General features: G+C 53.9%; 4 protein-coding genes and 1 non-coding gene across 6 annotated transcripts in view; 3 read left to right on the top strand and 2 right to left on the bottom strand.

The window, feature by feature from the left end:
• The first annotated feature begins 1,731 nt into the window (after positions 1-1,731).
• On the top strand, positions 1,732-10,767 carry LOC122374815 (phenoloxidase-activating factor 3-like). The gene is made up of 7 exons (XM_043353805.1): positions 1,732-1,835; positions 3,954-4,038; positions 4,450-4,935; positions 6,274-6,437; positions 7,447-7,588; positions 8,658-8,756; positions 9,558-10,767. Exons 2-7 carry the CDS (start codon positions 3,954-3,956, stop codon positions 9,869-9,871), a joined length of 1,290 nt encoding a protein of 429 aa, XP_043209740.1. The 5' UTR covers positions 1,732-1,835; the 3' UTR covers positions 9,872-10,767.
• A 9,355-nt stretch (positions 10,768-20,122) lies between these two features.
• On the top strand, positions 20,123-21,172 carry LOC122374816 (protein obstructor-E-like). The gene has a single exon (XM_043353806.1). The coding sequence runs from the start codon at positions 20,163-20,165 to the stop codon at positions 20,943-20,945; it is 783 nt and encodes a 260-aa protein (XP_043209741.1). The 5' UTR covers positions 20,123-20,162; the 3' UTR covers positions 20,946-21,172.
• An 8,107-nt stretch (positions 21,173-29,279) lies between these two features.
• Positions 29,280-51,072, top strand: LOC122374820. Of its 2 annotated transcripts, none has more exons than XM_043353811.1 (2): positions 29,280-29,447; positions 48,903-51,072. In XM_043353811.1, the coding sequence occupies exons 1-2, from the start codon at positions 29,390-29,392 to the stop codon at positions 49,604-49,606; spliced, it is 762 nt and encodes a 253-aa protein (XP_043209746.1). In that variant the 5' UTR covers positions 29,280-29,389; the 3' UTR covers positions 49,607-51,072. The 2 variants fall into 2 exon arrangements, with proteins under 2 accessions (XP_043209746.1, XP_043209744.1); XM_043353809.1 differs by lacking the exon at positions 29,280-29,447 and adding an exon at positions 47,271-47,466.
• Positions 51,073-54,430: 3,358 nt separating this feature from the next.
• The window catches only part of LOC122374817 (Fanconi anemia group M protein-like), a 36,077-nt gene continuing 20,463 nt past the window's right edge, over positions 54,431-70,044 (bottom strand). The window contains exons 10-23 of the mRNA XM_043353807.1: positions 65,652-65,768; positions 65,016-65,144; positions 64,584-64,712; positions 64,108-64,240; positions 63,468-63,839; positions 62,961-63,188; positions 59,264-62,616; positions 58,738-58,907; positions 58,180-58,315; positions 57,027-57,845; positions 56,607-56,778; positions 56,090-56,296; positions 55,573-55,771; positions 54,431-55,082 (exon numbers count right to left, since the gene is read on the bottom strand). Of these exons, the coding sequence (XP_043209742.1) occupies positions 54,983-55,082; positions 55,573-55,771; positions 56,090-56,296; positions 56,607-56,778; positions 57,027-57,845; positions 58,180-58,315; positions 58,738-58,907; positions 59,264-62,616; positions 62,961-63,188; positions 63,468-63,839; positions 64,108-64,240; positions 64,584-64,712; positions 65,016-65,144; positions 65,652-65,768 (6,264 nt within the window). The 3' untranslated portion in view covers positions 54,431-54,982. The remainder of the gene's footprint in view (positions 55,083-55,572; positions 55,772-56,089; positions 56,297-56,606; positions 56,779-57,026; positions 57,846-58,179; positions 58,316-58,737; positions 58,908-59,263; positions 62,617-62,960; positions 63,189-63,467; positions 63,840-64,107; positions 64,241-64,583; positions 64,713-65,015; positions 65,145-65,651; positions 65,769-70,044) is intronic.
• Trnag-ucc lies at positions 58,426-58,497 on the bottom strand. Its single transcript has one exon. It is a non-coding gene; the product is annotated as a tRNA-Gly (tRNA).

Raw genomic sequence — 70,044 nt, forward strand, 5'->3', positions numbered from 1 at the left:
CCAGTTAACGTTGCAGTCACTCTAGAACACGTCGCCGAACCATCCACTTCCACTGCAGTCACCCACGCCAACGCTGAGTGCTTCCTGGACTTGACACGACTTTTTGCTCACTATGCCCATTTAGCACGCCTCTTAGGTATTGCTACTGACCAGACAGAAACATAACAGAGATCATGCAACTGCATGCAGCTTCAAGGTTAACAAAGAGTGTTTTTACAGTGAGGGTGACAAGGGTGCCCACAGATCAAATTGTCAATGTCATATTCAAAGACAGAAATCGAACAAACACTTGTCAATGTCATCCTCAAATAAAAAAAAATCCCACCACGTTGTCTCGACTCCTTCCGACTGCAGAACGGGTTCGGCCACTTCTCACCGTTCCTAAAGCGGTAGATCTGCTGGTATGACGCCACTGTGCGGTCTTCCCCAGAACCGGGCTCGCTCGGCCCGGCTCGGCCCGGTGTGGTGGTCTGACGACCCGGCGCGGCGGTCAGAACACCTGAGTCGAGGCTTTGCCGTTGTTCCCGGCGCTGTATGTAATTTACCCACCTCCCCCGGCCCTAAGCGCATTTCCGTGTGTCTCACCATACACGGGGTTCCCTACCGGCGGCGGTAGTGCAGGTATTCATTCAGAGGAGATCCCTCGGATCCCGCCAATGTACCGGAGCGGAGGCGGACTGACACCTGCTTCACGACACAGGCGAGGTGAGGAAGGCGTCTCACCACCGCTACCACAGACGTACGTCAATGAAATGACGTCAGATCACGCGCCGTCACGCGGGAAGTGCGCCGTCAGTCTGACCTACGTGAATGGACCTGTGGACGACCTGTGGATTACCAATGTTCATGCAGTAGGACATGCATTACGTTCATATAGTAAGACAGTGTTTTTTTTCTCGAAAATTCGGTCAGAACAATCCAAAGGCCACCCATGGACCCTCTGCAACTTCTCTCATATCTATCGGTTAATGGTAATAGCTAACATAAAATTTCACATGCAGGAAACACAATTTGACGTTGAGCAATGGGCATTCTTTTTTCTTCTTCTTTTTTTTTTGTGTGTGATTTTGATTGGCACATCAATGCACCGAAAAAGCGAAGAAGCGCCCGTTTATAATGTCAACTTTTACTCAACATATTGCGGATAAAATATTACGGTAAAAACTCGAAAGAAATTTGTCCACAAATGGTTATCTTTTTGTTGTCACGTGTTTGACATATTGTTATCCATGTCATTCATGCATAATGTAACAGCTCGTTGTCTAAATATTCACTTGAGTCACTAGAAAAGCACTTGCAGCGTAGGTTACCATCGCGGAACAATTGGTGTCAAGGTCCCAGCTCCCGGCGAGGGCTCCCTCCCACCTGAACTCACCACGTGAGAGTTCAGGTCCCCAGTCCCCACGGCAGTCAGACAACACCTCGCTGGGTGTCTCAGGTAGGACCCCTGGCCTCTCATTCCCTCCCTCCCACGTCCGCCAAAACATCTGATCCGATTCGCATCCGTATTCCCCACGTAAGGGCTCACCTGTCTTTCGCCGTCGGACGGTGTTCGAGACTGTCCGGACCGGAGACTGTACCGGCTCGCTCCTCGGCACGGGGTTTTTCTCTCCGGTAGCGAAGCGTCATCGGGAGGGAGGGAGGGGAGGGGGAGGGGAGGCCGGGAGGATCCAGGTGGCGGCCGGCTATAGAGCCGGCCGCCGGCACAGTGGCTCATCAGTCGGTGCGCGGTGCTGAGGAGGGGAGGACCAAACGCGTGTGAGGTGCAGGTTCGACTGGAGGTGTGGTACGGAGGAGAGGAAAACATCGCTTCTGCTGCTGCTAGTGGGAACAAGGTGAGAAAGATGAAACTGAATGGGCACGGCGAGATCCGGAGGTTATATAAGTCGGTATTTCGGCTAATCTGTAGCTAATACTTTATACGGCACACAGCTATTTTTTCAGATTTGCCATGTGACCTAATTCTTACCAAGTTAATTTACATGTGAATTTAACTTTGAGGCGCTCGAATAATTTTGATTGGATAGGTAGGTGTACGAATATAGTGATACAAAAGCCTCGACGAAACACACGGCGCAGCAAGTATTGCTATACTTTTCAGTTTACCTCGCTAAGGCAGACGGAAACAAAAAGTTGTCCTGCCTCCAGTACGGAGCGTAATTTGAACGTACAGAGCGAGCCCAGTGCAGTACGGCGTCCTTGAGCCGGCCGGCTGACACGTGTGTGCCACCGCGGATCATCTACCGGCGGGCGGACGCTTCCAACAGGGGCGTCCATCCTCAAACTTTACGCTTCACCTAGTGATCGAAACACATAGCTTGCTTCCCACACATTTGATCAGATGTCTAAGAGTGCTTATTACAATAAGTGACCAACGTAACTAAACGGCGGTAGTTCAACATTGATATCACCATGCATCGCTGACCAATGGCGCTTTGCATATTCGAGTCTATCCTGCCCGCACCGAGCCTGGCGCTTTGTTGCCCGTTTGTCCTTGGCAGTAACCAGGCAAAGTCTGACCGCTCGGACCCCGGCCGGTTTTCGCTGTTAACTGCTAATGAACAACACAGACTGGATCTGCCGCGCGGCGAGGTGTAGGGAGCGGTTATCGTTATGGCCTTGTCGTACACCTGCATGCTCGTTTGTAGCGACGAAAGGCATAGGGAAGACGGAAACACTAATGGCCTGAGAATGTTCAAATTCTAGCGTAGAGTTGTAATTATACTTAATGATGATCCTGTGAGATACCAGCTCTAATCTTGCCTGGTTTTCCTATTCTATCGAAAATAAACCGAACGTAGTTTTCAATCTCGAGGATTTCACATGTGAATTTAACCGACACGGAAAGGTTTGTGACCTCTAGGTCACTGACTTGACCCTGTAGTTACCAGAGTAGGCACCCGGCCAAACCAGTGTGACACCTATAGGATTATCGGCTAGCCGTGCCCTCTTGCCAGATTTCTAGCGGGCCTCAGCCTCGTAGCAGTCTTATCTGTAGGCTGACAGCCGAGTAGTAATTTGTTGGTAGATTGCGGCGCACACATTTACCAAGAACTATACCAGCAGCTAATCCGAAGGTTGACCTCAAAACAGGGGTAACTGTGTAATGTAAGCCATTGTTATAAGCACACAAAAGGTAATCACAAAATATGAAAGAGCAATACCTATTTCAAAGATAGAAACTCACGATCACGATTCACGATACTTACCAATACCTGTCGTCATAGGAAATAAATAAGTCAGTACATTGCCTGCATAAAACACAAGCGCCTGCCCGACCAAGCTACAAACTCAGGGAGAAGAAAACAATCAGCAAAAAGCCCAGCTGCCATCGATTCACACCATAGCGTCCTTGCCACTCACATCAACACATTATCCGCGCTTCCACATACTTGATGACACATTTCCGTTTTGTTTCACGCCTGTCCTGAGCGTCTCACCGATGCGGTTGGAGCACGTGGCCGTTTTTCCAGCCCCCCCCCCCCCCCCTATAGCGATTCTCGCGCCGATAAGGGCCGCCCGGAAACCGTGCACGCGCCAGCCTATGACGTCACCAGGGCCTGGAAAACACGGCGTGCCGGGCGCGAGGTTAGCGTCTTGGCCGCCGCTGCAGTCCCCGGCTAGTGCGCGCCCGGGCGTCGCAGTCACCACTATTAGTGAGGATGGTACAGCATGTGTGTGGGTGAATACGATCTCGTGGGGGGGGGGGGACTTGGCAAGTGAATGAACACACATAAAGACGTGGCGATCTTTGTCTTCAAGGCTTGTAGCACGTTTTTATCAAAGAAATGATTTTGATTGTTGTCAAATATTAGATGAGTGCAGCATCTTTACATGCATGAAGCTGATGATACGAAACTGGCTTTAGGAGCGAATCAAATGAAATAACCCCACAACATGTTTCATTCAGTCCGCCTGCTCCGTTTCTCACTCTTTCCCGTCTCCTGTTTCAGATGACGCTCACAATGCGGCTGGCAGCCGTCCTGCTGGTCTGTTGGACGGTGGCGAGTCACGCCGAGGCTCGCGAAAAACGACAAGGTTAGTCGGGTGACTCAGCAGGGGAAGAGCGTGATCACTGCTTGTCCGACGGTCTGTATGCAGACGATTGCAAAATAAACAGAAAACATGTCTTTAACTGTTCGTGCAAACACAACTGTTGTGGTTTGTTCATTATGGTCGGCCAAGTCATCCCTTAATTATTTTTGGAAAACACATACAGCCGTTCCCTTTGAACTTTGTCCTTTTGGAATAATTCCATCATTATTATCATCAGCAAGCTAAAATTGTTCAAGGACAAAACAAGTAATGCATAAGCCGAAGCTGTTTTCGGGTGATTAATTACGATTTGCAGGCTCATTTTGATCCCTGTCCTTTTCCACTGATCTTCCGTTGGATGTTCTCCCCGTGTCCTGTCAGTGGCCTGACCTGTCGATCTTCCCCACCCTGCAGCGATTCAGTTTGGCGTGGAGCCGCGTCCGTTCGACTCGGACTGCGTGGACTACGCGCGCCGGCCGGGTCGCTGCGGCCCGCTGCGCGACTGTCCCGGCTGGCTGAGGGTGGTCTCCAACCACCCCAGCCAGCAGGACGTGCACAACCTGAGGAACAGCCTCTGCGGCCGGACTCCCAACCAGGTGCCGCTTATCTGCTGTCCGCGCAGCGCCGGACCCATCAAGGAGACCATCCAGCCGCCCACGGCACCACCCACCCGGCCCACCCCCCGGCCCACCCCGCGGCCCACGCAGCCGCCGCCGACCCGGCCTCCGACCCCGCGGCCCACCCAGCCGACCGGCGGCGACCGGGTGCCCGAGGAGCACCCCAACCGGCGCCTGCTGCCCAACGACAACGCGTGCGGCATCAACATCCACAACCGGATCGTGGGAGGCAACGTGGCCGACCTGGCAGAGTACCCGTGGCTGGCCATCCTCGGATACGAGGGTGAGTAAACTGAAAGGACGCGCCTGGTCGTGTGTAGAACTAGAGACACTCGGCTTGCAAGCGCTTTAGCATGGGCGTAAGAACCTCACAAAAAATGGGAGGGGGCAGCGAAATTTCAATATCACTTTGTGGGAGCCCCAATGCCCCTATGAAGAAATTCTTTGCAGTTTTGTGCTCATCTTACCTCGCTGAATCATTTCCTACATTTTGTTCCGTTTTAAATAAAAAATAAAGAGTTAACTTTAAAAAAAACTGAAAGTGGAAGAGCCATGCCAGCCCCCCCCCCCCCCCCCCTGTTCCTTCGCCTATGCGCTTTAGCGAACGCCGTTTGCAATTACAACTAACTTCACCGTTAACAGTTGGGACTCGAAGCATAAACACATTTCAACCGAACCCGGCCGTCATTAACTCCACTAAAAATGGACGTCTGAGTGGCTATCTGTAAGATCGATGCGAAGGAGAAAGCTGATCCCATACCAGTTACAACATCCTTTTAATTATCAGCGATGCTGGGTCGTTCGTTTTCAGTTCATTAGCACCCGGCACGGATACCGTTGTTTTATAAATCTGGCGGGCAGATTATGTGTCTGGTACTGTCCGGCTCAGCTCACGAGAGGCGCCAAGGCATACTCTTGGGCTGAAAGATACCAGGAACGATCGGTGTTATGCTCGTTCTTTCGTGACAGAAAGATAGGCTGGGTATCATGACAGTATTAGGAGAGTGCCAGGGGTCAAACACGACTCTGGGGTTATACAACTGTGTGACACTAAGCCGGCTCGACCCGTCCCGTCGCCACCGCACTCTGACGGCCCTCTCCATCCTCCCCTGGCTCTCCCGCGGCCGGTCGATCCGGTACCGGTCCCCACTCCCGTGACTGGCCGATAGTACCGCTGTCCGCTTACTGCCGTCTCTCAGACGGGATTGCGGTCACAGGCAGAACCCTCGCCGCGTCCCTGACAGCCGCAAATACGCCAGAAACTGCGCCGTGACATTTACTACGAGACCGAGATTGGTATTGAATCAAGTAAAGTGACAGGTTTGTGAGGATAATAGGCCGATTTGGTTTTCATGTCTTTCTAGATGTAGATCCCGCAGAATTTTCAACGACGACTACCTTCCTTGCTTGTCTTTATGTGGAAGAACATAGTTGATGAACACCATCATCAAGGCAGACCAATTTCATTCGTCCCGTTAACCAAAACTGTCCAAATATTAGTCGTTACATACAGGCATTAAACAAAACGCATATAACAGGAAAATTATAAATAATACCACGTTACTGTCATCGAGACCTCTTCCGAACCATCTCTGACCACTGCCCCCCCCCCCTCCCCCAGTGGTGGGCACCGGCTCTGTGGAGTTCAACTGCGGTGGCACCCTCATCAACAACCGGTACGTGCTGACGGCGTCCCACTGCGTGGTCAGCCTGCCGTCCGACTTCCGACTGACCTCTGTCCGGCTGGGAGAGTACAACCTGCGCACCGCCGTCGACTGCCAGGTGGTGAGTAGATATGACCTGAGACAGTACGGTACAACCTGAGGACGGCTGTCGACTGCCAGCTGGTGAGTAGATACAACCTGAGACAGTACGGTACAACCTGAGGACGGCAGTGGGCTTTGTGACGCACATATATAGGAGAATTGGGACATGAATTGGGACAGGTCATGAATAAGATGAGACAGGTTGAAAGTACATTAGAGTTGGTGAAAAGCGAATAATGCAAAGGTAGATATGCATAACATGCAGTTTGCAGTCAGCATCGGTATGCGGATAAAATCACCGCTGCCTAGGATGATAGTCTGATAAATCTTTTGGACGTGGGAAGCCCCGTATGGCATACCTTACACGAAAAGGCCTCTATAATCATTCAGTGACATCGTCACTTCTAGCCACAATGACCGATACAAGGGCAGTGCTTCAAAGGTCAGCTCGTGGCATCACCGCCAAAAACACATGCAATTACAAAATATCCCAATTAGCAAGTGTTGTTTTCAAATAGTTGTCATGCTCGATATGATCGTGATTCAAGCGTATGTGATGGCAAATCCACGTGGAAATCCCCTCGCGTGAGAGGACCAGTCTCAGTTTCGTCGTAAGCATAAAGCATTTGACCAGACTGTGTGATGCGTCACCTCATCAATGAACGTTTCTATGAGAAATGCATGCATCACTTATAATAAAACGACATGAGTCGTCCAGTACGTATCATCGTTATACCCTAAAACGAGGAAAACTACGATGCGTTTCAAAGCGTCAAATTACCTTCAGACTTACGAGTAGAACTAAACACACATATTCAAATAAGAGATGAAATTAATAATGCATGTTAGGATATGCAAACCAAGCACTACAGGCCCCCGCTGAAAAGTTCAAGTGAAAATACTGTTTCGTCTTCCTGATGCCATGCTATGCAAAACACGAAGAGACTAGCGACATTAGAGATGGACGGAACTTTCCAAACCACTGCAGCAAACTTTGACCGAGCCCGGTCCTCCCTCTCTCCTTGCAGCAAGGCGGCCGAGAGGTGTGCGCCGACCCGGTGCAGGACTTTGGCATCGCCCAGGTGATCGCGCATCCCGACTACAACAAGCCGAACCGGTTCTGGAACGACATCGCGCTGCTGCGGCTCGACCGACAGGTCCAGAACAGCTGTGAGTAAACTAAAGACAGTACAAAACAGCTGTGAGTAAGCTATAGACAGGTCCAGGACAGTTCTTCACGGTTAAAGCTTAACATCTATCAAGGCTCAGTTCAGGAAGATGACCGAATAAGTGTCACCTGCATATAAAGCTATAGAGGTAAATGATCTAAGAGGCAGCGCCGCAGCAGCCGTACTGCTCAGAACGTTCCTTTGGCGCTGGCTACCTGCCCGAATCCGGGACCTGAAGACACCGACATTCCGCGTGCCCAAAGGATTATTGCCGCGCTGTCCTGAAACCAACCCTAATCCCTTACCGTGAAGCGCTGTTACCGAGAGCGAAATTTCGAGAACGTCATCCTCCGCGTTCCTTCCATGACGAATTCATAAACAGGGGGGCGTTGTTTTTCACGGCCATTAGCTCCCGGTTCTCCGGCGTTGTCTGTGGTTACACGAGCGTGCACTGAGCCCTCCACCCTGTCCCGATCAGCCCAGCTGTATGTCTGCCATGTCTGCCTGTCAAGGTGGTACCAGGCACCAGGTGCATGCCTCACAGTGGAGGGTATCATGGAGGGATAGTTGTTTTAGTGTGTACCCACGGCAAATAGTCCACAGACCGATCCAATACCACGTCACGGTAGGTATCGTCTGGCCAGTGCCGTGTCATGACACGGAGAAAAGCGGCTTATGTAGGCATACGAAGCCAGACTCAGCCACAGTCATGATAGTTGGAGAGAACTGACGTCCTGAATGATCACAATCTGACAGGACTGAGGCCTTCCAATGTCCAAGCACTGCAAGACCCCATATTGACGTGAAAGGATAACCAGCATCTAAAATGTGAAAAGCTGTTGATAAGCATACAGGTTTGACTAGCCCATTTATCTAACAGATAATCAGATACCTACGGACGCATCAGCTTATTTCACATTATAAACAATCCATGAGGTATCAAGTCCCGTCTAAACCATAACGCAATTCCACAAACTTCCTTGCAGACCTAGCGTTAAAGGCTCTGCAGACGACAGTCCTGGCAGGAACGTTTACAGCAGCACCCTGACGCCATCCCTCTCTGTTTGCAGTATACGTCAGCCCGCTGTGTCTGCCGTTCGGCGACTGGAGGACCCGGGACCTCGGTAACACAAACCTCTGGGTGGCCGGCTTCGGACTCACGCAGGCCTGTGAGTATGGATGGGTCCACACTGATTGATCCTTTTGAAACGTTTGACACAGACTAGATAACGAATGTTCATTGCTAAGAGGCTAAAACAAAATGTCACTGCTATCAATGATAATTGGAGCTAAAAATCCTAACTATTCAAAGTTTATTATAAATGTTCGTTACACTTCGTCCTCCCATTGTCTGTCCCTTACTGTCCATTCCTGGTCTAAGGATTGGTCAGCACGTGTTGCCGTCTGGGTGAGGCCGGATGTCACTGTATTCACCTCACTTTACGGAACCGGACGCTACAATCGGACTTGTCCGTTCTCAGGTCCGGTCTAAGCCGGAGTTAACTATCAAACTTCCTGTAATCACCGATAATTGGGTGTGTGCAACAGGATGAAAACAATACGTTAAAGAGCTGCATACAAGCAAACAAATATCGAAGTGCTGAAAAACGTAGCAATAATGACTAGTAACGAGTAGATTTTTCTCACATCAGCGCCTGAAAAGCAAAGTAGCAAGGTGTGAGCCTCCGTAAAATGAAGCGTGATATTGTGTTCGAAGATAGCAGCCTCATCCTTATCCATTTTGGCGTGATACTGCACCCTATACCCTTGGCAGTAACTGCTTGCTCACCCCAGCATCGCCGTTCCCCGTTTGGCAACCCTATAAACGCACCCCTACCAACAAAACACACAGCTTAGAGGTCATTTCGTACAGTCTCCCTTCTCTACACGGTATTCGCAACTCTTTCTCCTCTCTCCTCTCCCCATTCGGCGACTATATTTCTGACGCCCCCTCTCCCTCTCCCCCGCAGTCGGCGACTCGAGTGACCTGCTGATGGAGCTGAAGGTGCCCGTCGTGTCCAACGACCAGTGCGCCCAGGTGTTCCGCCGACAGCAGGCCGTCATCGGACCCAACCAGATGTGTGCCGGCGGGGAGGCCGGCCGCGACTCGTGCTCGGGTGACTCGGGAGGTCCTCTGATGGGCGTCAACCAGTTCGGACCGCCGTACAGGATCGTCGGCGTGGTGTCGTTCGGTGTGACCCGCTGCGGCACGGCCAATGTGCCCGGAGTGTACACCCGGGTCGGGCAGTACCTCAACTGGATCATGGACAACATCCGGGCCTAGGTGACGACCAGGGAGGTACGACAGACGTGCTGGAGTAAGAAGAATGATGGCACAGAGAGCAAAGAAAAAGGAGACCCGGAGGAGGGGAGAGCAAGGAGAAAACTGTCCAAGCTGTAGCGTCATGGAGAGTACATCGACTGGGACGCTATCAGATACCATAGATGTCGCTTTGTCCTGGAGAGAGAACACCCGAGGTCGAGACGCGGTGTTGGAGCGAGGTGCTCCGATGGAGACGGTTATGGGCACCGGTTGTGCTGATAAATACGAAAGAACTTTTATGTACAATTGTGAACTTTGAATTATACTGCTTTCGGAGATTATTGTAATTTTACAAAGTGATGTTCTATTGTGCGCAGTTTCTTCAAAATAATTAAAACGGATTAAAAGCAATTGTGACTTGGGAACGGATGAAAGCAATGTTGATGCAGTCAATCAAGTTTGAAGAATCGTGATCTAAGTGGCGCTAGAACTTATTTCTGAACTACTCAAATGACCATCAACGGCACGGGTGTAAAACTTCTTTAGCATAATCGTGCGTTTTTTCATGCATCCATAATTAGATGATTGGGTTTTTGGGCCATGAACTGATAGAAGTTTTCTGTCATAAGCATTGTACTCATTGGTCATGCTCAGTTGAAACATCAGTCGTTAAATGCAAGCCGTATGTGTGAATATATGAAATGTATGATAGTATGAATGTACCGGAAGTCGAATATGTGAATGAGAATCGCTATTACGATGTTCAGTGATCGTACATTGACCACCATTTTAGTATGGTATTGTGATGATGTATGTTATGAGCGCGCAATGAAACAAATGCTTGTTTTAGTGCTTATGACTTGCTTGGAGGTCCACCGAAATGGTGAGGTAAATGAATAAAACGGAAACGAAAACTTGTGCAGTTTATGAAACTCACGAAGATGCTATGGTAGGGACATCAAAACAAAGAAGTGTAAAAACAAAATGTCAGAAGGTGGGATCTCTTCGACCACCTAATAATTGTCTGGTTTCTCTCAGCTAAAATTGGTGCAGCTTAAAAACGACTAGACAAATCAGCGGCGCCCCCTTTACACAGGCACCACATGCCTCCGAGCGACGCCGTGTGGCTGGACCCGGGACGGGTATGGAAAAGTCCGTCGCACAATTCACAAACAGCTGTGGGTCGGCCCAGTGAACTGAGGATCAGCACTATAGCTCCTTCAAGGCTGTTTTTAAACACGTGAGACAATACTTGGTGGGCGCACTTAAATCTCGGATAGCATTGGGTAGGTAGGACAGAGCTACCGTTCTATGCAGCTGACCTAGTTCACATTACTCACAGGCTCCACCTCTCACCAGCTGGTGCTACAGGGGACAGTGAGGGATGTTTTCGGAGATCCTGAGATGATCGGGGCAGTCCACTTCAAAGGGCTGAGATTGACAGACGTGACAACGGCTAATCTTCGGCGAACCATCACGTTTTGGATGCCAGGTAATACCAGGCATTCGTAATTTTTATTGGAGGATTTGTTACCGGGTCTCCTTTCGCATCGCAGTGCATGGCGTCTCGCAACAAACGATCACACGCCGATATCGTGCGATTGGAAAGGAAAACAGTTTCCCACATCGGCATATATGAATCCAGACTTATTCAGGCCCTCATGTTCAGCTCTAAGTGCACCTTTGGTAAATTAAGAAGTTCCAATTTTTGTCCTCTTTCAAACTGTGTTCCGGACAAAAAGGTAACATATCAGGTCAACGAGCATTCGATGTTGCTCGATTTCAGTTAACTCGAAGGTGATGTCGATAATCATCTGACTGTTTTGCTCCCCTTCAACTCTCGTTTGTTCCTGGTTCGAATTATAATCCCATGTCACTGTAATCGCACATAAAGATATATATGTTCCGGCTTTAAAGTTGCAGCTGCAAGTATACAACACAGAACACGGAAAGGAGACACCGGTTTCATCATGCTGCAAGAGTCGATAGACAACTCTGCTTGTATATGACTTTTGTTCCGACTCAGAGCTGCTGACAGATGACATGCATGCTAACAGGAAGCATCGTTTTAATCCTTGTCGATACACCATGCTTCGGATGGCACCAGTAGCCCGATGGAAATATACCAGATGCCCGATTGAAATATACAAGATGCCCCTACCCAGGGCTGTGCTTGACTCATGAGTCGAGTCAGAAATTTGACTCAACTCTGACTCAAATGAGTCAGATTTGAGTCGAGTCGGATAAGATGTTGAGCTGTTGAGTTGAGTCAGAGTTGAGTCAGACAAAAATATGAAGGTGATGAGTTGAGTCAGAGTTGAGTCAGTAAAATAACTTTTGACATTGACACACACACATATATATATATATATATATATATATATATATATATATATATATATATATATATATATATATATATATATATATATATATATATATATATATATATATATATATATATATATATATATATATATATATATATATATATATATATATATATAAGCTTTCCACCACCCCCTCGCTTAACAACTTAGCCCTGCTGCCAGATTCCCCCCCCGCTCAACAACTTTTTTATTTGAGTCAATTTTGAGTCAACTCACTTGACTCAACAAAAAGTTTGAGTCAAGTTTGAGTCGACTCATATTTTCAATGAACCGCTTGAGTCATGAGTCGAGTCACGGGAAAACTCAGCTCCTTGTTTGAGTCAGAGTTGAGTCAGGGCTTTCTGAAGTTGAATGATGAGTCGAGTCGGCAAATTTTTTTTAGTCGAGCACAACCCTGCCCCTACCTACATTCTATGGTGATTTTTAGTTACACAAGCTCGACATGAATCACGATGTTTCCAAAAACCCCTGCTGATATGTTCTAATAAAGGCTTGTTTCACAAAATTACAAAGAGAAAAATAATCCAAACGACAGACGAATCGTGTCGTACCTTGAAAACTGTAAAATAAGATGGTAAGTCGCCTGCAAATAACTTGTTGAAATCACGAAATGGAGCTCTTAGCAACAAAGTAGATCGGAATCCGTTTCGTCGATGACTTCATAGTGCCGTCGAGCGTCGTTTTATCGCGACGCAGGCATTAGTGATTTTGAGGGGTTTTGCCTTTCGACATTCGACATTCCTCCTTTCGACATCATATATATGACGTGAACTAGCAGCAACTTTGACTTGTACTATCCCAATCTACGACAGTCCGTGCCCAACCGTCTCGAGGGGCTGCATTGGAGGGAGTATGGGATTAGCTATCAGTATCAATATTTCTTTCTGGAATACCGTTCATCTAATGTCACCGGTTACCCATCAATGAGAGAGGGTAGGGGCAAACGTCCCACCCGACATTCCACAGCTTTTCTAAAGCGTTAATTCCGATAGGAAATGGAGTGAAGTAGTAACTTGCTGTCGAGAGCTTATTGAAACATAGCGTCACGTCAGCGATAAAAATGCATCGATAATTATCGCTCCGTCCCTTCGCAGACCGCCAGCGCCGTAGCGGCCGATATATGCACTAATGACTGCACCAATTGTAGATGGCAGCACACTCTCCGGTATTTAGCACCCGACTACATGTGCCGTTAAAGGGACCCTCCCACCTTCAAAAAAGTTTATGAATTGGCATGAAAGTGATGTCGCTCGGCTCAGAAAGAGCGAAAACGAATATCTATCAAATTTCACCGAAAAATATTCACCGGTTTTCAAGATATTAAACTTTTACTTTTGTTTACTTTTTTGGGATCTCCGCTGTTTCTAGCGACTTTATTTTAGAAGTGCGGCGTTTGCGGCAGATGTTGCGCGCAAATAGCATATACCACCGCGTGCTACAAAACGTTTTAGTCAAACATTTAAAAATCGCTAGATATCTGCGCTGACGTCACACATTCAGAGGGGTATTCCTAAGCATTAGCCCCTCTGAATCAAAATGCTGCAATTTTGAAATTCAATATTTCCGATTTAAGGCATTTCTCGATGTTGTGAGTGCCGAAACCGGTAATTGTGAGCCAGGGACCCCATTTTGGCTATCTCAACTCAAATCTAATGTTAAGGTGGGAGGGTCCCTTTAATCGGCTCAGTTCTGCCGTAAGCCGCGATCGTCCGATTACATATCACACACCCAGTGTGAGAGGCCGGGATTCAAGGCCAGACACTGCCGGCTGCACCTCGGCCGGTCTGAGGCCGTGGGTCGGGCTCTCAGCTCTGCATCGCGGAGGTAGCCTCCACCAGCCAGTCGTGGAGTCCGAGGGAGGGGGCTAGAGGAGGCTGAGGCACATGGGCCCGCATACAGTGCTACTGGCTTCACATCAAGTTGTATTCCATTTTGGCAATAGCATTGGAGGGGTGGAAACTTACGTAACGACGATTTACCAATAAACACTACGCATATGAAAAATAGGAAGAACATTCAAAAGTAGCGACACCAAAATCGTACGGAGATTTCAGGACTACTTACCCCGATAAAAACGGTGACGCATAACTTCTTTTCAAATATAAAGCAAATACCAATAAAATTTACCCTTCGGTGCCCATCGGTGATGGTTCCCTACACGTACTAGGTACAGGATGACGGTCATCGATCAGCCAACCGGGGTAAAGGGCAGCTCCCGCAACAGCATACCGTCTCCGGAGTGAACGTTTGAGTGGCTGGGCGATTTCGTCCTAACAACGGTACGATCTAGGTCGCACATGAAACTATGAACACTTGGTTTAAACTTGTGTTCTGGCGTAACTTCGAATTGCTGACTATGCCTTTGAAGTTTGTTACAACTTACTTCAAAGCATTTAAAGGTAGTGTGCCACCTTTGAAAGATTTCCCATTTTATTTTTCCTAGGATAAGAAGCTTCTGTTTTTACCTAATATCGCAAAAAAAAAATCAAAAATGGGCCTGGAATAGTGCCTTTTTCGCCTAAAAGTTTATCGGTTTTTCGATATGTATAACAACTGTAGTGTAAGTGGGCTGACCTGCAAACAGGCGTCGGCAACAATCGCGAATGCGGCGCACATGTGACAATAAGCAAAGGTCATAGAGTTACGACGTACAGTATATCTAAAAAGTATGTCCCCTGGTTTGGCTCTCCCACAGGAGGCGAATCGGTAACTTGGCTGAATCCCAGTTGCGGCATCCGGCCGCCAGGGTCGCTGCCGCGCGAGCGGCCTTGACCGCTCGCATGTCATTGGCAGTTCGGTCCCTCCCCATCTATACCGAGGTGGGGAGGGGAGAAGAGGGGAAGAGAGGGGAGGGAGCGGCATCCGCTCGGCACTTGGCGATACCTGGCTGACCCAGCGCTCCCTCGCTGACCTTGTCCTGCCCTCAGGCGAAGACCGACTTCCTGGCCTGTAGCGGCCCAGCGGAAAACCGAGCTCGCGGGGCGCGACTCCATTGGCCCAATCTTATAAATGGAATGCTGTCGTATTCACGGCTTTAGATAATACTAATAGTGATACCAGCAGTGGATGTGGTAAAATACAGTCCAAAATAAACGAAAGCACTCGATTCGTGCATAATGCGCCCTCCCATTCAAATAAGCCCGCCCACTTCGATAGATGGTGTAGTTTCTTAGGGCGTAAAAGATGCAAAACACTACCGATTTTTTTTTAGCTCGGCCACTGGGACCGACAATATACAATTGACTGAAATGCATGAAAACCATTTTGCATTTAGGTAATAGCCGTTTTCTGCACCCAAACTTTAGCCTGTGACGCCCTGTCCATTCTAAAGCGTTTATAAGATTGGTCCCAGCACCCGATTTTATATGAGGAAGTCGTTTAAAAAGCATCTTATTTCTAACGAATTTATTATTATGGCCACTTTTACAGGACGTCTATAGAGCTTTGACTTTTACATTTCTTCCTCGTTCAGGAGAAACGTTTTAACCCTCACCGGACCTTCAGGTTTTCTGAATACCGAGGGACGTTGGGGGTTGGAAGTGAGGAAACAACCCCCTTCGCCGATTCGCCCCTAATTGAGCTAGAGCCTCACGAAAGAAACGATCGTGTGCGTCGTTACGAAATGCAGCGATTGGTCTCCGATTTAAGGACCAGGGTCAGCCGATGACTTCGGAGGTCAGGTCAAGTGGCCCAAGGCACAGGTTCGGTTTTTGGTAAATAACTTCGCTAAAAATGATCGCAGACCCGCGATTTTAGCAGCATCGTGTTTGTCTAGCTCAGGCGTGTCGAATGGTATACTTTTTCTTCGGGTGAGATCAACTTAACCCTCGCCCGTATAGAGGGGGGGGGTCGAACGGACCCCCTCCCTCGGTTTTTCGCGAATAACTCGCGTAAAAAGCGGCCGATCGCGACGAAACTTTCGTTACCCTCGCGTTAATCAATTCTACACTCACCCTGAAATCGTCATGACCCTGATCTTAATGACCTTTGACCTGCGACCTACTTTTCGAGACCATGTTTGGCCGGAATCGCGATTCGGCGTATGTCGGCTCGCATTAGCGGCGCGTTTGCAGTCTTTTCGTGGTTTTAAGCGTTCAAACATGGGATATGATGTTGCTTCCATGCATTAGGGTGGGTGTCAAGGTCACCGGAAAGTCAGGTCAGGTATTGACCTTTGATGACCTCGGTTCACTTTTTCGAGTTTTACATGTTTCTAGGCCAGTTTTAGGAGCTGAATTCGAATTTAGCAGCCATATGAACATTTACGAAATAGCTTTGGTGCCCTCGTAACATGTTGCGAAGCTGTCAGAGGCGGTTGCCACCTACTACGAATACCCTTACTGGTTGACCTGACCTGACCTGACCCGACCTGGCCTAAATGCATGAAGACATCATCTGTGATCAAAACTAACATGATATTCGTGATCAGCACCCCGAAAACCCCATAGCAGCCACGCTTTACGACTTTCTAACAGGCCCGATTTTGCCGACTTTTGGGTCATTGACCTGACCTGGAAAGTCAACCGATGACCTAGGACCTTAAAATTGGGTATCATCGACTTCCTCTCGTCACGGCCAACACGCTCGTTTTTCCGCGAAGCTCTAGCTCGATCAGGGGCGAAACGGCAAGGGAGGGTCCAACGGACCCCCCCCCCCCCCTTATACGTTTGCGGCTGGAAAAACACCAATATGGGCGAGAGTTAAGGTGTTAACCTCGGGTCAAGGTCAGGTCACAGCCCGTCAGGTCACGAACCTGGTCAAAGGAGGTCATATTGCAATATATCAATCGATTCGGCAGGTCTTTTCATGTCCATTAGTGGCTTTATCGACTCGGTAGCTTTAGTTGATCGGGAGTTATTGACGAAAAACTGATACCCTTGGTTACGTGATAAATGACGTCACGCAAGATCAACAAAGCAAAATTAAAGCATCAGACCTTGCAAGGAGCGCATGAAATCGCGATTCCGTGTGCTTGAGAATTTGAGATAGTTGTATATCATTTCCGGACCAAACTAGCAATTTCCATATTCCCCTGACTTTTAATGGTGAGAGACTGACCTGATCTCAGGCGACCCTTCAGAAAATCCGAGATATTCATTTATACAAGTTGTGAGACTCTCGATCATACTATAAGATCCTGTAAGTTTCATCTCCCTATGAAAGCTCTGCACTGAGGGTGTAGCGAAGTTGAACATTTTAGGAGTGTGCACACAGTCCTAAAATGTTGAGGACAGTTTAGGACAGTTTCACACAGTTCATTTTAGGATTGCTCATTTATGACGTCATAGATCAGTGACCTGACTTGACTTAAAAATGCGGTTGGCGTAAAAAATTTCTGACTTATCAAATCCCGACTAAAAAATCGACTTATAATCCGGTTAATCAAATCCCGACCATGTTTTTACCTGGCCATTAATGTTCTAGCCTTACAGGTGATTGTTTGAACGCGGAAGATGCTGAATCTTGGTTAACCCCATACTTATCGTATGATAAAGAACGTCAGTGTTAGAAAGTTAATTAACAATTTTATTTAGGATAGTTTAATTCAAGTGGGTATAATCCGACTTGACAATTTACTAGGAGGGTTTTGCAGCGCTATTAGTTTTTAATTATAAATCATTGCTAATTTCGACCCGGATATCGTTATTCAATGCTGGCCTTTGCGTCCTCAGAAAGTTGTTTATAGTCATGAAGGCTTGCATTGGCCCATACTTTCCATTTTTCAGCACTATTATTCGCCGTAGTTGACCAGGTGTTTTCTTCAGCTCTCCCCCGAATCCTTTGGCTTAGACCTGGCGTATCACCCGTGCATCGCAAGACGCACCTACCACACACAAGTTCATGATCCCCACGAACCCACATCAGCGTCCGTTCGCTTGGTGTGTGACCCCTTGACCTTTGGCCGCGACAACTGCCAGCTTGCCGGAGCACCCCTCCCTACACGCGCTGCCCCGCCCGCTCCCCTCCCTCCCCCCCCCCCCCCGGGGTCGTGTCACGAAGGTTCGGGGTTACGCTACTACCGGCCGCTGCGCAGCTGTCACCTAGCGCCTGGGAATGTGTGGTCTGGTGCGGATTCAGCCAACTACCGGCTCGCGACACCAGCGCCACGTAGTGGCGACGGTACATTCTTTTTAGACACACTGTACGGGAATGAGTTATCAGCTGTCTAATCGTAGACAACACAATGTCGAGCCTTACCCCGCGTTCGATGTCTCTCGGACGACGAAGATTCTACGCCGTCCGGCCAATCACGTTCCATAACCGCAGCCGAGCCCCCTTTGACCTTGGACGGGATTGGCCGGACGACGTAGAATCTTCGCCGTCCGAGAGACATCGAACGCGGGGTTAAACTGTAAGCCTGTATTGGTATTGTTTCTTTTATTTGGCTGTCGAACATTATTTATGGTTTGAAATATGATTTTATGTAAGATAATTGATACGAAAAAGCCGTTTCTTAAGTTATGACCCCATTTCACCACACGCAAGTGGCAGAAATGACAATGATCAGCTGACGCATTTTTCTTGGCCGAAGTCAGAGCGCGCGGCCCGACGCACCACCACCGCACTACAAAGTATGAGCAGAAGCCGCGCCCAAAGCCAGGGCCCCGGTAACGTGAGGTAGCCGAGTCGGGGCAGCGTGCGCTGACCCAAGCCGGGGCCGCAGCTTTGGGCGCGGTCTACCGCATCCCCGCGGGCAGCCCCGGGCTATTACATGACACCGGGAGGATGCGCGGCCCCGGCTTGGGTCAGCGCACGCTGCCCCGACTCGGCTACCTCACGTTACCGGGGCCCTGGCTTTGGGCGCGGTCTACCGCACCACCTGACAGGCGTGTTCGAAACCGCAGGAGATGATGATGAACGGGTTTATCGAAACTTGATTGGATGAGCATATCGGTAATAGCGATTTCAGTGTGTGCATTTATTGTTCATAGTGGTGTGAAATGTGGTTGGGGTACGACCGACAACCCATCGGGGCGAATTTCGCACTGGGGTACTTAAAAATTTGAAGAATTTAAGACGTTTCCATGAGTTTTGAAGGTATGGATAAGTTCTAAAAATCCGGTTCTCCTTATCTGGGCCATTAACTCCATACGGTCCAGGAAAGCTGGCACACTACCTTTAAAATTCGTTTTGCGACATATTTTAATTGACGTTTTTGTAATCGAGATACAGGAAAGTTTCGAAATAAGACAGAAAACCATGTTTGTTCTCTTTCCGCTCCGAGCCCCGTCACGGTCGATGAAGGATCCCTGACTCATATGAAGCTTATGGGGGCAAAGAGAAATTGCAAACGGTTAGGGAAAGTTTGGGAGCGGTTTACTTTTTTAGTTGGAACTTGCCCGTCTTAGAACAATGGCTTAGGTATCAGGTTTTAGCCGTAACTGTTCAATAAAAATGTCAATAAAAGGGTTGGAATAAGGCCGAGCAGAGGAGAATCAAAGGCTCTAAAACTGCACCGGTAACACCTAGGCATTAGTTGAGCAATATCGGCAGACCATTACCCATGCAAAAGGCCAACGAGTTTCGCTATAAGAAGAGTTTTAGAGGGATTAATATCGTGGAAGCACGGTGGCAGCGATGGCATTAGCTCCTTATTTGTGGAGATGTGTTCAACGTCTATTCCTCTTCACCTTTATGAATCTACCGCAAACCGTTAGAATCAGCTATGACGAGAATCGACACATTGCTGGAGACTCTTCCCCGTAGCACCAGTTCAGTGAAAGCCGTCCATTGTCGGCGTGTCTTCCCGACGGGCGGGGCCGGCCGGCCGGGAGTTTTGTCCTTGTATTCAGTCCAGTTAGGAGAGTGAGCGGCCGTCGCCTGCAGGGAGGAGAGCCGGCCCGACCAGCTCGGGTCGGTGCGGCGGCCGGCCGGCGCGCCGGCGCTCCCCACACCCTCTCCAGCCGGCCGGCCACGCAGACATGCGCCCGCTGCTGCTCTGCGCCTCTCTGCTGGCGCTCTGCGCCGCCCCGGCGCTGGCCCAGGGCCGACGCCGCACCGCCGCCGAGCCATCCGCGGCCCGGCGCCGGCCCGCCAGCCGCGTGGTGCCCGCGCGGACCACGCCGGCGCCAGAGGTGCCCGAGTTCGAGTCCGAGTGTCCGCTGCGCGACGGGGTGTTCGCCGACGCGTTCCAGTGCGACCGCTACTACGAGTGCCGCGACTACGTGATCACGGAGAAGCTCTGCCCGGACGGACTGGTGTTCAACGACATCAGCCCGACGCTGGGTCGCTGCGACCAGGTGTTCTCCGTCAACTGCACGGGCCGCGAGGAGCTGCAGGAGGCGCAGCCGACCGGCGACTGTCCGCGCCAGAACGGCTACTACGCCGATCCCGACCCGACCAACTGCGGCACCTTCATCCACTGCGTGGACGGCGTCAGCAACCGGGTCGAGTGTCCGTCGGGCCTGGTGTTCTCCCTGCAGATGGGCACGTGCCAGTGGCCCGACCAGGCCGGCCGCACCGGCTGCTCGTCGGCAGAGGTGCTGGCGTTCGAGTGTCCGGGCGCCGGCGACCCGCGACTGGCCGGCGTGCCGGCCGACCTGCCGCTGCACCCGCGCTACGCCGACCCGGCCGACTGTCAGTTCTTCTTCTCCTGTCTGGACGGCGTGGTGCCGCGGCGACACGGCTGCGAACAGGGCCGCGTCTTCAACGACGAGACCAAGCAGTGCGACAAGCCGGAGAATGTGCCCGAGTGCAACTACTAGAGCGGAGACCGGCGCGCCGGTAGGAGACGCCGCACAAAACCAGCTCGGCAGTGCGAAGTGGTTATCGTCCAAGCCGTGTGTCGTTTGGAAACCGGCGTGGAGACGTCGGTTGACTGATTATCCTGTTTGTCTTTGTTGCTCATTGTGTAAATGTACGTTGTGTGAAACGTGCAATACTCGTTAAAAGCATTGGCGAGTTGGCATAATACACATGCATATCATCATGAGTTGCGCCTTTTATCAACCTAGACAGGATAAAACGCAGCGCCGTCTAAGCCCTATCAATCACGCAACGATCGATCTGAAGAATGACTGTCTTGCGTATTGCGAGAGTCATGCCTGAATGCATGTAAGGATTTCTCTTAAGATAGCTGATTTCAATTGCAGAGTATCGTAGTCTTCAGACTGTTTGTTGTTATATTTGCATGCAGGGAACAAAATCACCCATCTGGGTGAAAACTGTAAGCAGTTGTCGGATGTCACCCTTTGATAAAGACATGTTTATGGGGATGGGCTCCAATATAAAATAAACACAATACATGACAGTTGTTTTTGTCTCTGTTAACTTCTGCATAAAATACTTCTCGGTGAACAGAAAGATAACCAACAAAGACAAACGAAACGGAAGATATTGACATTAAGCGTGGTACATCATGCATTTCCTATCCGGGAAAGCCAAAACGGTAGCATTTTTTTTTTAGAAATTTGGTCCGAACCTTTTAAATGGAAGGATTTACAAGGACAGAGCCCTGCTAAGCGAACCTTCTTGCGTTGACCCTGCCCTCTACCCTCCGATCGCGCGATTCCGGTTCTATGGCAGAATTTGCATTCTTAAGTTTAACGTGCGCACATAGCCGCGCTTGGCCGGTCCCCTCACTGACTTCGCCTGGCCACGGCCTGCCACCAACCGCAACCATACCTGTCAGGACGGCCCATAAACGTCAAGCGCCCGTCGCGCTTCAAACCCGGACTGTTATAACCGGGAACGCGCGCTCTCACCACGCGGAGTCCGACGCTCTACCGACTGAGCTACGGGACCGACTCAGTTTTGTACTATTTGCCCTTCGGCCGTCATGTAGTGATTCAAACACTATACAGAGCAGTTCAGAAAAGGATGGATCCGCTCACTACTGTGAAATAAACTGGCCTCTTCGGTCCCAATGACATCAGAAAATACGACACGGTGCACACAAGCAAGGGGTCACGACCGCGAAAATAAAGGCAACCTTTTATGCCCATCCGGATAACTAATTCTTACATTCTAATAATAACGATATTAAATTCGCATTGGATATGTCACGACCGTGTATCCGAAATCAACTTGCGTCCTGTGATATCTTTCTAATGTTCACAGTTTGTTTATCGCTATGATGCGGCAAATCTAATCTGACCCTGCAACGACTGATGAACAATGCACTGTGATTTCATTGGACTGCCATTCCACTCGGTTTTCCCGGCACAGGGGCCGGTCAAGACGGCCAGGTAGGTAGTTCCAACACCTCGCCCGGGTAAAACCCGCCGGGGCCCCGGCTGACCGCGCCTGCAGACCGGGCCTCCGCCTCAACCCCACCTCCGCGCGCCCGTGCCGCTGCATCCTCACTGCACGGTGACGTCATTATAACGAGTCGTGACGTCACCAAAGTGCACCGTGACGTCGCCAGGGATCAGCGGACTGCAAACGGTGCTCTCCGCGGGGCAGAGGCGCTGTCCTGGACGGTACCTGGAACGGGTGTGCGGGTGCGGGCTAGCTGAATGTTGAGAGATTCATGCATGACTTCGCTATTGATCTGAAACAATCCTTCATGTTCAAGGCAAATAAATGATGAGCGGTGTCTAAATATGTCCGTGCTGTAAACGTTTTCTTTTCGCAATAGATACCTTTCCCAACTACACATTGGAGCGGAGTGATTGCATATTTTGAATGGATTTGCAGTCGGCGCTAAATAAATATATACGGCTATGATGCACATTGTGCAGTGTGTATTTCCTTCCACTGCACTCACTTATTGTGCAGTGTGTATCTATGTGATAAATGTGCATGTCAGCTTCGTGAACAGTAAACGTATTTAGTTCCTAGAATGTTCCAACTTCCACGCACATTTATCATATTCACTGCGCTGAGATCATTCCCTTATTGTTGGATTGAATGGAGTTTACATTGATAGCCAATGTCAATATTAAATTGAGCAGGAAAAGACTCACAGTCCGATGTTGCAGATCGAGCGTTTACACATCCGGGTTCGCTCTAGCATCCGGTTTCTCACACTACTCTCTATCCTCTATCTCTCTCTATCTCTCTCTATCTCTCTCTCTCTCTCTCTATCTCTCTCTCTATCTCTCTCTATCTCTCTATCTCTCTCTATCTCTCTATCTCTCTCTCTCTCTCTCTCTCTCTCTCTCTCTCTCTCTCTCTCTCTCTCTCTCTCTCTCTCTCTCTCTCTCTCTCCTCTCTCTCTCTCTCTCTCTCTCTCTCTCTCTCTCTCTCTCTCTCTCTCCCTCCCTCCCTCTCCCTATCAGTATACCGGAGTACGCATACACCAGCCTTCGATCACCCCCATTGATCGGCCCAGTACACGATCACCTTGGCAGAGATCGCGCTATCTCCTGTGACCGGAAGCCGGGCAGGGCCACATCCAAGGCTCCCAACCATGTGGTGACAGTTCCGCCTTTGAAAGTGACAGCTGATAGGCCCGTTACATTCATCTACATTGGATGTGTGTTGAGATAGCAAACTTGCTCCTCATACTTTCAAATGGCACCGGATCTCATAAATAGTGACCGGACGATCATCCAATCATACAAATGGCGCAAAAAATAATAGTAGGTAGATCTTTGTTACTTTGTAAATGCTAGGACCAACTGGCAAATTTCTAACCTGCTATGTAACTTTACAAACCTGGGTGTTACTCGACATAAGTGTAGGTAGTAAGTACGTACTTGTGCACCCAATACCCATCAACAAAAATTAAAGCGGCTGAAAGTACTGGTAATTGTGACCATTAAGCTGAGATGATATCAAAGACCAGAGGCTCACGGAGACTCAGAGACTTAGAAGATGTAGCCCAAGGGATTCATGATGCGCCCGAATCGACTGTCAAACAATGAATGCGGATGCAAGTCAAATATGCAATTTATTTCTTCATAACATTACTGACAGTAACTGAATGCTCTGATCTCACGTTTTCAGCGCTCATGCTCTCGATCTCAAGAAAACATCACGAAATCATCCATAAAAATATAACTCATCCATGCCAATTGCCCATCTAATTATAGGTACCCTCAATGTCGACATGCATGCTGTTTATCAAAACTTCCAAACATATGCGATACACGTGTTGCATGTAATGTGTTCTGTTTTACCCATGTGTCTCATGTTTTATGTGATGTGAGCACAAACATTGAGCAATGCTGAGCAATGAAGCTTGGGACGCCGGAGTTGCATGGCGGCAGTTGCACTGTTTTGATCACTTCTGCACTATGAGTTGATGCAACTCCGTCAATATCTTACGCTGTGACAGGCAGCATCTGAAGACAATGTAGCATACTATATAGTTGAATGCTGCTGTAAATAAATATAAATATGTCTGATATTATTGTGTCCTAAAAGTCACAAGTTCCTCTTCAATGGCGTGCATGGGTCATGGGACGTTAAGTAGGTAACTATACCTTGAAAACAATTGTAAACAACAAACATAATAGCTCTATAAAACGGAATATTTCTTTTTTAAATTTAGTCCGAACCTTTTGAAAGGAAGGATTCACAAGAACAGAGCCACCGCTAAGCGAAGCTTGTTGCGGTGACCCTGCCCTCTACCCAATTCCAGTTTTATAGCAGAATAGCAGGGCACGGCCGGTCCCCTCACTGACTTCCCCTGGCTACGGCCTGCCACCAACCGCAACCATACCTGTCACTAGGAGGCCCATAAATGTCAAGCGCCTGTTGCGCTTCGAACCCGGACTGTTATAACCGGGAACGCGTGCTCTCACCACGCGGAGTCCAACGCTCTACCAACTGAGCTAAATAGCCGTTTTCGCGACCGGCTATCGGGCGAATGCACCTAAGTTGACTAAATCTGTACCTAATCTCTTATACAGCAAATATCTTCATTTTATGAATTTATTTCAGTGTTTTAATCGATGATAAACTTTCTGATAATATGACAAAGGAGGCATATACCGGGTGTCCCAAAAGTAAGGTCATGATTTAAAACTTAAATATCTCGAGAAGTAAGAGTCCCAATCACTTCCAATTTTAACACGTGCAAGGTACATCCATAAAATTATTTTCTTGCATGCTTAAACCATTTTTGATCATAACTACACCGAGCAGTAGGCATAAAACTGAGAAGGTCGAAATTCAACTCTTAGAGAGGGTCCGTCATTAAAACAAAGGGTAAATACCGCCCAGTTTTCGGCCCTAAGCAGACCCTATCAGCTCGCCCTATCTCTGAACTCATGCATAGTTTCGCCTCAACCGGTAAAACGTCAGAAAAAAGGTATAACGTACGCACAGGGCATGTATACTTAGCCACCAGTGCTTCGAGGTCCTGAGGACGACAGCGGGAATCGGGTGAAAATAAATCAAGAGAGGTGGCCGAGAGTCCTCCCAGTGGTTCTTCCGCTCGTCGCAACGCAGCTGTGCCGACACCATCAACCAGCAGTGGTTTCAGCAGGATGGAGACTATGCTTGCACCGTCCTGAAGATCATGCATTGTCTCCGAGAGTGGATGTGAGATCGCGTAATTTTCAGTAAGGGCAACGCCATTGAATGGCCTCAGCGGGCACCTGACATTACACCTTCATATCTTTATTCTCTGGGTCCACAACGGAAAGGATGTCTTTTAGGACAACCCAACGAGCCGGGAAGAACTAAAGGATGATCCCTCCGAGCAAACATAAGCGGCATCTCACCAGAGAATCGCTCCAGAATAGTGGAGGAAGTAAAACGCAGTCTATTCATGCACGCGGCCCGAAATGGTAGCCATGCAGAAAAGCAGCAAATGTGGGGCTACGAGCCAATGTATTGACTCATATGTATATCAGAATAAAATTTTATAAAATGCTCTTTCATATCATGTCCTATTTATTTCTATCCATCGCGTATTTTTGGCGGTGTGGCCAAAACAAATGATGACCTTACTTTTGGGACACCCTGTACGCAATTATATGCCCTAGCTGATAGCTTCTAAGAGATACACTGAACCTAATTTGGCCAAATCTGCACCTAATCTGCACCAAATGTGCACCAAATGTGTACCAGATGGCCGTCGTGAAAACGGCTAATATTGTCTACCGGTATCATCCAAAACATGCTCAAAGTGGAATTAGGAGTCGACCAGCACATGGAAAAAATGACAAGGGAACGACCGGTGTATGAAAACAAAAACTTGTCACCTTCATAGAATGTTCGTTCAGCTTCTAAAAACAGCGCAGAATGCACGCGCCTGAAGGATTAACGCTGCACGGTGAGGGCGAGGCTATAGCCGCACCCCGTTCATAACGATAGCGTCACCGATGGCACGTATGGGTAAGCAGTTGCAGACAATGACGTAAACGGGTGTGAAATGGTCCATCAAACACGTGCCACGCCACGAAAACTGTTGCCCATCGCCATTCGCCCGTAATGTAATCTTCATTATTCGCTACATCTCATATACGCACAACGATTCACGATAACAAAATTCGTAAACGATGTTTTATTTTGCGGGTCATTTTGTAGGTCGTAACCTTCTACTACATTTTGTTTCGCAACAATTCCCCTAAGGACCCTATAACAAATATAGGTAGTTGAGAAAATGTTCACGGCACGAAACCTAAACGAAGCTTTGTTTGAAAGTCATCCAACTGTCTATGAAGACTAAGTGCCGAATAACTAATTGTGATGAATAAAAGATGAGTTTGAGCAGTGAGCAACGAGCATATTATTTACGTGAAAGCTACCGATCGAACAAATCCAAAGTCCTCGAACTTTTGCCATCTTGACTCAGTCCTGCTAGTAACGAGACTTTACTTTTCAGTCCAACCATCATGCAAATTGAATAATTCGTTACCTATACAAGTGTTATAAGTTCTCTGGCTTATGATTACCATCATGGCTATTAAAGATTATCGACGTACCGCGGTTTACATAGCAGCTCTTCGACGTCATGAGGCATTCGGTTGACGTCGGTTGCATTTTGCAGCTTGCATCATGTCTCTCCGGTGCCCATCGGTGCCGGGCCGCGGACACGTGACCTGCACGATATACCGCACCGGATGGCTCTGGATATCGTCACTGTTGCGTCACTTTTGCGTCACAGCGACGACTGACGAGACGGCAGAGCGGAACCGGCCATAGCCCGTGCGTCTCGAGACGCAATTTCTCGTTTTGCGGTTTTTAAGTACGGATGTATGGGTCCTGCGCAGTGAATGCGCACTGCCCTTCTCCGTGACACACAATGACGATTGTCCGAGGTAATGTCACTGATTTGCGTTCTATTCCCTTCAACCGTCGCCATCGCTGGTGGGTGGATGACAATTGCCAGAGCCGAGGGAAGAGGCAAAAGTGAGAGACAATTGCCTCAATCGGTATAAATCCTCGTTAAAATGTTATTATCATAAATAAATACGCAATAATCAATGGAGGGATCATTGCCGTGGAAGGGTTCTCGCTCATCACCGACTGTTGCTGATTTTCCCGCTGACCAGCTGCCGGGGGTCAGCGTCCCGGGCAGGTGGCAGGGCGGCTGGCACCCCTCCCGGCCGTCCCCTGTGCCGCACTTGACATTGGCCACCCGTCCGCCGCCCCCGGTCCCTTTTCGAAGGGGGGATAATTTTTTCAGTACCTAAATTTCAGTTATTTTGCACTATCATAAGTTCAGTTTGCACTATCGTCTTTTCGCAGGCAATTTCTGTCAAACACAGGTATATCCGGTCATTCCGCACTATTTTAGTTAGTATAGAGGCGATGCCAGATCTGGCATAATAAATGGGTGTGTGGTAGCTCATTTTGCACTAAATACGGTATATGAGCACTATTCATGATTTCACTGCCGAGCACGAGCTACTGCTATGATCACAGTATTCTTGAGCCTTGAGGTATTTTTTTATGTTGTACGTAAGTTGGACATCAAAGTATGATTCTCCATTCAGCGTATTACTTCCACGATGAAAACGGAATTGGAGCAAGTTTTGTTGCATAGGTCCTGCCCTCTACGCAATACACCACGCCCGGTGCTGCCCCCCTAACGACTAATAGGCATGCTGGATATATATTAGGTAAATTTGTGGACAAAAATGCGCATCGGTTAGGTTCGTGGGACAAAATCATGTACTGTACGCAAATGTACGGTACACGGTCTGCCCACCGGCTTCATCTGGCTCACGATGCAGCGTGACCACTCATGCTCAGCAAAGTACCTCCCCTCGAAATGAGAGCTGGGTAGGCGTTAGGCCGCTGAACGATAAAACGCTGCTGCGAAATGCTACAATCAAGATCCATCTAGTTGATGTGCGTCAATGACAGACACGTCCCTTCCACGACACGTACGGAAGGGACGTCGAGCGCTTCCTACTAAGCATGGGAAAATGCCACCGCACATGATAAGCATTTGCTACTGCAATGCTGTATCTACAATCTACATGCGCATAGCGCCGTTAGATAACCTGACAGAATAAAGACAGCAGCACTGGCGGACCAGTACGCTTGGGCGGACGGTAGGACCCAACATCCTCGCGGAAATCGTCATCACTCTCCAATCTCCATGCTAAGAACCTCGCTCAGTTCACTCTTGGACAAGAAAAGGCAGGATGATCGGCACACGCTGAGGCTGTACGTAAATCAATCTATCCAATTCCTTGCCAAATCCGTCCAAGAAGCGCGCCTTGCGTCCTATCGGTCCTCTCAAAACGCATGCGCCGAAACAGACGCTAATCGACCTGGCAACAAACAATCTGTAGCTAGTACAGACTAGTATTGTAGTTTATTTCTCCATAATATACTAAAATCCTTCTAGATTTAGTAGGGATACCTAAACATCTACCAAAAATAGTGCGAAATGACTACCATTAGGTGCCATTCAAACTAAAAGTACTGCGAATTAGACTGAAAGTAGTGCTAAAGTCCCTTAAATAGGTGTTATAACTGGTTAGGTGCTAAATGACCCTGTTATACCTCAAATTAACTGGAAATGCCTAGTTTTGCCGAAAATACCACAAAATGACCGGTTTTTAGTGCTGAGAAAATTACCATCCTTTTCGAAGTACGGCAGATCTGACGCCAGTGGCCGTCCTTGGCTGCCGGCGACTGTGGCGCCCCTGGCGGCCGAGGGCTGAATCTGGCGCCGAGCAGTCGTCAGTTGGGTTCTGGGTGCCGCGGGGGTTGAGCGTTCAGCGCTCGGTGGTCGGTCACAGGTCAGGGTCGTGCCCCGAGCGGTGACCTGAGGTCAGGCCGCGAGGCCACCACCATGGGAGACGAAGGCAACGTCATGCGGCTGCTGCTCGAGATGATGACCTACTTGGAAGGTAAGTCGGACGCAAATCCTTTGTTTGTTTCGCTCGTGTGCACGGGTCATGAGGTTACTCAACTGCGCTGCATTGTCACATCTGTACTGCCCTGGCTCTGCGGGCTCGTCTGCCTACCCAGCTGTGTCCCAGTGTCTGTCTCAGTGTCTGTCAGTCCCAGTCCCACCCATGGACCCGTGCTCCCCGTGTCTCCTCTGTCGAGAGGAGCCCCGCGGCCGGCGCGCGCCCGTGGCACCGTTAGAGCCGCTCCGCTACCACAGTGGCGAACCGGACCGGATGAGGTCACACGCCACCGGCCGGCCGCCGGCAGCCGCCGCTCAGAGCAGCGGGAACAAAAACTACGCCCCTGGGGCGCGGCTAATCAGCTCACACTCAGTTTACACACATGTCTCCAATGTTGCATCATCTTTAGACCGGTTACCGAAAAGTAAAACGGCTTGGATTTTGAGAACAAGAACTGCGCCGAATTCTGAAACCAGCTCTGTCGAGTTTGTGAGCGTCTTTCTGCGCGCTAACCCCCTCCCCCTCCCTCTGCTGGGGTCGCCCCTGCCGCCCGGCCGGTCGGACGGTCTCGTCACGCTACGGCCGGTACGGCGCAACACGAGCACGTCTGCTGAGCACGGCGGTACGCCAGCACGGCCGGAGGACACAGAGCACGTCCCGGCCGGTCTGAGCACGTCCTCCGGGAGTACATACCCGTCTTCTGTTCTGTTCTGTTCTGACGTTCTGACGCAGACGTGTCGTCAGTTTACTTATCTGTCTCATCTGTGATCTAATCGGTCATCATCCACTCGGGTCATTGATCCGTCAACCAACAGTCCCATGACCCGAACACATTGGGGATAACCTGTGGCACAGGTACTGTCCCGCTGGCTGAGGATCCAGCATTCCTTCCCCGCCACGCGCCGCTCGAGTGTCATCAGCTGTCCGTCCGACTCAGGACACTCCGGAGACGCGCCGCCCGGTCCCGGGACCACTCACGGGGACCCGCGGGACCATCAGAGCCGGGCCGGCGGTCCTGGCCATCCTGGTCCGAGCAGGTCATCAGATTGGTTCGACTGGTGTTGTTTGTGTGATCTGGGAGAGACGGGAGAAAGCCGACAAAGGCCCAACGGACCAGGGACGGACGGAGGCAGGGGCGGAGACAGGATGAACTGCCGGAGCTAGGCTCAGGCAGCAGCCGGACAGGAGAGCAGACAGGGTGGTAAATAAGACAGCAGGCCATACCGCAGACAGTGAGAGGATGTCAGTCAGCACGCCCGGGTCAGCAGTGGCGTGTAAGGACCGGTCGGTCTTTGTGTGGGAAGCAGGTCATTTGGCCGCAATCCTCTCCGTCCGGGACAGGTTTTTATGCAAAGACAGATCGGGCCAGCGCCTCTGGGAGCTCTGCAGGAGGCTTTCGTCAAAAAGATGCCGCTAAATCCCTCTCTCCGCGCCTCTCCCTGGGAAAGGAAACAGCGACTTGGAGGCACGCAATGCTCCGAAAATGTCGTGCATGAACAGGCCCGGTCAAAGTTGCGCTAACCGTCGTATTTCATCATCCAGTTAGCCACATCAAGTTCTATTGCACCAGCCTGAACAGGAAAATACGTCTTTGTGTATTCATGTTTCATCGCCGGCACCGAATTGCATTCATTTGACATTTTAGTTTCCCGGGGCACAGTTGATCCGGTTTTAGTTTCCGCTTCATATCCAAATAGCACCAGGTGGTGGGCGGGTACCGGCGGCTGGCTCAGCCGAGCTGACGAGCCAGCTCCGCTCTGAGAGTGCCGGCTCTGTTTATATAATCTCCCCGCGCGGCTCGGCGTGCTCCTGATCTCGGCAGTCGGCACCTGGCCGCCTCCGGGCAGCGGCTGCAGCGCCCGCCCGGACCTTCCCGCGCAGCGGCCCGGGCCACTCCCGGATCCGGAGCCGGCGCTCGCCGTATCCCGGATCCGGAATTAGTGCGCCCGCTGAATCGTGGATCCAGAGCACGCCTCGTGCCGTATCCTGGTGGTTTCTGTAGCCTTTGTTGACAGAGCCGCCCACTCTCGCCTGTTGATTCGCCATCGACATGTTCCGAGTCTTCATTGGAAAATGCGTATCGAATCGGTCATATCAACGAGGAATATGCAATCCAAATCGGTCTTATGCAAATATCGCTCCCCATAGGTTCCCTGTTCCTGTCTCCCCACTCCCCTCTCCCCCCCCCAAGCCGTGGCCGCAGGTGGGGCGGCGGCAGGTGGGAGGGGTGCCTGGGGGCCGGGGGAGGGGAGGGGGCTGAACCTGTCTGACCCGAAAGCCTCAGGGTCACGCGACAAACCGAAAGTGAACGGGCGGCCTGCCGCCGGCTGGTTGGGTCGGTTGGGACAGGGGGCGGGACGGCAGAATATGGATGTGGGATTAAACCCCGACCCCACCCGGCGGCATTTAGTAACGTGCCCACAAGACAATGCCGGGCTACGCCAGTCCCGCCCCACCTGTATGCATAGTTATGAATTATGAGTCAATGGGAGTCAGTTTCCTCGTTTGACCGGTGTCTAATGTTCGGACCAGGGCCAGTGTACTGGCCAGGTGCGCCCGTGAGCGAAACACACAATGCGCGATCGGCCACATCCGTCATCCGCATATACTTTCCTCGGCCCCTGCAAGCTTCCGCCTTCATTCATTGGCGAAATTATGCCTGCCTGCGTCGGTCTATGTGTGTGCAGTTGGGCTAAGAGGAGGCGCCACCTGACTGAGGCACGCCACTCCGTGCAGCTTTCACCGGCCGGACGGCGCGCGCCGGACGGTCCGGTCCGGTCCGGCGCGGTCCGCCGCGCCGCCCGGTGCTCCTCCTCCGGTGCCAGGTGCTCCCGGAGAGAGATAGATTAGGGTGCGCGACTCGCTCACATAACGGCGCCCGGCACCGCGCGGCGGCGGCGGTCGCGCGTCGGGGCCGACCAGCCACCGCACCCCGTTCGTCGGTGGCATGGAAAACCGCGAGAGGACAGTGGCGAACAGACGCCATCATGACAAAGGAACCACTGTGATTAGGTGCTCTTTTGTCAAAACATGGCGTGATGATATTCAGAAGATAACGCTAATTGTGAAAGATGGAGTGCAACGAACCTTCGAGATTCGATGGTATTTATTTCCGAGCCTGCACCCGAGTTGCCGAGGCCGCCGGACCGCAAAAACAAACTTCCGTTAGATCTCAGCAGTAATGCGAAAGTCACGACTGGCCAGACCGACCGTCTCATGTCTGACCGCCCACAAAATTACCGCCACTTCTGCACCGGAACCGGGAAAATCCTCCGTATCGGGGATCGAACCCGTACCCCGGCACGCGTCATGACTCGCCGCGTGCAAACATTGATTCCGTCCGGCGGCCGCTCGCCGGTCCTTTGTGTGACCTGTCGGACGGGGAGCCACCGCCGCTGCTGCGTCTCTAACCAGCCGTGACCGGGCCGCCGCCGGAAACGGGCGTTTCCGGCTCGTGCCCGCGCCCGCCATTTACCGGCGCGGTGTGCGCGCTCAGATGAGCGGGCCTGTTGTGCGGGCCTGTCTGTCGCTGCCGGTATGATGGCTCGATGACCGGTGATCGCTCGATGATGGCCGGCCGGCAGTTATCGGCCTAATCGAATCAGCTGCGTGCGTAGTGAACGGTGAAGACAGGTGGGGCCGGGGCGACAACCAGGTGGGGCCTCTCTGTTTGCGCTGTGAGAGCGGACGGCAGAGGGTAGCTGTCCCGCGACAGAACTGTCCGAACTTGTCCCGCTGTGTTGAAGACGCTGCATGAATCATGCAGAGCGATACTAAAAACATTGCAGCACGACCGCAATAGAGACGTCAGCGATGAATCAGAACGGCGATATAAGGCGACTGAGGCAGTCACGTTTGCGGAAGATGGTAATCTCCTGGGAAAATGTTTTTAGAAGCGTTGTTTACTGATGCATCATGTCACACGGCTAAAGCATGGTTTACTCCGCCCCACGTACCGTGTCTTCAGGTCGACTGTAGCTTTCCACAACAATGGAGGCGCAGTTACGTGCCGTCCCGATTTGGCCTCATGCACGGCGTAGCGAGACGCCCTTACGTGGCTGATTGTTCGCTGTGAGCTGAACCGTCGGCTCGCTGCGTGATTCAATTAGTGGCGAGATTATACCGCTGGTGTATCGGCTCAGAAGCGCATAACCGATTCTCACCGAAGGTGCTCGATGGTTTCCATCAGACACCAGCCGTGCAGTGAACTTTTATACCCACGCATAGCTTTCAATGGCCGCACTTTAGTTCCCCACCGCCCTACGCACCTACTCGTTCTCTGAATTAGCTCCCACGGGTGCTGGGCGGCCATTCAGTGGCACCCTGCCTCCCGCCTCCTCCCTGGGGGCCCCATCTCCCTCCTCTCCCACGGTCGGCCCTCTCTGCAGCTCCCGCCCGCGGCCGGATCGGGCCGCTCCCCACGGTCCGCGGTGAGTTGTGATGTCCGGTCTATGAACCGGCCTCAGCCGCCGGCGGCGAGTCAATCGATCGCTCCCTCCACCGCCGCCGCCGTCCGAGTACCCCGCACTCGTGTCAATAATGCCACCTTGACCGCGACATGGGGCGCGGCGCCGCTCCGTCACCGCTCGCCGGAGGCTCTGCCGCCCACTCCAGACTCCTTCCGTCGGCGGCTGGCGTCACCACGACCCCTCAGTGACGTCAGAGACATAGTGTGGTGACGTCATCGGAGGTCGACATCACGCGGCAGCAGCCAGTTCGGGCACGCAACAACTCCGTTTCTGCACATGACGCTCGGCTGTGCTGGTGACGTCGCGATGCAAAGTGACGCAAATGTGAGCTATTAACTCCCGAGTCCGCTTAGATGTTCTGGAAAGTGGAAAGTGCTCTCGAGAGTTCGCAAGAGCAGAAGAGCAGGATAACATTGGCCTCGAAAGTCGACCACATGTCTATTGATTTTAAGCACGAGTTGTCATCGGGTTTGAAGAGGCAGGATTGGGCTCTGCAATCTGCATTTTGTCGCCGCCTGTCGTATCGGTCACTTTGGTGACTGACTTATCACCTCGATCGCTATCGAGTGTCTGTGTGTGATCGGCCTAATCACGGCCGGGCCGGGCTCTCGGCGTCAGCAGCGACCATTGCATCATCGCCACTCCCTCACTCCCCTCCCAACAAAGGACGGCGGAGCCGACCCGTCTCCCTCCCCACTCCCCGCCGTACGGAGTTCGACACCCTCCCGATCCCCAGCTCTCCCTGTGGCGATGGCCCGCGGTTTCCGGCGCTTCCCCAGCCGTGCCCGCTCCGTACACCGTTCAGCTACTATCGACTGGCGGCCGGCGGGGGAGACCGGGGGGGGGGGGGAGGACCGGCCCTCCCCCGCGGCGCTCCGTCATTACGTAAGCAGTCCGGCCGCGTCCCAAAGACAAACAGCCGCCAGCTCTATCAGCCCGGGATGATAGCCGATGGGTGAGGACCGAGGACGGCCGGCGCCGGCGGCGAGTCGAATCGGCCGAGTCCACTTGACAGTGAAGGCAGCGGAAAGGTCGGGTAGGTGGGATGGGACCTGATATTGAGCTGCCGTTCCCATCGCGACAGGACGAATACAAACGCTCTGGGTATTCCTAATGAGTTGGACATTGACATTGAAGTGCACATAAATGACTATCTAAATTGCTTGCATTGCTTGATCAAAGCAGCTCGTTGACTTGTTACGTAACAAATTCAAAAGTAGTGGTGACTAGCTAAAACTTCTTCGCTACGCTTGTAATTCTACGACGATCCTCTACCGATTTAGCCATATCACAGCACCTTCGCAGCCCGTTGGGCGACACGCGGTAGGTGTCCCGCCGGCGGCCGGGTCAGGTTGCGGGTCAACGCTCCGCCGCTGACCGTCGTCGGAGCCGACGGTCGCCCGGTAACGGCCCTCGTCGGCAGCGACGGACGCAGCAGGCCCGGTGCCGGTGCCCCTCCCTGGACGGGCACATAATCAATACGCTCGGCGCTCAGCCACTGGCGAGCGCGCCCTGTCGCTACGCCGCCTCTGCTCGCCGAGCTCAGCCGCCGATATATACCCCTGCACGTCGACAGACGTCGGTGCCGGAATCCGGGGAGCTCCCGCCGCGCACTACAGCAACCAGTGGCGGCACGGAGGGGTTTTTCGCCACTAAATGTGCTCCATTTGAGGTGGTCGGTTTGTTTGCTGTTCATCCAACTGTGTGAGTTGGTTCCGCTTGTGTTTTGCTTTTTGTTTGGAGCGCGTGTTCATTTGTTATGCAGAGGTGAAAGGACGCTTTGTGGTGTTTGGTTCGGCGGCAAACATCGAATCGTTTAGTTCATCACGTAGACCGATATCGAGCTGCTTTTTCAGTTCCAGTCAGCTATTGAGCCTTTTGGCTCAGCTCTGGTCAGCTATCAAGCAGCGATAGGAGGGGGCATCTGCCCGCCCACCGGTCGCCGCCGCTCCTATCTCGCCCTGTCCGCCGTTAGTTATCAGATGTCGACTACCCCGAGATAAATGGCCTCTGTCAGCACCTGCCGTCCGTCACAGGCCTCCCAGGCATTGTTTTCTGACGCTGCCGTTCAGTTTCTCTCGTGTCGCGTCCGGCGCCTCCCCGCGGGCGGCGCGACCTCACTATGTGGTTCGCTCTCCACTGTATCTCCCCAGCCATCTGGATCCGGAACCTTTTCTGCGCTACCGATAAGTGTCCGGAGCCATTGCCGCTCGGCGCGGCGGTCCGACCGGCCTGTGACGGCCGCCGGCCGCCCTTCCGGAACTGGTGGGAGCGCGACCCTGGCTGGCGGCCCTGACGCGGGGCCGCGGCGCGCGAGCGTCCGGCGCTGGATGGCGGTGGTCCGCCCGCCCCGCGCCCGTGGCCGGACCCGGGCCAGGCACGGCGCGGTTTTCCTGCACGCTGCGGTCTATGAGGAAACCCTGCCGGTGGCCGCCGCACGCCGCGCGATACAGCCGACCGACGGTCGCGGCCCGCTCTGCCCGGGCTGGAATTACCGGACGGAGCTTTCGCTTTTTGTCGCGCGCCCGTCCGCAGATCCGTTGACGGGACGGGTGAGCTGGAGGCGGCGCCTTGGACTCGGAGAGAACAGAAAATGATGCAAAAATAGGTGTAGGTATGCCATCTGATTGTCCTGAGAAATGGGTCGGGTGAAAACAAACCTGCGGAAACCTACTCGTGCGTCCGAATCCCACGACTACCTCATTTCCCTATATCAGCTGCCCGAGTACAGTTTATCTTGCATCAATATTCAATACATTCTCAGTCCGCGTGCAATTTATCTTGCATCAATACATTCTTTACTTACTTCACAAGTGCCAAGAATTCTGGTTATCTCCTCTCCAATGCATAACACAATAAAAACGTTTCATGCTCATGCGAACCCTTTTCGTGTGACCCGCTGCTCCCCTTCCCGGCTGAGCTCGGCAGCAGTTATCTCTCTCGCCCGCCCGGCGCGGGCCGACCTGTGCTCGATCACCTGTCTGCCGTCTGCCGCGGCGCCGCTGCACCTCCCCGGCCAGGGAAAGTAACACGCCGGTACACTTACCAACTCAAGCAAAACGTGTCGTCTCGTCTGCGCGGCACCCGGCCGCTCAAACGGTCCGACACTCACTTCACTTTCTATCGGAATCGGCGGCGCTTTGTCCGTGTCGGAGTAACGGAGATTGTGCAATGGAAAACGTGGCGAATGGTGTTTAGGCGTGTTTTAAGGTGGGGTTAGAACAATGCCGCGTAAATTCGCGGATTTGAAATAAGCTACAGCACCTGTTGTATGATTCATTTACGATATAAATCGCTGATCTCGCCGTCACGAACACGTTTCTTGTAGTTTCACTTCTAAAGAGCAAAAAGTAGTGGCTTCTCTCATTAGTCATTACCTTAAAATCCCAAAGTGGTATCGACCGGCGGCGTGTATCACTATGTGCGCTGTATCGCTCTCTGACCCTCAGACAGCCATCTAGCCATGTCCGGGGAGCAGCAAAAAGCCGCAGACGGCCAAGAGAGCCAATCAGAGCCAGGCCAATGCCGTTCCGGTCTGCCGCAGTTCTGGAAATAACCAGCCGTCAGACAAGGTTTTCGCGACGCTGCCGGCGCGGCGGGAGCACTTACACCGGTACATTCTCGACAAAGATGGCTGCCTTGTCCCGTTTTTGTTTGCCGATCGTCCCGGTGAAGTCGTTAGGAGTTTGGTTCCACCTGACATTGACGCCCGCCCGGTTACTGCCCACTCGACTAACCCTTCCCTTGCCTCCCGTCTGGGTGCAGCCGTGTTTGGCCTTGGAGGGATCGTTGGGCCGGCTGTCTGGCGGTCCCCGCGAGGACAGGGTCAGAGTCCTCCCTGGCCCGCTCGCGTGCAGGTCAGCTGCACGAGACCCGGTCAGAGTTACCGCTCTGCAGTGACGGGGTCACTCGGCACTGCCTTGCACCGCTCACGGCGGGCACGACTGGCCTCCCGAGCGGGTCACGCCGCAGCGGGGAGGTCGGGAGGGGGAGATCTGGCGCAACAACCTGGCGGTGCTCGGCGGCTGTTTAGACACAATTCTCTCCGTCCCCTCTGCGTTCCTCGGCGCCTCCCCAGATCGCTGCGGCCTCTCAGTCCCCCACCGGCCCGTGCTCGGCAGCGTGGCTAAATTTAAATCCCCTCCCGGCCGGCCATTTGTTGTGACTGAGGGCCGGTCGGCCGGTCGGTCGGTTGGGACGACAGCAGGCGGGCGGTGAGCCGAGGGTGAGGAGCGGCGGACACCGCTCCGACAGGGGCGCCCGCTGCAGCCGACACTGGCCGGCGCGGCCACAATGGCGCCGCGGCGCCGGGCGCCTCTGAGCGGCACCCCGCGGGGCCTCTGAGCGGCCGCCCGGCCGGGAAAGCGTCCTCAGTGCCGCGGTGCCGCCGTGTGCCCGCCGCCCGGCCCACTCTGCAGGCCAGTCCGGTGGGAGCGGCCGGCACCGTATATGCACGCGGCGCGCCGCCCGGACCGCTGAGCTTTCACCTCGACCCGGCCTGACCGCGACCTCGCGTCAGCCGGCTGACCTTCGCCGCTCGAAGCGGGTCACGGTGGGGTGGGGCCGGCCGGTCAGCCTTCACAGCAGCCCGCCCGCGGCTACGGAAGGGACGGGGAGGCTGGGGGTCGCGGGGAGTCGAGAGAGGGGGCCAGAGGAAGGCGTCGGGAGTCACAGCGGCAGAGGAAGGCGTCGGGACACTGAAGGGGCCGATGGATAACGTAATGAGACGGAGAGGGTCGATAAGTGGTGGCGTGAGGCGGCGCGGGTACGGTTTCATCAGTAGATAAAGGCAGATAACAATAATCCCTTGAGGAGCCCGCGGGCAGCCACCAAACGGCCAAACAGCACCCCGTGTGAGACGGTCCGATGGGCAGATGGCACACGCGCGGTGGGGTGTTGTGCTCCGTCCTCCAACACGTGAGGGGCCGAGGGGTGCGCCACACGCGTCTGAGGGCGTCGCACCCCGCCAGTTGCGTCATACGAGCACGGCGCGCCACATTACGGGCCGTGGCGCCGGTAGTGTGGCGTCGATCGGCCCTCGGTCGGACGCGGCGCCATAGCAGGTGGTCCAGGACGGGTCCGGCTGGCACCGCGCGGCGACTGCGTTTGCAGAGTGATGTGAATCATCACCGTCGGTGCCAGCAGCTCGGCCGGGCGAGCTCTGACACCTCCCCCGGCCCCGCTGCCCCTCTGGGGCGCGACTGGAGCGCCGCGCCGGCTCGGACCGGGCCGCTCCCAGTCGGACCAGTTTTTGGCCGGCCCGGCGCCGGGAGCTGACCGCCGGCCACGTCTCCTCACAGGCCGGCGGCCGATGTGGCGACAAATTGCAGCCGATTATGGACATGGAGCCGGGCGCGGACAGTTCTCGGACACGGGACTTTATTGCGCCGCGGGAAGACGGACGAGTGATGTGGCTCGCTGCAGCACATTGTTATCAGAGCCGCTCTGCACAGAGAACAGTCCATAGAAAGCGGGACATAATTGGTGAGGAGGGACGAGGCCACGACGGGCGGCTTTGTGTTATCAAACGCTGAGGTCGAACTCAGCCTGTGTTTTTCCTCGTGTAAAAAATCACGGCTCACAAACTGAAAGGTCATGAAGCTATTATAAATGCCAACAAACCTGTTCTGTGGCCGATGTTTGTTTAAAACTGCTTGACTTTGAACGCTCCATGATGGCGTAGTTGAGAAGGCACTTCAGTGCCCAGGTTTGTCCGGCAGTTTGCCGTTTATTTAACCTTCGAATCGTGGTATTAATCCCGTCTCCTCGGCTCGGCCCAGTGGACAGAACGGTAGATAAGGCTTGCTTTTGTTTACCGCGGGGTGGTAGCATTAATCCCTTCCCCTCGGTTCGGTAGAGAGAAGAGAGGACAGTAGATCTGGACCGTCCATGTTTACCTCGGAAAAGGTAGAATAAATCCCTTCCCCCGGTTCGGTAGAGTGGAGAGGACGGTAGATAAGGATCAGCGGTTGCATCAACGCTGTCCGCCGCGCGGCGCCAAGGTCGGGGTTTCTGGGTCAAATGTGGCGCTCCGGAGCTAAATCTCTCTGTCCGCTCCCTCCCCTCCCCTCCGGCTCCCCTCCCCTCCCGTGCGCGTACCCTGTGACCCGGGTGCAGCCCCCCCCCCCCCCGATCGCACACAGTTGACATATCCGAGTACTTGTCCGTGACTTTGCACGTCCACGGAATCAGTGGTGCGAGCCACGCGCGATGACGGCAGCCCTCGGTTACCAGATGGCCGTACGATCTGGCATCGCCGGCTGATGCAACGTTAGAAAGCGGGCTCCCAATGCCACGGCAGCCACGGGGAGGGCGCACCTGCCGGTATACCGGCCGGCTCTGCCGTCAGCGAAACACGAGACCGACGGCTCGGGTCCGCTGGGACGCCGCGAATGGACCTCGACTCTGGGTGACAGTCTTCCGTCACTGTCCTGTGTGAGATAACATGACGGCTTGTCACGCTGACCGCTGCAACTTTACATGTGCCGACGCATAGACCTGTATAATAGAGGTCTATTGTCTGCGGCTGTTGGAGAACCACTGAAAGAAACGAAATTCACGTCCGCAGCTCGATGAGCCCTGCTGGCTCTGAGCTGCTTCCTGCCACAGCCGTCCCGTCCCGTTGGACGATGACGTAGTAGCCTAGCCGCGACCCCCTTGTGACGTCAGCACTGGCACGGCGGCCTTGCCCGGGGGCTTGGCATTGGACGTGCGCGCAGCTCTGGCACCGCGCGCGCCTGTGAGCCGGCCGCGGGGGCTTTGAGCGCCGTCAGCCCCGGAGCGGCGCCACTCGGTACTCAATGACTCGGCGACTCCGACTCTAGTCTGGCTGGTCAGCTGCGACTCTCACTGGCGGAAAGTGTCCGATTCAAAGGAAGACGCATTAGGTACGATGTTGAATGACGAAGCTACAATCCTGCGACGCAAATTTTCATCTGCGCACTCTCTTCGGAATTGTTTGTTCATTACTATCATAAGTAATTGTGTGGAACAAGGAAACAACATGGAAATAACAGCAGCGCATCTCCGTGCAAAATGGATGATGTATGAACCGTGAAAAATCAGCTACATTTACCATCTGTCACAGCGAAGTCAGTAATCGTTCCAGAGCGGGATACGCATTTACCTGTGTTTCCCATCCTTTGTTCAGCGTCCTTCAAAAAAACGGGACATTACCGGCTCATCCCGTAAGACCAGCGCACGGCCGCGCCGCTCCGAGCACGGGCCATGGGGAGCCGCTCGGCGCCGCGAACTACGCATCATCATGAGTGCGCGAGGCGGGCGCGCGCGCGGCGGCGGGCAGCGGCAGCGGCGGCGGGCGGCTCGCGGTGGCAGGTGCTGCTCCGCGGTCCTGGGCCACCTGCCCCCCCCCGCTCCACCTGCCCCCTCCCTGGAGGCCGTCAAATGGAATGCGCCGAGTGTGCGGTACTGCTCGGCTCAGACCGGTCGGTTGGCAGGGCGGTCGGTTGGTCGGTCGATCGGTGCTCGGGTTAGATCGAGGTGGGTGTGAGCGTGGTTATTTTAAAACCATTCCACACTCCATCCACGCTGAAAACGCAATCGACACCTGTTCTACACCCATATAACACTCCCAGTAAACCCCTCTGGCTCGGACGGCACACCCACCTATACGGGGAGATTACATCTAAAATACTCTGGGCGCGGAGCTGGAAATGGGTGCAGCCGGCCCGTCGAGGACAGACAGACGGCGCCCAGCGGAATTTGTCCTCGCCGGCCGTCACGTCACGCCAGCATCACGCGGGCGTCACGCCGATAACCGTCTCGCCGTTACGCCGATGTGAGCTGATCGATTTGTGGTCTGTCAGGAGTTGAACCGGCTCAATCCAGCGGCTACCGGCGGCCAATGCTGAACAATCGGATTATGAAACCAACTGGTATCGTCTAGTCTCTCATTAGAGGGCGGCATGGCGGACAGTGCGAGTCCGTGACATTACCAGCTCACGCTCTCTTTTGCGCCACGCTTGCATCATGTTGCGCTCTCGGTAGAAAAACCGTCGGCGACGTCCGCGCATCAGAGTCGGCGCCGGCGGCCTGTTGACGTCGGACGGTCGCTGGAAGCCCCTCCCCCTTCCCGCCCTCTCCCCCACTCAGGTGGCGGCGCGTTCCACCTTCCCGGTAGGTGTGTTCCAGCAACCCCGGACCGATTCGGACCGGCTCCGCGGTCACGTGATGCCTCCAAATGACGTCACTCTGCAGTGAAGTCAGAGTCCATATCGTCCCGAGTCCCTATCCCACGGAGAGGTACGCAGCCTTCCGGGAGGAGGGCGGCTGGGAAGGCCCGCTTTGAGCCACCGCTGCCCGCCGCCGTGGGCTCGGCCTGGCCTTGGGTGCTCGAGCTGCAGAAGCGGTGAGCTCGGCGGGCCGGTACAATGCGGGCGCCGGGGCGCCGGGTGGGGGCGCCGGGGCGCCGCGCGTCCTCCATCAGCGGGGCGCGGCCGGTGCCCGGTCGCAGTCAGCTCAGCACCGCTCAGACTCGGCGGGGCGCCGGCACGCTCCGGTGTAATGTTTGGGTACACCCTCCTGGCTCCCGCACACCCTCTGAGCTCCTGCACACCCTCCAGCCTCCTGCACACCCTCTCACCTCGGCCTCCCAGCGCGGACAGTGCCATCTCTCGGCGGGGTCCGGTACCGCCGCGCGGACCGAGCCGCGGTGACAGGGGCCGGGAGCGCCGGGAAGGGTGACGGGATCAAAGGGCCGCCACATTCCGATGACAGGAACCGGGCCCAGGGGAAAAGTGAATCGGCGAGCAGACTTCAAAGGCGCTCTGCATACCCAGAGGAAATTGGTGTTTGGCATGCCCAACCCGGATTTAACGATTGTCGCAGCAACAGCAAGCTATTCTAACTGTTGTTTTGATAAACATTCCAATCCGTGAGCATCACAATCTACAGTTATTTTTCTTGCTGCCTGCCCGCATGGAGCATATAATGAATAACAATTAGCCTTTTAGGGTCGGCGACGAACTACATTTACCAACAAATTACAGCAAGAACAGTCAGTACTGGCATGATATTATGTAAAAGCGTTGCCAAAAAAGTCGATGCTCTCGCTACTGCCTTTATATAAGCGCATTATAAAAGGTATTCAAAAGCGGAGTCACGGGCCACCGTTGCAGGCCGAGCGCCGTTGACATTTATGCTGTGGGGGCTGACAGCCGCGCCGATACGACAGGGCGGTCGCTCTGCAATCCCCGTCGGTCACCCGTTCGTTGGTCACCGGTGCCGCCGCGAGCGGTGCGTCCCCGCCCCGCCGGTAGCGACACAGTCGGCAGAGTGGCGCCTGCTGGGAGCCGGGGATTGACCGCTCGGCTCCATCCAACGACGGCAGAAACATCCAGTGTGCCGCGGCAGAAACCGGGCTTTATACGGGCAGGGACCGAGCCGAGACGCTAAGCATATGAGGTGTGGTGTCCCATTCCTGCATTCATAGCGAACAGCGACCGAAGCCATTGCCGTTCGCTCGTTCGTCGCACATGTACGGCAGTTATGATGGCAGTTGATCGTCAAGAAAGCGCCGCGATCCTCACTCCTTGCTCGTCTCTCGGATCTTGGGTTGTCTGGGACGACGGGACTAAAATTTAGAGCATAAATACATTCATCATATACATTAACTAGGTATACATCACGTTCAGCTCTGTTCAGCCAGACACATTTATGGGTAAGTTCAACAATTAGTTCAACTATTTTAGGCACCGTGTACGACATAGTGATGTCAATTCTACGATAAATTTAGGCGATGTGGAACAGACTCCTCCTTCATATACGCCGGCGCCCTATTGGACGCTATACTCTCTGGACTCTATCAGAATAATTGGGAACCGTCGCGAGAATGTCGTCTGACATATCAGCAGCACGTCAGCGATATACCCGGCTGCCGATATCTCGCTGATGTCGATTGCAATCAAGCGACGGCTGATATAAACTCCGGCACAACCGCCAATGTAGGTCCCTCCCCCGATGCCGGCTGTTTGCGTGTAGAAGCGACCGTCACAGGGCGGCAGAGACCAGATCAGCCGCTGACCGTCACTGCTGGAGGTCACCCACACTGAATACCGGAAGGAACACGGCGGCGACAGCGCGCCACCGAGCGCGGACACCCGGACACCCGGACACGCGGACACCCGGACACGGGGACACGAGGACACGCGGCCGGGGCGTGATACGTCGTCTGATGTCCGCATTCTGACTATTGGAGCTGATGGTCAGCTAATAGTTCTCACTCGTACCAAATAATTTTTAAGATTACAATCGAGCTTCACGTTAGAAATGGAAAGCGACTGTAGACTTCGCGCTAGCACCGATGTTGGCTTTTCCCATCATCACCGGCACGATTGGATATCGGTCACCTGTACCGGTCCGTCAGCTGTCTCGACTCCGGTGGCTCTCGGCTAACGGCGTGACAGAGCTACCGTCCGCTGAATATGTATTGGCTGTTCCGTTTGTGGACGCAGTCGGCTAGAAACCGAGTCGACCGTTTGCATACAGGCGCGGCGGGCGCCCGACTCCGAGCTCGCAGGAAATGCCGCCTCCGTGGAGGAAATGCCCGCTGCGCCGTGTCAGTGCGAATCGCCGGATTTGGCTGCACGTGCATCGGCTTTGATCGTGCCGAAACTGACGCAACAAGCATCGGGCCAGCTCTAATTAAAGGCGGCGTTTCGGTCCTCCGCCGACAACTCAGAGCTGTCAGCCGTCACTGGCGGGGTAGCAGACCAAGTTGGACGCCGGGCCCGCCTCTCGGCCGCGGGCTCTTTGTCTGACGGGGCTGGCCCGGCTCGGAGCTCAGCTGCAGCTCAGCAGCTGTGTGGCCGGTCTCAGAGTCGGGCCGCCGACAGCTCGCGGCCGGGCGCGCGCCTGTGACCCGGCCCGGCCGTCCCGGACGCCGCCGGTTCCAGCTCAGCGGCTCGGCGCGGCGACGGTCGGTGAAAGCAGCCGCTCCCGGGCGGGCATCTGTCGCGACTCGGCGGGTCCGGAGCCGAGCGGCCGGCCTCTCTCCGGGAGCTGCTGTCTCCGGGTCTCTCCGGACCACTCCGGGCTGTCTCCGGGCCTCTCCGGGTCGCGTCTTGGGGCTCTCCTCACTGTTTTCAGGCCTTGACTCGCTGTGTCTCCGGGGCTTCTCTGGTGTCTCCGGACCTTTCCATGTCCGGCCAGGAGACGAGAAGGAGACGAGGACACCGGTGGATCGGCGAGTGAATCGTCCATGGGACGCAGGACGTCGTAAAATGACGAGAGGGCGGAAAAAGAGCGTCTTCGAACACAGTTAAATCTTCGGACGATTGCAGGTAACATTGACCTCTGCTGGGCCAATAATGGCTGTATGATTCAACCGCCGCAGATCATGAAGAAACGAGTCTCAACTACGTTTATGCGGCTTCACGGAAGAACACCTGAACCAGGGTCGAAGGCGCGTGGGCGTACGAGCTGCATAGGTGCAGGACTTTTGGGAAACCCGTGGCGCTGAGTTCTGCGGCCGGTTTTCATACCTGACATTGATGGAGCGTATAATAAGGACCTGTTCAGTGTTCAGTGCAAAACATCGGGATTCCCGCCAGCCGCCACTACTTCCAACAAATCCACACTCGGTTCACAAATCTGCCGTGCAGGAGCTCGCTCTCTTTGTCCGAGAACGGCGCAGTAGTAAGCACAGAAAAAGGGTGCTGGCGGCCGCCCGTTGTATGCCGTGACATTCTACTGACGCTGGCGACCTTTATCGGTTAAACACGCGCCCGGCGAGGTGGGCCGGCGGCGGTCCACGGCGACCGACTAGCCGCCGGCAAAGTGCCAGCTTATCTGGTCTATCGGCGGCGGCGCGGCCTTCGCTGTCCAGCCGCGGCAGCGGGTCTGGACATGGCGACAGACCGACCCGCCGCCGGCAGTCGCGCCGACCCCGGCCGCCGCTACCTTGGGCAATTACCCGACCGTGTTGCAAGCCGGGAGAGAAGAAAATCGTGCGTCTCGCGTTTGCAGTAGATAACGGTCTGACAGTGACGGCGCCGCTTCAGAAGGTCGACGGAACGCCGCAGGACCGCCGGGACCTTGACGGCGTACGGCACAGGTGGAAAAATAGTAGCCCTTTTCTACAACCGACGCGGTTAGTTATAACGATCCACAGCACAATGCTCTATTATACAATGTATAGAAATGGAGGTGGTCGTGTCAAAGTTTGTCGAGTCTGTCGGTCTGCTTGTGACAGTTGGCGTCGCCACACGGCGCGCCGCACCGGATGGGGGCTCAGGGCACCACCTGTGTCGTTTCACAGGTGTCTCCCGCCCCCTCGACCCCTCCCGGGCCCACACGGCTTGGCTTATCGGCCGCTCCGCCATCGCTTCACTGTCAGGCCGCTCCGGGAACCGTATCAACCCGGCGCCGGTGGCCGTTTTACCTGTCCTGATCTGGCTCACCCTGACCTTCCATGTGCCCGCTTCTGTTCCTGTCCTTCCTGTCACTTTTTTTGTCCTCCTTCTTGGAATCGGTGGCTGTCCTTGCCTTGGTTCCGTACCCCGGTGCTTCCTCAGTTTATATCGTAGGTTGGCCGTTAGGTCCGCGATATTTACCACCATCTGCAGCGTTTGTTGGGCTCTCACCATGTATCGCCCAGGATAAGTGCCCACCCGGCCCTGCCCTTGCTCCGACCCCGTCCCGTCGACGTCCTTGGCGCCTTCACGATCGGCGGAGAACGGCCGAAGGCGCGCGGATGGCGAGGCCGTGACAGAGACCCCTCCCTGCCCACCGCCGCCGGGAATCAGGTCACTATCGAGGTCACTGCCGTCCGGGGCATACACAGAGAACGCCGGCCAGCCGTCGGTGGCCATAGTCGGCCCAGCGTCACCCCAGCGACGCTAGACGTTGCGCCACAAACACTGGCATGTTTGCGGTCGGCACGGAGCCTCATCAGCTTTAGGCAGAGATTTGAGGCTTTGAAATCGGGAGAGAGGACTTACCGGCCGACAGTCGGGCCACTTTCTCGCTCGGGCCGAGCGTGGTTCCTTCTGACGGGGTGGTGCCGTCAGCTGGCACCTCGGCCAGGCGCGCGAGGAACACGGGGTGCGGCAGCTCGACTCCGATGGGACACAGCTCGCTGTCCCCTACGGCGTCCCCTGCGGTGGGGCTCGACCTTGCCTTGCTCGAGCCGTTTTCGTGGAAGCACCTCCTTTGGTGCGGCCCGGTTTTTGTGAGCCGTCGCTCGAAGGCCGCCCACCGCCCGCCGCCCGTCGGCCGGCCGCCGGGGCGAAGGTAAACATGTGCACTTTCGAGCGGCGGTGGCGGCGGCGGCGCGGCGGGGCCGGGTGGCGGCGGCGGCGCGGCGGGGCCGGGTGGCGGCGGCGGCCGCAGTCGGCGGCGTGACGCGGGGCCGGTAGCACGTGCCGGGCGCCGCGCGGTGGTGACAGCGAACGGACGCCGACCGAAGCCCGGTGTGTGAGGGCTGAACCAACTGTGATACTAGTGACTAACCATGGGCGAGTGCTACCTGCCCGGTGCCACCGAGGGCACCACCACGGCCGACCGCCGACCCCGACTCCTGCCCAGAGGTAGGTCACAGCGAGCGGAGACAAATGGGTCACCCGGAGGAGGGGCGGCACCACAAGCCGCCGCGTGCTGGGACCTGTGGGAAAGGATGGGCCTTGGTATGCCTGACGCATGGTGGTGCAAGAGAAAGTTGCGAGAGAGGTGTAGAGTGATAAAACGTTTAGGTTTGGATCAAGTGACCCAAATCACATTTTGTAACATTCAGGCGCTGCATCATAAAAAGAGAGCTTGAACCTACGGCTGGGATTTATGAAATGCATCAAGGCAACACCGGCCACCAACTCTATCAGCCAATCGACCAATGCTGTTCAATGACAGCACCGAACAGGTGTCCGTGCTCAGTTGACCGCGGGCAGGCTCGGTCTGTTTTCACACTCGTCGGGTCACCGAGTGCCTGTGCCGGTCAGCACATGACCCTGTGACCGGCCTCCTCGCTCGGTCCCGCGCGGCCCGGCCCGTATCCTGCTGGGCTGTCCTGTTTTCCGAGCGTCTGCGTGACGTCAGGCGGCCCAATTGTGGGCGCCTCGGCCGGTATGCAGAGCACCGCTGCGTGGAAAAATCGACACAAACTCCGCACACGGAGACGGGTCCCAGGCAGCTGCGGGAGCCGCGACGTGATTTACACCCCAGGGGCATCGGTTGACATGATAACGCTTGCGAGCGTAACATGAACGTTTCCATACAAATAAAACAGTACAGTTCACACGCGATGAGATGTGAAATCGGTGCTCAGTTTCTCTGTATTTTTCCTCGGCGGTTGTTGGGACCGGTGCGGTCCGGGTCGGGCAGCCTCCGTCACCTCGCTGGGCCCCGGGCTCCCAGTAACAAAGACCAGCCGACGCACCGCCCGGCCGGGTCGGCTCATTATTACGCACGTGCGGCGGCTCGGCCTCGGCCAACACTGGGCCAGGTCAGGTCGGCGCGGAGCGACACGTGCCGCGGTGAGACAGCTCCGCTCAGGTGTGGATTTCTCTCTGCTGCGGGAAGGTCACGGTTGAGCGATAACCGGCCGGACGGGAGACCGTTCAGTTTCTAGGCGGCCAACAGCTGACTGAGGAAAGAGCGACAGGCCGGCCGGTCGCCCTTCCCCGGGGCGCAGCGGCGAGTCGGTCTCGGCGCGCGAGCAGCCGTTTCGAAACCACCTTTGTGTTCCACCGCGGCGGCCTTGTCACGAAAAGAGACGGTCCACGCAATGTCATATGTCACAGAGTATTGTTTAATTGGTCACATGCCGTGTTTCCTGTCTCCTACTGCACGCGTGTGCGTCCTTGACTTGTCACACTGTTCGTAAACGCACACAGCCCCATATCGGGTCCGCCGCGCGCGCTGTGTGTGTCCGTGGATCGACCTGTTGGCAGCGGGCCCGTCCCTCCCCGCCCCTCCCTCTCTGTGTGTCGCCGGCGGCCAGCTAACGCCCGCCCACCCACTTTCCCCGCAGAGAAGCCGGCCCCGGTGAGCTGCGAACCGCCCGGCCTTGACGCCGCCGAGCCGGCCGAGACGCGCCTCTCCGACACGGAGGAGGAGGAGCTGCCGCGCCGCTGCCCGGCCGCGCTGCGGTGCCGGCAGCGCGAGCAGCGCCGCCGCGTGCTCCGCCTCGCCACGGACAAACTCACCGCCGTGGAGGACCTCCGCGAACGCGATCTGCGCCAGGCCACCCTGCTGCAGAACATGGCCGCGCGCCTTGAGGCCGAGGCCAAGGCGGAGCGGGCGGCGCGCGCGGCCCGTCAGAGGGGTGTGCGCGCCTACGCCCGCACGCTGGGCCGCTCGTTCGGCGACCCGAGCTCTGCGGAGCGGCGGCGGAGGCGGCGCGAGGAGAACCGCCTGCTAGATGTTGACGTGCAGGAGATGTTCAGCGACATCTACAACCAGCCGGCGCCGGTGCTGATCGGACCGCTGGACGAGGACGATGAGGCGCCGCTGAAGTTCGCGCGCCGCTGGGAGGACGAGGAGCTGTTCCCGGCCCCCAAACGGGCGCGCACTGACATCAGCAGCGAGAACACCGACCCGAGCCTGGGCCCGACGCTGGCGCCGGCGCCGCAGGAGCAGGTGCGATTCGACGAGCCGCCGCGCGGCTGCGGCGCCGCCGCCGGCTTCACAGAGTTCCACATGTTCCACCACCTGGTGCCGTCACTGGAGTCGTAGCCGGTGCCGCTCACCCGCCCTGCGGCCGCCCGGAGCCGGAGCCGGAGCAGACCGGAGCCTGAACCGGAGCCGGAGCCGCCCGAAGGCCGCAGGTTTTGTCCTTTGTTGTTGTTGTTGTACATATTGTGTCTTTGTTCGACGCATGGTAAAACCAAACCAAAAAAATATTTTCGTGGAGCTGTGGCATGGGTATCTTACAGTTTTGTAGAGCTGAGCTTTAGTCCGTGCCTCGGGCACGCCGGTAGGCTCTGATGGTACCGCGTCAGGCTGCATTTGATCGCTCTGGGACTGTAGCTGCAGCGCGCCGGAGCCGCGGTGCCAGCGGCACCCGGGCCGCGGACGCGCCGCCACCGCCCTCCCCTTCTCCTCTCCTCTCCTCACGTCCTGATCAGCCCGCCGGCTGCGGCCGGCCAGCTCTCTATCCCTCTGATGGCTGTGCTAGTCTCTCGCCCTCCCCGCCCGGGGTGGGGCTGTTCCCCTGAGGCAGGTGCCGCGCTCGGTCGGCTCGCCGCGGGTGGCCGCGTCTCGGCAGCGCAGACGAGCGGCGCCGCTCGAGCGCGCGACCCGCGCCGCTCGACCTTGTCCTTGCGGCCGGGTTGCGCCAGCGCCGGTCACCGCGGCCGGGAAGCGAGCGGCCGACGGCGCCGCTGGCTCTGCTGACCCAGTTTGGTCCGCCGCCGCCGCCGCCGCCTGGCCGCGGGCCACCCGCCGCCCCCGCCCCCGCCCCCGCCCGCGCGACCATCCTCGGTCGCCGCCGTCGGTTGCGTGGCGCGGAATGCGGGCGAACGGGTGCCGAGATTCAGTTTCACTCGGCCCCGGGAGCGGCGGACTGCCCGCCGCCGCGGCAGGCCCGCGGCTGCCGGCCGGGCCAGCGCCGTGCCGCGCCCACTGCCGCAAACGTTGGGGCGCATACCACACGCGCCCTCAAAGATCTCGTCCTGTACTCGAGGATTTCGGCGCGTTTAACGTCACCGCCCGAGCAGCCCGCCCTTCGCCGTCTACAGGGGTTACAATATTATTTTATACATGTGCGTCGGCTGGTCCTTTCGCATTTTGCAGCAGCCCTTTGATCAGTGATGTACCGGTTTTTCGCAGCTTTGTGGCGCTCTGAAAGTTATTCAGAGATCGCCCTCTTATTATTGCAGGATTGTATGTGATTGTGTGCGAGACACTGGATTACGAATTCTGAGCTGCAGCGAGCAGCGGCACATGGCAATGAACGTTGGGTGATCCGTAGGTGGCATATGTATATTATCTCTATGGCTCGTTGTTTGCCCTGTGGCGCGGCGGCTGCCGCGCCGTCCGCCTGCCAGCACTGCCCGGTGTTCCGCGCGCGAGCGAGAGCCCTTCTGTCGATGGCTTAGCACACGGTGTCGTACAAAGGAACGGCGATAGTTCGCTGATGCGTGACGTGTTCTCGCCAGCTTATGAGACGGGCGTTTGCCAATATATATTTAAACAAAGAACGAGGTGATTTGTTGATGAGCGAAGCAGATGGGAACGGGAGGTGGTTGATAGGGAATTCGGCGGGGAAACGAAAAGGAACGACAGTTACGGAACATTAGTGCGCTCACCATGTGTACCAATCTGTTAGGTACACAAAAGTACAATAATGATGCAAGCAAGTCGTGACAGAAAGCAAAAGCTAACTACATCACTATGTACCAAGAACAAAACGATGCGATACACAATGCATATGACCGAGCATGCGGTCGTCAGATACAGCGGTCGATCATCCCGAATAACCAGGGCTCAAAAGTTACTACAAACACCGACTTTCGCAAAGTCCCGAAAGGAAAACATCCACAAACAATCTCAGGAGGCAACGAAAGTCGAACAAGTCCTCCGCAACGAACGTCGTTTCTGAGGACCTTAGCACCCCGCCACATTCACACGTTTATGGTTAAATGCCAGGACAACGAGTACATGCTCCTCAGGTCGAGGAAAACAAACGACATTCGATGACGTCAACGACACAACTCTTAAACAAAGGAGCTGGAAAGGCGAAAAAGTGAGGAAAACAACAACCGATGGCGGATTACACAGGACGGATTTCAGGAGAATAAAAGCTGATGTCAATATGATTCGTAGATTTTAAATTCCTACGTTTAATTTGCGATGATAGGACCCGATAAAGAAAAACTTTTCACATAGGTAAACCTATCATAAAAAAGTTTTGCTGTTGCCAAAAGAATCGATGATCCAAGCATGTGGATTCAAACACCTTGTAATGTAAATCGTAAAGGCTAAAAACCATCCATGCTATATGTGTAGCTAGCTCCAGAGGAGTCCTTGAAACTCATCGGCTCTGTCTGACAGCGGACAGCCAGCTCTGGTTGCAGAGCCGCCCGGCCAACCTGAACCCCCGCGGAGAGCTGCAGTCTCTCGGGGGGGGGGGGGGGGGCACAGGCGGAGCTGGCCTTTCGCCGACCTTGCGGAGGGACCGGTCGGTCCAGCACTGACCTCGCCGAGCCGCGAGGGGGTGGAGGGGGGAGGGAGCTGGTCCGACCTGACTCGACGGGAGGAGCGGGCCGAGAGAGCTCAGACTGAACGAGAGTGATGATAGTTTGAGATCGAGATGGACTCCTGCGGTGCTGCGCCGCATCCGTTTTGGTGCCAGCTCAAGCTAAGCACCAGCCATGCAGAGAGAATCGTCGTAGACGAATCGTTCAGTTCAACAACGCTTTATAATTACAAAAAGAATAGGATGGAACACAACCACACCTTTTGAATTGTCCACAGTTCGCGATAAACCTTGTAGGTACCTATAGGTAGTCAGGGTCCAGGACATGTAGGTAAGGATAAAATTAAAAACTTAGAAGGATGAGTATTGGGTAGCTTTATGAAGACCGTAATAATCGAGAACTTCAGTCCAAGTCCCGACTGTCATGACTCCTCACCCCACCCCCCCCCCCTAAAAAAAGACCAATCCACATATTAAAAAAAAAACGCAAACACAAGACCACGATCAAACCTGAAAGATCAAAACATTTTGTCAAGCCCAACTACCCACCCAAACACCCCCGACGCCCCCGTGGACTGACCTTTCTTGGCTCCATGATCCGCCGCCAACATGGCGGGGCCGCTGCGCCGGTCTCATGTCTATGAGGCTGAGGCCGGAAATTCGCATAAGACGCACGTAAATGATAAAGCTGCATTGCTCATCTCACTCGCACATGCACAACTTAGTTTCATCGTTCCCCGTGGTCACTGATGAACATTTAATTATCACCATGTCGCACACACATCGAAAACGCACCACCAAAACCGCACACAACTCCATGCACGCACTCCTCCGGCTGCAAACTGCCTCGGGCTACGCGAGCGCGCGCGTTTCGTAGGTCACGTGATCTCTGCCCCGAGGGCACGTCGCGCGCGGTAACGTCACATGAGAAGGGGAGGGGAGGTTCATGGAGGACGGGACGGAAGTAGGAGGAAGTCGGCTGCGGAGTCGGAGTCGGAGTCGGAGTCGATTTTGGAAACCGTAGCCGGAGTCGGAGTCGGAGTCACCAAAAATTCATCGAATCCGCAGACCTGCCAGGGCTGCGGAGTCGGAGTCGGAGCTGGTTTTTGAAAGCCGGAGTCGGAGTCGGAGTCATCGAAAATCCCTCGACTCCGCCAGGGCTGCGGAGTCGGAGTCGGAGTCGGAGTCGGAGTCGGTCGGAGTCGACAGTTGTGACCGGAGTCGGAGTCGGAGTCGGAGTCGATTTTAGAAACCCGAGCCGGAGTCGGAGTCGGAGTCACCGAAAATCCGTCGACTCCGCAGACCTGCCAGGTCTGCGGAGTCGGAGTCGGGAGTTGGAGTCGGTCGGAGTCGACAATTCTGGCCGGAGTTGGAGTCGGAGTCGGAGCTGGTTTTTGAAAGCCGGAGTCGGAGTCGGAGTCGCTGAAAATCCATCGACTCCGCAGCCCTGGACTCCGCAGCCTGGAAGGTATGACAATGCATTGGTCGATTGAAGTGACGCAAACATGTGAAGTGTGCGGATTGGTGTTGAAAATTTATCGGTGGTTTTATATATCAGTGACGTCCATCTCCGTCTCTATAATGTCCCTTCAGCGAATTGTGTCGGTATTTGGATTATCACTGATTTCTGAAGCAAAAATGCACATTACCTACCCATCACTAATTGGTAATTGCTACAATTTTGGCATGTGTAGGCTTTTGTAAGGTGAGCAGAATTAGCCGTAACGCTAACTGCGAGCTTCAACGTGCCGATTTATCAATCTATTTGGTGTCATTCGCAATCGCGTCAGCCGATCAGACATCAGTTGTCCATCAGTTGCTGCGGCGCTACAGGTCTACTGCGTGACAGCGCAGCACGAGACCAACGCACAGCTACCGTCCGGTTCCGACGCTTCAACAACGTCAAAACTTAAACAGAATCCCCAACTCGAAAATGGCAAATCTACATATGGTAATGTTTAAAATACATAACCATCGTGAACGGACGCTTCTGCGATGTGAATTGAAGCAGACGCACATTCTTCATGAATTTCGTCATGCAGTTCAAGAAGAAAAACAAACATAAAATAGACGATAGATCGCTAAAGTGCGCAGCTTGGAGAGTCCAGGAGCTCGTTGACTTTCTGTACCAGGCTGCACGTGATGTGGAAGTTATCACAGATCGTGCTTTTATGCCTACAAACTTTGTGCTATTCTCTCGTACCGCATCTGTCTTAGCACGGGACCCTTCATCCCCTTCTATGCGTTCTAATTGGTTTCCATAATTAGAATGCACAGATTATGACGTTTTTTTTTTACGTGCCTCGCGCAAATATGGGATTAAGGAAGACCATCAACGTTCAGTTTAACACAAATGCGAATAAGAAAGCATACATCCTGTATTGCAAAGCCAGACAAATATATGATATTTTATATACAGTTCACACATCAACAAGTCACAGCCCTCAGCACCATTTCTCACATACAACACGTGACAAAAAGCGGTTCGTTTCATTTACAAACAACCTGAGAGGGCGAGCCAACGTTCCGGTATTCAGTTGAACTCCTGTCCATACCATACCGGACTGAGCCGACATACTTAGGACCGCAACCGAGCCTCAGTGCCACTGAGACTAGTACTAAGTCAGCTGTTCCTATCAGGAAATACATGAGACACTGACAAAATTCGAGCTCGTGAACGGAACCATATCACAGCGTCAGTTCGAGTTTCGTCTCTAAGCTCGATGACGGAGTTCGAGTTCGTTGCGCCGTATCAGGTCGTTGACCGACCGTTGACCCTCCCGCCGGGTCAGGTCGGGTCAAATCAGATCAGATTAGACCGATCAGATCACCACAGGCACTAAGACCAGACCATGTCAGGTCTGACCGTACCCCGCTATATCAGGTCACGCCTCACGCCAGGTCAGGTCAGGTCATTGCTGGCTGAAGCTCCACCTGAGCGCCTGACACAGCTCCGCCGCTCTACCGTGTGACGTCACACCGGCCAGCCTCCTCTCCAGCTCTGTAGGCGAGCTACGGACGGACGGACGGGAGACGCGGGGGGGGGGGGGCACAGGGGCGAGTTAGTGGTACGACCACGGATAAATCGGACCCAGACTCAACTTCACAGGCATGCATTATAAGTGACCAAAGTTGGTAGGGAATGGGCGGGTGGGAGAAGGAAAGAGTATTGTCTGCAAGAAATATAATTATCCGTAATAAAATTAATGTTACCTACTTAGAGCTTCATAGAAATGCAGCCGCTAGATATGAATATGAAACAACGACTGTTTCCATTTAACAAGATCCAGACACGGCCAGATATCTCAGAAATTAGACTGCTGTTGGTAAATTCATAAAAGAAACGATGATCAAAATTGACATTTAAAAAAAAATGTAACAAAGCCTGTGTTCGAATCTTGGGAGCAAAACTCTTGGTAGTCCAGAATCCTGGTGTCAGCGATACACAGTACTATTAAGAGCCCATCACAGCTCTCGAGATTAGTGTCACGCCGTGCCTCACCTCTGCAGGAACTGAGCCAGCGTTCCGAACTCAGCGCGAATGTCGCCGGCGAGCGGAACGCTAACGGCCGGCAGCGCCTCCAGGAACCGGCGGCGAGCGTCCTCTATCGGCGCTGGTGGCGCCTCTGGCGGCGGCGGCAGACACCAGCCGGCCTGCCGCTCGGCGGCCGCCAGCCGGCTCAGCACCGAGGCAGACTGGTCTGGAAACGGGAAATGGTGCAATTATTGGTGATAGATCTCTTTGAGAGGAATACAACAGACTGAAACAATGAGACGTGCATGCCGCGGGCGACAGCCAAAGAAGACAAGCTGGCAAAAACTCAAGCATACACTATATACAGGCAGCCGACGAAAAACATTGGCGCCTTTGAGCGAACAAAACATTACTCACAGGCTCGCGCCTCGCATTGATGCTACCCATATCAATCTACAATGTCTGACCCTCCCTCACTAATAACCAGTTTGATTGGCCGAGATGCCATAAATAATCGGAACAGAAAGTAAACAGTTCTTCTCACCTGGTGAGTCTGTGTGCAGTACGGTGACGCCCGCGCGGGTCAGCTGAGCGATCAGCTGGTCGGCGGCGCGCGGCCGGCGCTCGGGCGGCGGCGCGGTGCCCGCTTTGACCCTGTCCCGCTCCACCAGCAGCCAGCAGCGGCTGTAGAGCCGACAGAGCCGCTGCAGGCGGGCCACCAAACGGCGGCGACCCGGCCCCGTCTGCAGGTCTGAGAACGGGGGGGGGGGGGCGTTAGTCCGACGAGGGTAGCGCATTGAACCACCAACACAGCTTGCTTATCAGTCAATTAGCGAAGTTTGAAGGGCATCACACGGGGATAAAAAAGGACATCTATCTTAGACAACAGAAATATACGGAGGAAATGCAGCACATTTTGGATGGGATTCGAGAAAGCTTATAATGTGAAGCAAACAAAAAATAAATCAGAAAAGCAATAAGCGAAGTCTAAAAGTGATGAGCGGAGTCTCGTGTAATTCCTACTACCACTTCATCCCCTCTCTGCCCTCCCTTGCCCTCACCGGCGGCGGGTCGCCGCACCACGGCCGCCCTCCTGCTGACGATATAGTCCTCTGCCGGCAGTGAGCGGACCTCCGTTCGCGCCCGGTGCACGGCCCGCAGGTCGGAGAGGAGGCGCGGCGCGCAGCTCACCTCCCGGGAGCTGGCTATTATAACCAGCGGACCGGGGGCCGGCTGAGGAGAGGGGGCGGGGTAGGTTGTTGTAGAGTGAGTAGTTCAGAGGACGCGTTAGCAGTATAGAAACAGCCGTAATATCAATTCGTAAATTCTACCTGCTTTAGAATTATCAAAGCAGGGAGAGGCAACCCACGTTCCTTGAAATATCTCCACTCTATAGCACACACTCACAGATATGCGCCTATGTCTGTTTAGAGCATAAAGCTGATAATAACCACCTAAGCCACGCTCGCGTCGTTCCTCACCTGTTCTGAGCTCCGCCCCGGCGCCCCCTGCCGCCCGCTCCCCGCTGACGGGACCGGAGGACGGCTCTGGACCCCGCTGGGGCCGGCCGATCCGCCCCCACCGGCCACCTCCACACCTCCTCCCCCAGCCGAGCCGGCCGTCTGTGGTGTCCGCCCCATACTAAGCCGCTCCCGAAACTCGGCCTGCTTCTGTCGCGCCCGCTCCAGACGAGCCTGGCGCGCCCTCTCGGCAGAATCGGGAACTATGTTTTCCTTTCTTTCCGATAGAGGCGCAGCTGTCGGCATTTCGTCGTCGCTGTCGAATAGGCCGAGATCGAAGACCGGGCGATCCGTATTACGTGATGTGCGCTTTTTGCTTGTTCCAAAAGTTGGAGTTTCAAACGGATCATCAGGATCTGACCGCCTCTTCGCTTTAGTGATACTCTTTAGAATCGAACCAGCCGGACGCTTGCTGGACAGCCAGACACCATTCGTGGACGAAGGAGTCTTGGTCTTTTCATCGGAAGACTTCTTCGTCACCCTTTTACGTTCAACCGAGCGAGGGTTCGCCTCGGTTCCATCCAGCTGAAAGTCAGCATCAGACTCTGACCCAGATGGGGGCCGATTGGTCGTGCCAGCGTCACTCCGCACGGTGGCGCTAGTATCACTCCGCACGGTGGCGCTGGTGTCGCGGCGGCCGACTGGGGAGCGCTCTCCCTCGCTGGACGAGACTGCCCTGATCCGTCTGCGCCGTCCCCTCTGCCGTTTGGCCGGCGATTCGCCGTGGGAAGAGGCCGAACTGACGTACTCCACGTGATCACTGTCCACGCAGAAACTGTCCTGTAAGGGCAGAGACAAAATTAAAGTCAAACATGATTTAGGCATATACCTAGGCGTAAAATGCAACTATGATGCATTGGTTAGGTATTAGAGATTCTAGTGGCAATGATCGTTCTAACTTTCGGCAATAGATATTTGAGCGTTGAGAAGCACACAATGCATGAGGTCGGTTCATTGGTCTACAATAAAAAAATCAATATCAGTTATCACTCATACCTAAGCTTAGGTCAACACAAAACACCATCTACCAAGACAAGACAATCAATTATCAAACACATCTTCAGCTTGTTACAGTTTCTTGCAGGCTACATACTGAGTCAGGGCTCGGTCTTACCTGTTCATAATCGTCGTCCTGGTGCGGGACCTGGGAGAACAGCTCAGAGTCGTTGGGCCGCGGCAGGGCGGGCCGACGGAACGCCGGCGCCGCGCGGCCCGGACTGCGCACAGACTTCAGGTACACGGCGCGCATACTGCAAAAGAAGAAAATGGATAATGAAGGGAAGAAACGGTACTTTGAGATACGTGGTGTGTAACCGTGAGGTCAGACGAATCTGAGTCAAGTGAGCAAATGGAAAACGTATGCGATGGCCGGGAATCGAACCCGGGTCAACTGCTTGGAAGGCAGCTATGCTCACCACTATACCACCATCGCTGGATATCAGCGCCTCTAATTACAAGATAGATCAAACTAGATAAAAGTGATGTGACGTTTGTATTATTTAGAGATGCTAATTTCATGCAAGATGTTTATAAATTCAATTACAAAGAAAAATTCAATAAAATATCTGAAGTAAGAACATACAAATTGACAAATATGATCCCCGAACGTCTCAGTCCACTACACAATCACGATCACCGACCCTCAGTCTCAGCCCGCGGCCGTGACACTCACTCGACGTCCTGCTGGGTGGGCTCCGGCGCGTCGTCGATCATCGACTCGTCATACTGGTCAGAGTCGGGCCCGTCGCTCTCGTCGTCTGAGGAGGCCGCCGACGCGTCGGTCGACAGGTCAGCCTCGTCATCCAGGAACGGGTTCCGGGCCCGGCGGCGGCGGCGCCGCTTCTGTGGGGCGGGGAGAGTCAGAGCGGTGACATCCGTATTACGACACACATGAACAGTGAGCACTGCTAATGGAACACCCACACTCAAAGGCTGAGCTACGCTATAGTCTTCTGATATGAATATATATATATATATATATATATATATATATATATATATATATATATATATATATATATATATATATATTCCGAATAACACTCGAAGAATGTCGCGTTATATAAAATCTAGGTAGTAACTATAACCGTGGCATGTTAGCAAATTCCTATTTAATTGACCAAATACACACTCCCTAACCACGATTCACTCTTGCTCGTATTTTACCCTCCCCTACCCTATGACTGAATTGTACTCACCTTCCCCGCGGCTGCAGCCGGCCGGCGTCCAACGCTCTCCGAGCTAGAGTCCCGCGCCGACTCCGCTCGACTCCTCGACTCCTGCACCGACTCCTGACGACTCCTCGCCTCCTGCCGGTCCCCTCCCGGTCCTCCCTCCTCCCCAAACTCGGTCACCCAGCCGACGGGAGGCGTTTCCTCCTCACTGTCCCGGAGTAACGCCGGACGGTGACGGCGGCGGCCGGCCACCCGCGCCACGGGACTGTCAGTGACATTGGCGGCCGACCCGGCAGGCATCAGGGGGCTCTCTGTGTTGTTTGGAGCTGCCCTGGCAGGTACCACCGGGCTGTCGGTCTCATTTGCGGCCAGTTTGGATGGAATTAGTGGACTTTCTTGATCAGATACCACAGACTTGGGTCTAGACGCAGGTCGAGCTAAGGGAGAGCTTGCGTCCGATATTCTGGACAGCAGAACGACGGGCTGCTTGTCGTTCCGGTTCGCTCCCGATGTAGACTGGACGAGGGTGTTATCCGTGGCGTCTGTTCCGTTCATATCACGGCAAGTGCGCTGGTTATTAGCCTCGGTCTCAGTACGTTGATGGCTGTCCGTCTCCGGTCCCCAAGTCACATGTCTGCCAGCCAGTGGAGATACGGGTACCCGCGGAGATGTTCCATCCATACGGAGTACTCGCGGCGCCGGTCTTCGGCAGGTATCAAACTCATCCTCCGCCCACGGGTCTTCATCACCCAGTCCAGCTACCAGTCCAGCAACCAGTCCAGCAGGACGACCGGCAGACCCAGCGGGGGTGACACCAGTCGAGCAGTGTCGCTGCTTCACCTTGGAGAGCCGCCGCCGTCCCCTCGCGGAGAGCGGCGTACTGTGTCTCCTGTCCACGGTCTCCCTCGGCCTCCTCTGACTGGACAGGATCGGTGACACGGCCGGGGAGGTCACCGCGCCGCCGCCGGGAGCCGCGCGGTTACCGGAGGGGGTCTGGGGCCGAGGTCGGGTCACGGTGAACAGAGGACTGTCGAGGGTGGCGGACGTCGGTCCTCGGGTGGTGAGATTGGTGGAGGGTGTACCGGTCACCGGTATGGCTTCTGTCAGAGGAGCGGGTTTGGACGCTGGGTCTACGGTGCCACCCTGCTCTACCACTGTCACGTCATGCGAGTCAGACAGATCCACAACCTTTACAGAGTTAACTGGCTTCTCTGTGTTCTTTGCCTCCGCTAGCTCCTTGCGATCTGCAGCGTCCGTCGCGCCACCGGGGTTGGACGTCACACCCTCGAACAAATCACTGTCCTCGAAGAAATCGGCAAACAGATCAAACACTGGCTTTTCCACCTCCCGAGCTGCCGGAGCCGCCGGGGCCGGTTTTACCGTGGTGCCACCGGTCTTGCCATTCTCTTTTCTCTCACTCTCCACTTTCCCTTTCTCCGTCTTCTCCGCCACTATATCCCTCTGCCTCTCCCTCTCTCCTCTCACTCTCCCCGCCGGCGTTCCCATCTTCTCTCCCATCCTCCGCGATCCCTTCCCACTCGGCGTGCGTCCTCCAGGAGACATCACACTCTTATCCACCAGCTCCAGTAGCTGAGTGGTGGAGTAGATCGACGTACCCGCCGCTGGAGAGTCGCGGACGGACGGAGCTGACCGCACCAGCAGCGGCGGAGACCGCAGAGGGCTGCAGACGGCGACAGATACAGCGGGAGGGACGGACGCCAGGGGTACCGAGACGGCCGACGCCGGCGGTGGGGGGTCGAGGGATGGAGGCTGTGGTTCTGGGGCAGGCGGAGGAGTGACTACGTTGGCAAACAGCGCGTCGTCGTCTAATCCAAAGTCGAACAGCGGCTGTGAGGACGGGTGCCGCCGCCGCGCGGTGGCTGTCGCAACGGGAGGGGGTTCACTGTTCTTGACGCCGTGAGTTTCTTCTTTCCCAGAAGGTAAAACATTCTTCGCTTGCTTGCCACCGAAAAACTCTCTCGAGGGTGTCTTCGACTTCAAGGCATTGCCAGCGCTTTCTAGTCGGTTCCTTCCACCAGCGACCACATCAGCAGGCTTGCTCTCTCGCTGAAGTCTATCCCTGTCAGGCTGCAGATCCAGGGCACCTTGCCGTCCTGCAGCTGTCCCTGACCCATCCTCCGCCACTGCCGAGGGCGGTACTGACGCCGAGGCCGGTGTGGCCAGCGCAGGGGCCGGCTCGAAGCCCAGGGAGGCCGCCGGCTCCCCTGCTGACGCGGGTGGCTCCTCCACACGGGCGAACAGACTCTCATCAGCGAACAGATCCTCGCTGGAGGGGCGGCGGGTCAGACCAGCCTGCAGGCGGAATACTGGGGAGGATACCGTCACTGCCGGCGGCGGCGGCGACGGTCGAGTCTGACGCTCCTCAGAGAATTCAGCTTTACCCCAACCAGTAGCCCCTATCGGCTCAGCAGTAGAGGGTCCTCCATTCTCCACCGCACCTCCTGGGATTGGCTCTACCGATGGCATCTCAATCTTCCGCCTCTTACTGCCGCGCGACAGCTTTCTCCGTTTGCTGGGATTCTGTGACGGTAAGATCGGTGAACCATCTTCCTCTGAGAGTAGAGACACCACGGGTGGACGACTCGGAAGGACATCCACAGAGCGCGGCGGAACAGAACTGCCCGGAGCGTCTGACGGAGGAGGGAGAGGGGAGGAGGGAGGAGGGGTCGCCGGCGGCAGGGGGCTCGGGTTCCACTCCCAGTCCGCGTTCCAGTCGTCTGGAAGATCGTCCCACTCGGCAGCTCCGCCCTCCGGGGCGTCAGAGGGACCCTCCAGCGGGTCAGCCTCACACACCGGCGCTGACTTTGGGGGTTCGCTCTGTACCGCCGCTCTCAGTCCCGACTCTGGCTTCGTGGCATCACTGCTCGTGTTGGTACGCCCATCAACCTCTGGGCCTGCCGTTCCATTTCCCTCATTCACGACCCTCCATTCTTCCTCCAAATCACCGGTCTCTCTCCCTGCCGTCGGATCCTTCCTCTCTGACCCATGCCGCTCAGCCTCCAGCCAGCAGCGCGCCTCCAGCCGCTCCGTCCTCTCCGCACTCATCATCAGCGCTCCCTCGTCCACAGTAACCAGAGGAGCAGCCAGCGCCTCCTCTAAAGCACTCAGCAGACCGGCGGCGCCGCCCCAGCCGGTGAACAGCGGCGGCGGCGCGACGGGCGGCCAGTCGGGCGGCGGCGGCGGCGGGGGCGGCGGGGAGTCGGCTCCGGAGGTCTCCAGCAGACTGAGACGGATCGCCTCGGCCACCTGTTCCGACTCGGAGAGGGCGCTCAGGTCTGCGGCGGGCCGAACCGGCGGACTGGCCGGCCGGGGTGGCGCCGGCGGAGGGGGCATCGCGGGCGCCGCCGGAGAGGGCTCTGAAAATAGAGGAGGGACGGCCGTCACTGGGGCTGTTGGAAGAATATGGGAATACGCTCAGATTTACGATTTTACGTTTGAGTATAATGACCAAGCTGACCAATCAAGAACATATTAACAAACACCTGTATAAGAAACAAGTGATGCCAAAACAATGTGAAGTTCACATTTTTAAGATGGATTCATCCGAAGAACAGTTATTTTTCCAGTCAAACTCCAATATCAAAACGCGTGAGCAAGATATATAACCCTGAACCATCCTACCACAGTCATCGTATCATCCATGACTCTGGTACCCGGATACCACCCCCGTACCCGGTCCTGTACCGCCGCGCCGACTCACCCAGCTCTATTCCGGCGTGCCGGCGCAGCCCCGTCATCTCCTGGTCGTATCCGTCGGCCCCCGTGTGCGCCTGCTCAGCCATGAAGGCCAGGAGGCGCACCAGGTTCCGGGAGACGCCGGAGTGGGAGACACCGTGGGTGGGCTGCAGGGTGGTCTGCCAGGGCAGCCACTCGGTCAGCGAGAGCGGTGCAGGGGCGGAGGGGCGACCGGTGTTGGTGGCAGCGGTACCTACGGGATACAGAGAGAATGGTCGGTCAGGGCCGGTCAGAGCTGTATACACGGGGAGAAGGGAGTGAGGGTGCTGAAAGAAATGTGATGCAAATGATGCAAGAGGTGAACACTCAACAAAACAAGATTGAAAAAGCGTCATGAAAGATTGCAGTTCAGACAGTCTGTAGTTTATCATTGCAACATCAAACTAATGCTATTATAACGCATGCTTGTTTGAAAATGGACCACGGAACAGCATGTCGACCTCAACAGCAGACTGGCGGTGAGGACACCCACCTGTTGCGTGTCTCGGCGGCAGCCTGCGCGCCGGCTCGTCCCCCGGCCTCAGCTTGTAGCGGGCGTCCCACTCCCTCATCTCGTCATCACTGAGGTAGGCGGCCGTGGCCGGACCGCGCTCTGGGGCCAGCGCCGCCAGCAGAGAGGCCATATTCTGTCCTCCACCGGTACCCCTGCCGGCGCCCCTTCCCCTGCCCCTGCCTCTGCCGGCCACCGGTCCGCCCCGGCCCCTGCCCCGACCCCGACCCCGGCCGGTCGCAGTCGCCGGAGAGGAGGCGGCCACCGTCATATGGAGCCGGTGACAGACGGGCTGCAGGCCGCGCGGGATCATACGCGGGCTGTTCTTGAACAGGTGAGGGCCGAGCTTCGTACCTGCGGGGAGGTACACGGCTATTGTTAGACCTAAAGTGCTATGCTTAAAGTAACTCGAGTCAAAGCGCTCTTATCCAGGGAACACTGAAAATTTTCAGAACGTATTTGTGAGATCGAAAGGACTGGCATGACAGAGAACATGATAGCAAACCCTGTCAAAAAAACAACATATAATCCGGAAACAGTCAATTCATTTTGATATCAGACCAACGATCGAAGCAATCATGCTCTTAGCACGTAGCCACGCGAGTGACCGTGTCAGTCGTACCGGTCATGATGGTTTTGAGTATGCTCTTGCGCTGGTACATGCTCTGGTTGTAGACGTGGTCTTCCTTTCCCTCTGTGACCAGCACCACGATCCTCCCCTGCCGCTTTCGTCCGGTACGGCCCATCCGCTGGACCTGGGGGAGGGAGGGACAGCGGTGTCAGACGAGAGCGAGGTAGCATTGGGTCTTCATTGGGCTTAATGACTGATTCAAAATGTTACTGATTTGTGACAGTCATTGCTCCATGACTGGTCAGCGTTGCCATCTTGAGCCGAGCCGTCCTATCTCACATCTTATTTCACATTCATTGGTGTACCGAGCAAATCAGATAGCGCCCAACGTATCGGCTCAGTGAACAGAGCAGCACATCACGCACTTGTCATGCCGTACCAGCCACCATTCGTAAATACAATATGCATCCCTCTCCCACCTTCAAGGTCGTATCTATCCCCTCCTCCCCTCCACCCAGCCTCCTCACCAGACTGATGGGCGACTTGCTGACGTCATAGCAGACAATGAGGTCCACGTCTCCGATGTCGAGACCCTCCTCGCCGACACAGGTAGACACCAGCGTGTTGAAGCCGCCCGTCCGGAACGCCGCGATCACCTGGCGGCCAGACGGCGAAATGATAGTTCGAGACTGACCGACAGATGGATGAATCAAGGGTTCTATGAAAAAACACAGCTTTATGGGTAATGTAATGGTATAACAAACACAGAATATATAATGGAAATACTTATTATGAAGCATACTAGACGCAAAAACCTATCCTGTTCCATGGAATCTTCGAAAACATTTCATTCCTGTGATCTTTCCAGTGACTTTTCCATTGATCTTTCCAGTGAACGTCTTCCTTTCCAAATCCTTTAGCCCTGCCCCTCCCCACGGCGCCTCCCGGCCGCCCCCCACCTTGAGCTGCTCCTTCTGGGAGAACCCCCGTGACGATTTTCCGGCGCTCTGTCCGATAAAGTGCATGGCGCGCACGGTGGGATGGAGCTGCTGTAGCACGGCAGAGATCTCCAGTACACTCTCACGGTACTGAAAGGAAAGGCACCGTAATGGTAACCCAGGACATAGTTGCGGTACTGGAAGGCAGCGCGGAGACGGTACGACATGGTGCGTCAATGTTCGTTGGGATACACATTACGCTACGACAAGGCACTTTATGGCACGGTACGGTACGGTCATGGACTCATGGATGAAGTCCATGGTACGGTGACGTCTTGGTGAAATGACACTGCACAATCAGACGACAGAGGGAGACAAATGTTACTTGGTGAGCCAAAATCCTGCGACACCGAGACACACCCTGTCAGTCATACGATGCTTTCATTTATACACATTGACCTGTCCTGATATGACCTGACATAACTAGTCAATGACCTCACCTGATCTGACCAATCATCGACCCACCTGGCAAGCTATTCACCTAACCCGACTACACCACTGACCAATTGACCTCATGATCGGTAATTGACCTCACCTGACCCCACCTGACGGGTCGTTGACCTCACCTGACCCCACCTGACCGGTCGTTGACCTCACCTGCGAGAAGACCATGACGCGGGTGGTGTCGCCACAGTCTCGGAAGTGCTGCTCCACGAGCTCTCTGAGCCGGGCCAGCTTCGGGTGGCTCTGCTCCAGGGCCGCCGGAGCTGCCACCTGACGGACGGAGGGAGAACTAGCGCTCAGGACACTGCTAGTGACGGGATGTTACTGGTTCGGTGGTATTAACAAATTCGTTCATACAACTGACCACTTTCTTTAGTAATTTTCTGTTTGAGACATTTCTGGATGAGATGTGCATCGAGCAAAGTTCTGTGAGTATTGTGGTCTCGCCGTTTCGCAGTCACCGTACATGACATCCTCAACTCTTCCTCTTTAGAAAACGGTACAAACAACACAGTCGACTGCAGTGCCCAAGCAGTGCTAGGACCAGGCAGTGTCATTATCCTCCGTTCCGTCGTTTCCATCCTCAGGATAGTCAAATCCTTCTCCTCCATACCTCAACCCCCTGTTCCGGGCTGGACGGACATCTTTATCCCGTGCCGGTAGCTCCACCCAAGCAGCACGCCCGTAGCCGGGTGCAGTGACCGTCAGGAGGCTGGGTGATCTGCTCACTGGACGGGCTCAGCCCCGACGGGTCACCAGGTTGTCCGTCCAGACCAATGTTCCCCCCCCCCCCCCCCTAATGCCTATCATCCTTCCGGCTCTGCAATGGTCTCATTAGGCCGAGCTTTGCCCAACAAAACAAAATGTGTCATCACCGTCACAGTTTAGAGTCAGACGCACGGCAGAAACGCGACATACGACGGCAGCGCTACCGGCTGGCGCTCGAAGCTGTCAGGCTGTCAAAGTTTGCGACGATTGATTATTCGGAATAAGTTCGATACAGCATGGCCGGGAAAGCACCAGTAGATGTCACCAGTCGACGAACCAGACTGATAGCATCTAACGCTCATTGATACAAAAAAAACTTTGATATAAGCATGTAATTTGTAAATCTTCGGATATCATGGTCACAAGTTGGGGTTTAGGGCAACCGACCTACGGAGGTCATCGGCTCCCAGTTTGGGACATACATTGCAAGCAATAACAAACATTGCAGGACAAAAACCCATCCCCGCTACGACCATTCCTCTATCCTCCACCTCTCCAACCCGAGTACCGGCCGGTTCCGACCGCTCTGCGATCCGGCGGCTCTAATTTCACAACACGCCGTCGAGCGGCGGCTGTTGTGGTGCTGCGGGGGCGGAGCGGAGGGCTGGTCGGAGGGCGGAGCGGAGGGCTGGTCGGCACCGGCGGCAGGTCCCCGTCGGTCTGCAGCTGGCAGTGGGAGCGGCGGACCGCAGCCGGCGACAGGGAGCTGCTCGGAGCCGAGACCGCACACAGGTGGGTGCCGGCTGGGGGGTATTAGACCAGAGGGTGGGTGGGTACGATGGAGGCAAGTGAAGGTCGTTAGGGTGCAATGACAACCGTTTAAAAGCCTACGACTTTGTAAAACAAATACCAATCAAGTCGATTGAATTGATTGATTTGATTCAGCGCATATTTTGAGTTGATTGGATTGAGTCGATTGACTTTTCGAGATGACTGGTTGACTGACTCGTTTGACTTTAGCGACTGGTTGACTGATTTGATTCCCGAAAATTAGAGTGACTCGTATGATTGAGTCGATTGAATGGAAAGTTGAAATAAGTTTTAGTTGACGAAAAATAATGACACCAATTGATGACATCAAAGATCACAAAACTACACTGAAAACTGCTTGTCATCACAACTGCAATATGGAGTAGATGGCCAAATAAAGAACAGGGCCTTAAAGGAAAAGTGCCACCTTCGTGAAATATGAAGATATCGTTGCTTTTCATTTTGACATTATCATTTTTCATGTTCTTTTTAAATCTGGTGCCAGAAGTGCATAATTCGCAAAAAAGTATGTCAAACTATTTAACATATTGGTACTATGTTTGTACTCTCTACCGCACCTTCTGTATGATATCATAGCGATGACATCACACTCAAGCCAATCAGCCTTCAGAAGACAGTCTCGTCGGCTTGTGTCAGATTAGCTGATTGGTTAAAGCTGAGCTGATTGGAGCTGATTGGTTAAAAACCAAAGCCTCGCCGCGGGTGGCTGTATTACAGGATAAGAACGCATTCCTGGGATAAGGACGCATTCCTGGCATATTTTCTTTTAAAATTGCCGATACCTACAAATGGAGGCCGAAATCGGCCGTAAGGTGGGACACTCTCGGGGTTTTCGGACACGGGCTACAAGATGGCCATCTCAGTTTCAAACCCCATGTTAAAGGTGACCCTTTTCCTTTAACATGAACAGCCAACTTTGACTTTCAACTGCAATAACTGCTCCAATCCTGTGATAGAACCTGGCGATGCACCTACCTACCTTTCTGCACTCAGCAGGAATTTTTTTTTTTTAAATCCAGATGATAAAGTGCAAGGCCCTGTATACTAATAAAGTGTGATTAATTACTAATTCACATCTCCACATCTCCTCAGAAACAACCCACTGAACCTCTATAAATTGAAATATCTGAAACCCCTACAAAAATAACTGAAACAAAAGCGCCGTTTTCGTCTCGCTAATTACGTTTACATTAATAGCTAATTTGCTGCATTGTTTAATTTGCAGCAGAACGTTTGTTGATCCTTTTCTCCTGAGAGCCTAGGCATAACATATTTAATGTATTTCATTTTCCTTAAAATATTTTACCGAATATTATTAAGTGGTTTTATTTCAATTGAAATTATAATTAAAACGAAATTGGTGTTGTACAACCGATTTATTTTATGATGATCTACCATACTACATGATAATCAATGACGTCATCTTACCAAAAAATCAAAAGACGAAGAATAAGGATTTATAAAAGCTTAGCATACTTCTTGGCAAAACGTTTTCTTTGTTTTTTCGCAGTCGCACCAACGGCATTTAATTTTCCTTGTTCTTCTTCCTTTGTCCTTAACTTATCCTGTGGTTCCAGAATCCAGAGTCCCTGTCCTTTCCATTTCCTTTTAAATATATTTTTAATGCTCATCCCTATCCCCCAGTCCTAACAGTTTCAAATTGTATTGCAATAAAATGTTTTGAATTCTTCACATATAACCTATCTACCTTCGTTGGTACTGTTGGTAGCTAGTGACACATCTAGGCAGGTAAGTAGGTACCTACCTGCTTTCCTGCTGTCTTCATAAAGCATACCTATAACCTAATGAAGTTGTCAAATTTATAGCACATTTTCAACACTTTCATATCAATATGGTGTCAGTGTGGCATGTAACCTAGCTAGGTTCATTATGTTCAGGGTTCAATTCAGAAGAGCTCCGCATAACTCACATAAGAGACAGAGGGGGCTTTACATGGGGTAGATGGCCTGATGACTTAGCTGGAATATGGCCAAAATTAAATTGACAACTTTTAGGTGAAAGGTGGTGATTTGGGTTAAGGGCGAGTCAACTACTGGGTTATTTTGCACCCATTAAATGAAACTTCTGCTCCAATTCTACCCATTGAACCTCAATATCATGATCCACCTGTCCATCACTAGGTATCCTTCCTTATTACATAGAAACTTTGAATGGCATGGCAATTTATAATTTTAAATGACAATATTTTTGTTTCTTCTGTAGGTAGGTAGGTAGGTAGGTACACCACACTGCTATGGACACTTTTCCAAGTTGGTGGGGCAAAAAACCTAATGTATATCTTGGTTTGAGTCGTTTGATTGAGTTGATTGATTCCTTTCATTGTCGCATTTGAGTCGATTGAATCAATTCCCGAAAACTGCTCTGACTTGATTGATTTGATTGGTTTCCCAAATTTGTCGTGATTGAATTGATTGCTATTGATTGAGTCGTATACAACCCTGTCCCTAACAGCTTCCCCAAACCCTGCTTCGATGACGGTAAGGTTAGAAAACGACACACACAGCAGCCGAGTGAAGTGCCCGAGCAGCGGGATACATTGCAGCGATCAAACCCTGTGTAATGTGTACCTATTATTACCGTCACATGTGCAGAGTCAGACACCGAAAATGCTACGCATGACTGCACTGCGTTACAGGTTAGCGTTCAAGTCGCCGACTGTCAGACTGTCTGGCAAAGCTTATGACATGGTTGGCCGCCGATCGATTATTCGCAATATGTTTGAAACGATACGACACGACCGGGGCACGGATCACGGTGACAGCGAGCCCGACAGGCCAGAGACCGACGCCAAGGTCAGCAAAAGTAATTTGAAACTAAACCAATACATACCGACGAACCAGCTGCTCAATACTTTCTGATAATTTAGAGTCTGACGTCAGCCGTATCCATCTTCGAGCGCGGAGCCACAGTCTTTTTTCGCATTGATTGTCATGACAAGAAATACATATGCAACTCGTTCTCGAACATAAGTAGGATTTAACAATTT

The sequence above is a fragment of the Amphibalanus amphitrite genome, unplaced genomic scaffold (assembly GCF_019059575.1).
Source record: "Amphibalanus amphitrite isolate SeventyFive unplaced genomic scaffold, NRLGWU_Aamphi_draft 001718F_arrow, whole genome shotgun sequence".
In the NCBI taxonomy this organism is placed as follows: domain Eukaryota; kingdom Metazoa; phylum Arthropoda; class Thecostraca; order Balanomorpha; family Balanidae; genus Amphibalanus; species Amphibalanus amphitrite.

Coding starts and splice junctions, on each gene's coding strand:
- LOC122374815 (XM_043353805.1), top strand. CDS start 3,954: ATGACGCTCACAATGCGGCTGGCAGCCGTCCTGCTGGTCTGTTGGACG. Junction 6,438..7,446: donor CCGCCGTCGACTGCCAGGTG/GTGAGTAGATAT, acceptor CTCTCCTTGCAG/CAAGGCGGCCGAGAGGTGTG. Junction 7,589..8,657: donor CCGACAGGTCCAGAACAGCT/GTGAGTAAACTA, acceptor CTCTGTTTGCAG/TATACGTCAGCCCGCTGTGT.
- LOC122374816 (XM_043353806.1), top strand. CDS start 20,163: ATGCGCCCGCTGCTGCTCTGCGCCTCTCTGCTGGCGCTCTGCGCCGCC.
- LOC122374820 (XM_043353809.1), top strand. CDS start 47,391: ATGGGCGAGTGCTACCTGCCCGGTGCCACCGAGGGCACCACCACGGCC. Junction 47,467..48,902: donor ACCCCGACTCCTGCCCAGAG/GTAGGTCACAGC, acceptor CTTTCCCCGCAG/AGAAGCCGGCCCCGGTGAGC.